The sequence below is a fragment of the Vigna umbellata genome, chromosome 1, assembly GCF_029865625.1.
Source record: "Vigna umbellata cultivar VRB3 chromosome 1, Vumbellata_1.0, whole genome shotgun sequence".
Lineage (NCBI taxonomy): Eukaryota > Viridiplantae > Streptophyta > Magnoliopsida > Fabales > Fabaceae > Vigna > Vigna umbellata.
This window is the reverse complement of record NC_142165.1, coordinates 78,104,187-78,176,275: the sequence shown is the minus strand read 5'-3', so window position 1 is coordinate 78,176,275 and position 72,089 is coordinate 78,104,187. Positions and strand designations below refer to the sequence as shown.

Sequence of the window (72,089 nt, the reverse complement as noted above, 5' to 3'; positions counted from 1 at the left end):
GTTAGATACCTCAGCTTGTCCATTGGTTTGTGGATGATAAGGTGCAGCTACCTTATGTTTTACTCCATAGTGTTTGAGTACTTTCTCTAGCTGATAATTGCAAAAATGAGATCCTCCATCACTGATCAACACTCTTGGAGTGCCAAAACGTGAGAATATCTGCCTCTTCAGGAATTTAATTACCGTGCTAGCATCATTTTTAGGACAAGCTAATGCTTCCACCCATTTACTCACATAATCCACTGCTACCAGAATATATTCATTGTTGAAAGATGGAGGGAAGGGTCCAACAAAGTCAATACCCCAACAATCAAAAACCTCAACCTCTAAAATACCTTGTAAAGGCATCTCATGACGTTTAGTGATTGTCCCTGCTCTTTGACATTTGTCACAATTTTTAGCATGATTATGAGCATCTTTAAACAAAGTTGGCCAATAAAATCCTGATTGAAGGACTTTTGCTGCTGTTCTTTCTCCATTAAAATGTCCTCCATAAGGTGAATCATGACAATGCCAGAGAATTCCTTCTGCTTCTTCATTTGTAACACATCTCCTCAGAAGATTATCTGCTCCAATTTTGAACAAATAAGGATCATCCCAAACAAACTGCTTGGCATCATGCAAAAATTTCTTTCTTTGTTGCCAAGTTAAGTCTTCCGGCATGACCCTTGCAGCTTTGAAATTAGCCATATCAGCAAACCAGGGTCTCTGCTGAATATACATGAGTGATTCATCTGAAAAAGATTCCCAGATTTCAGACTCCTTGCTAGTGACTTCATTATTGACTAACCGTGACAAATGATCAGCAATTAAGTTTTCACTTCCTTTCTTATCACGGATGTCTACATCAAATTCTTGCAATAGTAAAACCCATCTAATCAGACGTGGCTTAGAATCTGGTTTTGTCAACAAATATTTGATAGCTGCATGATCTGTATAGACAGTTACCTTGGACCCAATGAGATAAGGTCTAAATTTCTCTAGAGCATACACAATAGCAAGAAATTCTTTCTCAGTTGTAGCATAATTCAATTGAGCATCATTCAGAACCTTGCTAGCATAATAAATTGGATGAAACTTTTGTTCTTTCCGCTGGCCAAGGACAACTCCTATTGCATAATCACTTGCATCACACATTAATTCAAAGTTTTGATTCCAATCTGGTGCTACAATTACTGGAGCTGACACTAACTTCTTCTTCAATGTGTCAAAAGCTTTCAAACAATCTTCATTCATCACAAAAGGTGCATCCTTCATCAAAAGATTACTCAATGGTTTAGCAATTTTTGAGAAATCCTTGATGAATCTTCTATAAAACCCAGCATGACCAAGAAAACTTCTAATCCCCTTTACATTTGTTGGTGGAGGTAGTTTCTCAATGACTTCTACTTTAGCTTTGTCTACCTCAATTCCTTTAGCAGAGATTTTATGCCCCAATACAATTCCTTCAGTTACCATGAAATGACATTTTTCCCAATTCAAAACAAGATTTGTCTGAACACATCTTTTGAGGACAGTGTTCAAATTAGCCAAACATCTTTGGAAAGAATTTCCAAAAACTGAGAAATCATCCATGAATACTTCAATGCATTTTTCTAAAAGATCCGCAAAAATTGCCTGCATACACCTCTGAAACGTAGCTGGAGCATTACATAATCCAAAAGGCATCTTTCTATACGCAAAGATACCAAAAGGACAAGTAAAAGCCGTCTTCTCCTGGTCTTTTGGATCCACCACAATTTGATTATATCCAGAATATCCATCTAGAAAACAATAAAAAGCCTGCCCTGATAACCTTTCTAGCATCTGATCCATGAAAGGAAGAGGAAAATGATCTTTCCTAGTAGCTTTATTCAACTTCCTGTAATCAATGCACATACGCCAACCAGTAACTGTCCTAGTAGGAATAAGTTCATTCTTATCATTATAAATTACTGTCATCCCACCTTTCTTTGGAACCACCTGTACTGGACTCACCCATTCACTGTCAGAGATTGGATAGATGATACCAGCTTCTAACAGTTTCAACACTTCTTTTCTGACAACCTCCTTCATAACAGGATTTAACCTTCTCTGTGGTTGAGCACTTGGTTTATAATCTTCTTCCATAAAAATTTTGTGCATGCAGTAAGTTGGGCTAATACCTTTGAGATCTGATATTGACCACCCAATTGCTTCTTTGTTGACTTTCAGAATTTCTATCAATTGCTCTTCTTCTTGTAGAGATAAAGAGTTATTGATGATGACTGGCTTTGTTCTATCTTCTTCTAGAAACACATATTTCAGATGTGATGGCAATCTTTTTAATTCTGGTGTCTGTGTTTTGACTGTTTCTTCCTTATCAATTATTTCAAATATTGGATCTTCCTCTGGACTCTTTTTCAATGTTTCCAAGTCCATCAGACATTCATCAATCAATTTCTCTTCTTCTTCATCTAAATCTTCACATGCATCAATGAGATTTTTTTCCAATGGAGAAATATTTCGCACCATCCTTTCTTGCACCATACAAACTTCGTCAAGTTCATCAAATTGAAAACATGCTTTGTCATCATTTGGATATGTCATGGCCTTGGATACGTCAAAAATGACTTCTTCATCGTCAACTCTCAATTTAAGCTTACCATTCTCTACATCAATCAAAACTCTAGCAGTCTTCATAAAAGGTCTCCCAAGAATAAGAGGAACATCACTAGTTCCTTCCATCTCCATCACAATAAAATCCACTGGGAATACAAATTTGTCAACTTTCACTAGAACATGTTCAACCACTCCATATGGATACTTAAGAGATCTGTCCGCCAATTGAAGAGCCATTCTGGTTGGTTTAATTTTCAGCCCCTGAATTGTTCTGCACATGGATAGCGGCATTAGATTAATGCTAGCTCCCAAATCAATCAATGCTCTTCCAACTTTCACATCTCCTATGGTGCATGGAATAGTGAAGCTTCCTGGATCTTTAAGTTTAGGAGGTAGTTTCTGTATGATTGCACTGCAGTTGCCCTGTATATTGATAGTTTCCTTCTCGATATACTTGTGTTTCTTTGTGAGGAGTTCCTTTAAAAATTTCGCATATGCTGGCATCTATTGCAATGCTTCAGAGAATGGTATAGTGATCTCCAACTTCTTAAACAATTCCATGAATCTTTCCAACTGCTTTTCTTTCTCCTTCCTTGAATAACTCTTTGGATAAGGAAGTGGCTTTTCATACTCTTTTTCTTTCTGTCTCTCCTCTCTCTCTTCTCTCTCTTTTTTTTCTCTCCTCTCCTCTTCTTCTTTTTCCTTTTTCTCTCTCTCAACTCTTTCTTTCCACTCACATGTTTCTTTTTCACTCTCATTTTCTTTCTCTTCTCTTTCTTTTTGTCTCTCCTCTAACACTTTACCACTTCTAGTCACAACAGTTTTACACTCCTTTCCAAGATTATCATGTTTCATCTCGTCAACTATTCTCTCAACATAAACCTCCATTTTTTAAAATGCAACATCCACATTATGACAATAAGACGCATTCGTCTTCAAGAATCTTTGGAAAGTCTCTTCAAGCTTTGTTGTTTTCTCAACTGGAGTAAATTGCATCTGCCATTTTGGTTGTTGCACTTGAACCATTGAGACCTGTTGTATTTCCTGTGGTATTTGAGAAAGTTTCATAGTTACTTCTTCCAGCTGTTGAGAGATAATTCTATTTTGAATAAGCAAAGCCTCATTTAATTGTAACAACTCCTTCTAACTAAAATCTCCTTTTTCAATGTTGAGTTCATTGTCATTAGTAGCCATATTTTCAATAATTTCAGTTGCTTCCTCTGGAGTTTTCCATTTAATGTTTCCTCCTGCTGAGGCATGAAGCATCATCTTAGCTTGTGAACCAAGACCTCCAAGGAAAGTTAGGACTACTTCTTCTTCTTTGAAGCCATGCATGGGTGTTTTTCTTAGCAGACTTTTGTATCTATCCCATGCATGCCCCAGTGATTCTTCCATGCCCTGCTTAAATGAAGATATCTCTTGCTTGCCTTTTGTCACCTTTGATTGTGGAAAGTACTTGTTCAAAAACTTTGTTACCACTGCTTCCCACTCTATGAAACTTCCTTCTGGAAAAGAGTTCAACCAAAGCTTAGCATTGCCTCCCAATGAGAAAGGAAACAAACTAAGTTTGATTGCTTCGTCTGGCACCCCATTGATTTTCACTGTGTTGCAAATTTCATTAAATGTAGTAAGGTGCTCATATGGGCTTTCATGAGATAACCCATTGAATTGATTACTCTTCACCAGTTGGATCAATGCTGGTTTGACCTCCATATTGGCTGCATTGACTCTAGGTCTAGCTATGCTGTTAAAATGTTGAGGTCCAGCTACATTGGTGTAATCAGCAAGAGTTCTTCTGATATTATTATTCTCCATATTTTCTGTGCTATTGTCAGAACCTTGTGGTGATGGTTGCAACAGAGTTTCCGGAGGAGGGAAAAGTTCTCTAGATGTTCTGATTCTTCTCCTCCGTCTACTGTCTTCTAATCCTTCAAGCAGCGGTTCTGTTGTTTTCTTGCTCCTAGTTCGAATTGCCTCCTGCATACACAAAAACACAAAACCCTAGAAGATTTGGTTAGCACAAAAAGATATAAAAGAGATTCAGAAAATAAAGACACAAAAAAATAAAATAAAATAAAATAAAATAAATTCGAAATTTAAAAATAAAATAAAAAAAATAAGTCAAAGATAATCAATAATCACACAAATTAACCAGTTAAACCACGAGTCCCCGGCAACGGCGCCAAAAACTTGATGGAAAAATTTATGAACACCAAATTATGATGTCACAAACTTGTTTTCAATCGGCAAGTATGACCGAATCGTTCAAGTAATAAAACTTGGTAAGACCAAGTATCGTTCTTCCCAAAGGACTCACGGCCTAGTTTAGTTATGTGGTTTCTTGATTAACTAAGACTTACAAACGAAATATTTGGGGTTTAAAATGCAAGATAGAAAATAAACATGTATGCATGAATTTTGATCAATGGCAAAAATCAAAAGCTAAACACTTTCAATGAATTATGTATGGATATGTTGTTGGGGGTCAATTTCATCTTATCCACTCTCATATATTTTAGGAATTCAACAATCACATCACCATTGTTAATGCCACTCTCTAATGTACCTTTCTAGAAGGCTTCTCCCTAATCACGAGTTCATACAATTCCTAGCATTCCTAATGATCAGTTCATAAGTGCAGGAGCTTAACGACAACCAATATAAAATTGGGAGAAATTCCCCGGATCTAGACTTCCCCGTACGTGCCCGTATCGACAAAACCAATAATCATGCATCGAATGAGTTAAACAATGCAAGCATTAAGCAAAGAGGAAAAACCCTAACTAATGATGAAAGAAAGCATAAGTCTTAATTAAAAGATGTAAAAACAGATTCCATATATGAGAGTTTCACAAGACTACATTGATTCCCCAACAAACATACAGAGTTTAGTTCACCATATTCATGGTGAACCTAGATGAATTACAATGAAAGAATGAAAGAATAAACCCTAAAAAGGTGAAGAGGAAGCCTCAGCATCCAAGATCCTCCTTCAAAGGGGTGGTAGAGAGAGTGTTTGCCTCGTTTCTGCCAAAGATGCCTAACCCTAGGAAACCCTAAAGCTTATGTATCACTCGTAAATTACAAAAAGTCAAGTCCAAGCCCATTAAAGTGCCGCTCAGCGGTAAAATACCGCTCAGCGGTGAATACGTGACTTGTTTTCTCCCCTCAGCGGCCATTTTGCCCCTCAGCGGACCTCCCGCAAGCTCCTGAGTGCCGCTCAGCGGTAAACTGCCGCTGAGCGGTGACTTCGGCTTCTCCTTTTTGCACTTTTTGTTGTCTTTTCTGATTTCATCTCTCTCCTTCTTCACTTCTTTCACCAAATTCACCTTAAACCTGCACAAAAACACTGAAATCAAGCATAAACCTGTCCAGCTCTCTTATTTCCAAAAATATAAAGAAAAACATGATTTCAAGCTAGTTTCTAAGCGTGAAGGTTGCTTTTAGTGTCAATTTTAATCATAAAAATAAGAGTTTTTCAACTGTTATCAGTTGTACGTCCTGTGAGGTCTCAGGCAACACTCTCATGACCAGGGCCTTAAAGTTTGTAAACTCTGCTCTGAGATCAGTGAGCTCCTGGTCACGTTGCTCCAGTGCTTGCGTGAGGCGGACACCAACCTCCTCAGGAGCAGTGGTGGAAGAAGAAGGTTGGTGCTTCAGAGTACCTCCTCTCGATGCCGTGTAGTTTGCAGCAAGTTGTCCTGCACCGTACAAGCGACCCTTTTTCTTGCCACCGACGATGTCGACCCAGCACTGCGTCCTACGGATGTCGTCTTCTGCATTACTCGCATCATCCGGTGTAGGAGCTGACTCATGTTCAGATCTAACCTGTGAAAGTCTCGTAGAAAATTCTTCCTATTGAAACATTAAAAGCAATGTTAGGGAATGACATAACATAAATGAAAAATTAGTAAGAGTAATAGAGTTATTTGCTTACATGAGTCTTCCGAGATCTTTCATCAACGAACTGATTAGTGCCCTTCCGAACATGAGTCTGTGCAAAGACCTCATCAACATGGACCGCCCGTCCCAGAGCTTGTGCCTGTAACAAAATTGACAATTATAATTGTACATATGAAATAAAAAATACATAAGTGGGGCCATGAAAGCAAAAGTTAGGGAATGAAATTTTACCATACGAATGGCATGCTCATGAATGGTTATCGACCCACCAGTATGCAGGGTGCCACCCTTTTCAGATGCTCTGTTCCTCTGGGCTTTGGCACACTTATTGCGAAACTCTACTTTATTCCAATGAGCCAGTAAAGAGTTCCAAATTTGATCACCCAGCCAGTAAGGGCGTTGTCCTGCATTGCGGCATCCCTAAACATCTCTGAGAGCCGATGAGATGCTTTCATGTGGAAATTTCTGTGTATCTGAGTTTCGTGTTCAGGTTTCCACTACACCTTCATCTGTAACATTAAAGAGAACAAACATTGATTACAGAACATACTAAAATAAGAGGGACAATTAGTTTAGTGGATTGTTCACCTGAAAATGCTCCCAGAATGGCTTTCTGTCATCGTCAGGTATTGCTCCCCAAGTAGGCCATGGACTTAAAAACTGTTGCTTAATTGAACGTGTGATGGCCTGGGAAGCAACCCTAGATGGAATAAACCTGCATAATAGAAGTCATATCAATTACAGTAAGGTATAAACATCAAATTATGTGAAGAGATTAATATCTTACCCTTTACCATACGGCTCAATCCATGGTCGATCATGGAGGGGCGGGTCAAGACCATCACCATCACCACTTGAATCTGGATCAACAGATGGTGTGACAGTCTGAGAAGGCGGTATAGTAGATGAGGAAGGTATCGAAGTAGGGTCAGGGAGAGGAGTGGGGGTAATAACTACAGGGGAAGGAGTAGGGTTTATAATCAAAGGAGGAGGAAGAGGGTCTGCTGCAGGGGTAGTAGAAGGGTGTGCTGCAGGAGTAGGAGAAGGCTGTACTGTAGGGGTAGGAGAAGGCTGTACTGTAGGGGTAGGAGAAGGTTGTACTGTACGGGTAGGAGGAGGCGCCACAGATGATGTACCAGGGGCAGCAATGCTAGGTAGTCTACCAGGCACCCTAAGTACATACTTTGGTGCCTGCCGTTGCCTCTTTTTAGGCCTTGCTACCCCCTTTCCTTTATCAGGACGTTCTGAACCTTGTCCTGTCATTACTGCATTGGAATGGTTACAAATAAAGGGAGAAAAAAGAAATGAATAAGGAAGGATCAATGTTTTTTAAAGTCAATGTCTAAATAATTGCATACAACTTTTGACATAGTATTTTAGATAACTGTATTCAAATGATAGTTCAATTTGCTACAATAGATGTCCAACATTCAATCGTCGTCATCTTCATCTTCATCTTCATCATCTTCTTCTTCTTCATCGACATCATGATCATCATCTTCATCATCTTCTTCTTCATCATCATCTTCATCTTCTTCTTCTCCTTCTTCTTCTTCTTCTTCGTCTTCTTCTTCTTCCTCTTGTTCTTCATCACCTTGTAATTCATCGCCATCACCATCAGGGTCGACCAATGCGGTTATACGTTCAACTTCAAGAATTTCTTGTGGTTGTGACATTTGGTCAAGTTGGTAGGCAACATCTTCCTCAACCTCATTTGAGTCAATGCGACCTCTAGGCTTGGTTTGTATTGCTACAACCCAACCACGTTTTTCAATATTGCGGAATGGTGGATATGGCACATAATAAACCTGTCGGACATTAGTTGGTAGAATGAAAGGATCAAACGGTTGATATCTTAATCTCTGGTTGAGTTCGACAATATTAAAGTGTGGATCAACTCTAGTACCAGCTCTAGAAGGATCAAACCATTCACAATAAAAAAGTACTACTCTGTTTGGAGAAGTAGTGCTGTTGTACTCCAGCTCATATATTTTATGAATGATGCCGTAGAAATCATCATAACAACCCTCTGTTAGGCCCTTCACATACACACCACAATTTGATGTTTTCTTTCCTTTAGACCATTCTTGTGTATGGAATTTGTAACCATTGGTGAAGTAAGTGTGCCATTCTTTGACACATCTCATTGGCCAATTCGAGAGATGTCTTAACTCTTGAACTGTGGGAGTTAATGCCTGATTAAAAACCTACAAATACACTACAAAAATTATGACAGCAAGAGTCAAATTAACCGATTTCTAAACGTACAAAAAAATACAGACCTGATTTCTAAACCAATGGGGAAACTCAGAGTGTATTCTAGCAGAAGTATTTCCTTCTGTGACTTGCTTGACGACAAGAAATGAGCTGGTACAAACGAAATTCATTAGTGTATAACAATTGTGTCGTTGGAAAGATAAGAGATGGATGATGACATACTCAAGGTATGGCTTCACTTCAGTGCAATTGATTAAGACATGGACATGAGCAGAATTGAATTCAGCATCAGTTAACCAATGTCTGAACTCTTTCCCTGCGTGACGGCCAGATTGTCGGAAAACTGATAATGCACCTTCACGTGGTTGAACTTTCCATTGCATTTCATTTCTGACATGAGTGGGGGACAACATGAAGTTTTTGAAATAATGTGAACAAAAATAAGTTGTCTCTCTGTGCAAGTAAGCTGCACAAATTGAGCCTTCTACTCTAGCTTTGTTTTTAACTGAACGTTTGGATTCTCCCATAAACCTTTCAAAGGGATACATCCACCTGTATTGCACGGGTCCCCCAAGCCAAGCTTCATATGCAAGATGAATTGGAATATGCTCCATTGAATCAAAGAATGCAGGAGGGAATATTCTTTCCAATTTGCAGAGAATAATTGATAACAGTTGAAAAACTGTTATTTTCATGCTTAAAATTGATACTAAAAGCAACCTTTAGACTTAGAAACTAGCTTGAAATCATGCATTTTATTTATATTTTCAGAAATAAGAGAGCTGGATAGGTTTATGCTTGATTTAAGTGTTTTTGTGCAGGTTTTGAGGTGAATTTGGTGAAAGAAGTGAAGAATGAGAGAGATGACATTAGAAAAGACAAGAAAGAGTGCAAAAAGGAGAAGTCGAAGGCACCGCTCAGCGGCAAACTACCGCTGAGCGGCACTCAAGAGGTGACGTTGGAACCGCTGAGGGGCAAAATGGCCGCTGAGGGGAAGAAAGAAGACGCGCAATCACCGCTGAGCGGTAAATACCGCTGAGCGGCACTTTTTGGGCTTGGACTTTTGTAATCTTTTGTAACTCTAGATTAGTATATAAGGCAAAGATCCTATAGTTAGGCATCTTTGGCAGAAACGAGGCAAACACTCTCTCTTTCACCCCTTTGAAGGAGGATCTTGGATGCTCAGGCTACCTCTTCACCTTTATTGGGTTTATTCTTTCATACTTTCATTGTAATTCATCTAGGTTCACCATGAATATGGTGAACTAAACCTTGTATGTTTGTTGGGGAGTCAAAGTAATCTCTTGAAGCTCTCATATATGGATTTGTTGAGTACATCTTTGAATTAAGACATATGCTTTCTTTCATCATTAGTTAGGGTTTTTCCTCTTTGCTCAATGCTTGCATTGTTTAACTCATTCTAATGCATGATTATTGGTTTTGTTGATACGGACACGTACGGGGAAATCTAGATCCGGGGAATTTCTCCCAATATTATACTGACAATATTATATTGGTTGCCTTTAAGCTCCTGCACTCATGAACTAATCATTAGGAATGCTAGGAATTGTATGAACTATTTGATTAGGGAGAAGCCATCTAGAATGGTACATTAGAGAGTGGCATTAACAATGATGATTTGAATGTTGAATTCCTAAAATATATGAGAGTGGATGAGATGAAATTGACCCCCAACAACATATTCATTCATATATTTCCTTGAAAGTGTTTATCTTTTGTCTTTGTCATTGATCAATTCATGCATACATATTTAATTTTCGTCTTTGCATATTAAACTTCAATTATTGTGTTCTTAAGTCTTAGCTAATCAACAAATCACATAACTAAACTAGGCCGTGAGTCCTTTGGGAGAACGATACTTGGTCTTACCAAGTTTATTACTTGAAACGATTCGGTCATACTTGCCGATTGTGAAACAAGTTTGTGACATCATATTTTGGTGCTTACAAATTTGTCCATCAAGTTTTTGGCGCCGCTGCCGGGGATTCATGGTTTAACTGGTTAATTTGTGTGATTATTGATTATCTTTGACTTATTTTTTTTATTTTATTTTTAAATTTCGAATTTTTTTTTATTTTTATTTTATTTTATTTTATTTTTCTGTTTATATTGTTTATTTTGTATTTTATTTGATTTGATTTTATTTTATTTTTCTGTTTTCTGTTTTTCTGTTTTCTGTTTTTCTGTTTTCTGTTTTTATTTTTATTTTTTATTTTTTTTTAATTTCGAATTTTTAATTTTTTGTTTATATTTTTCTGTTTGTATTTTTATTTTATTTTGTTTTATTTTCTGTTTCTATTTTTATTTTTCTGTTTTCTGTTTTTATTTTATTTTCTTATCTCTGATCTTATATCTTCTTTTATATCTTTTTGTGCTAACAATTGTTTTTAGGGTTTTGTGCCTAATGTCTGCAGAATGCAGTTTGGTCAAGAGTTTAACTATAGGGGCACTCAATTCTATCAAAGTAATCTCAACCAATGGTGGGAACCTCACTCAAGCATGGATCAAAGCAAATTTTGGCAAGCTGCCGGACAATTTGAGAACCAACCACAACAACAATGGCAGCAACAAAGCTTTAAAATCAACAAAGGGAAGCAAGAGATCTCTTCATTTAGACAAGGCATGGAAGAATCACTAGGGCATGCATGGGACAGGTATAAAAGCCTATTACGAAAGACTCCCACGCATGGATTTAACGAAGGAGAAGTAGTCCTAATCTTCCTTGGAGGTCTTGGTTCACAAACCAAGATGATGCTTGACGCCTCAGCTGGAGGAAATATCAAATGGAAGACTCCAGAGGAAGCCACAGAAATAATTGAAAACATGACTACTAATAAGTGGAACAGTGAAAGAGGAGCTCCTATTCAACAAAAAGGAGTTCTACAGTTGCAATCCAATGATGCCTTGATAGCTCAGAACAAGTTAATAACTCAACAATTGGAGAATCTCTCAAAGATACTTGAACAATTGCCACAAGAGTTAAAGAATGTTGCACAGGTACAATCCCAGTTATGCGAATTGTGTGGAGGTGACCATATCAATGGTCAATGTGCCTTTCCAGTTGAAGCCGTAGAGGATGTAAACTACATGACCAATCAGTATCGTCAAGGGAGCTACAATCAAGGGTGGAAACCACACCCAAGTATTGGTCAGGAACAAAGTGGGCAAGCTGGACAAACTGGGCAATTTAACAAGCAACAGCAGCAAACCTTTCTATCAGGAAGTTTGGATGACACCCTTCAACAATTTTTGAAAAATTCTGACGCTACTCAGAAAAGCATTGAAGAATCATGTAAAAGGATGGAGATGCAGCTTCATTCCATTAGTCAGAGATTGAATGATGAGGTTAATACTGAAGTTAACCCTAAGGAGGAAAGGCAAGCCATTATCACTGAAAGTGACAAGATTCTTGATGAGAAAAAAATAGGGGGCGATGAGGAAAAGATAGAGAGAAAAGAAAAAGAAGAATTGAGTGAGAGAAATAAAGATGAAGAAAAAGAGAAAGAAGTGGTTGAGAGAGAAGAGAGAAAGAAAATTTGTGTGGAAATAAAGAAGTTGAAAAGAAAAAGAAAAGGGAAGAAAAAAATAAAAGAAAAGAAAAAGAGAAAATTTAGGGAGAGAAAAAGGAAGAAAAAAAAGATGAGAGGAAAGAAGAAGAAATCATATGAAAAATCACATCCTCATCTAAAGAAGAATCATAGGAAGGAAAAGAAATTCAAGTGCTTTATGGAAATCTTCAAGAAATTGGAGATTAAAGTTCCTATGGTTGAGACATTGCAACAGGTTCCCGGTTTGATCAAATTTCTGAAGAAGTTCAGTAGAAAGAAGAAAAAGAAGAAGGAACTTGAGCTTACTGGGTCAAGCTAATGACGTTAAAAGAGCGCTTGCTGGGAGGCAACCCAGTGGATTTAAAAACTTTTGATTTGGTTTTGTAACTTTTAAATTGTGGACATTATTCTGTAAATATTTTGTTGGATCCAGCATCTACTGAAGGATGCTAGGTGGTTAAGCATCTACTGAAGGATGCTAGGTTTGTAACACCTACTGATGGGTGTTGGTGAGAAAATTTTGCACCTACTGATGGGTGCTGGTAAGTTGGAAACACCTACTGATGGGTGTTGGTGGATTTTGGGTCAGGCTCGTGACGTTAAACAAGCGCTACCTGGGAGGCAACCCAGTTGATTGATTGTTTTTGTTTGTTTTATTTTAGTTAGGGTTTGCATAAGTATTTTAAACATTGAATTGCAGGGAACCAGTGAGGGGCATGTCTAGGAGGCACGTAGGATAAGAAAAGAAGGAGAAGAGCACATCACGAAAGTGCCGCTGAGCGGCAACTTACCGCTGAGCGGTACTCTCGCAGATGGGCTTTAGTTTCCCCTTAGCGGGATCCGAGCCCATTAGGGTATTTTTATACCCCCTAAGCTGCATTTTGGTTTTTATTTTCAGGCTCTTCTCTGCACACACACTCCTACATACCTTTTTAAAGGTTCTCTACAATTTTTCCTCATCCCTCTTTAGAAAATCTCCCTTCCACTCACTTGCTCACTAGTTTTCCATCTAAGTTTGGGGTTGGGAGAGAGCATCATTGAAGGGGCTGATTTCTTCATTGTGGTTTACTAATGCTTAACAATGTATCTTTTGGTTTTGTGAATTATGTTTGATGCAGGGATGGCCTCCTCATCGGGCAAAAAGAATCAAGACTATAAGATCCAAGAAGAAGGAAGATACAGAGGACAGCTCAGATTGATGAGGAGCTGAGATAGCATTTACTGATGAATGCTATCATATGCTTATGCTTTTGTGGTTTAAGTTTTTTGAACTTATTTGTTTTTGTTTTTAGATTAGGGTTTGATGTACTCTATTTAACACCTGGTTTGTTATGATGGTTTGCTATTAACTGTGATTGTGTGATAAGTAATGCTTGATGATGCTTATTGATTGATTGATGTTGAGATGATGTGCACATTAAAATGCTTATACAGGTGATTCACAAGCTTTGTGAACAAATGCATGATATCATGATTGTGATTGTGAAATTAAGCAGGATGTGTATGTCAAATGTGAATGAGCTTATATGTGAGGTTTTGAGCTCCAGAGTTGTTATTGTTGAATGCTATTACTTTGGAAACATGAATGACTTTGCCCAGGTTTTCTATGATTGAATCAATTGCTTGTTTTGCATCATGTGATCAAGGCCGTTTGTTGAAACCCTTTTTATTGGCCAAATTCATAAAGTTAGCCTTCTAAAAGAGAACACGTTGTGTTCTATCCTTTGAACCCTTAGCCTTAAACATACACTAAACACCCTTGATTGAAAATCTTTACCTTGAGTTAAGTAGAAGATTTTGTGTGGTATTGTTAAATGTTCAAGTTTGGGGTTGTTGGGGAAACATGAAAAAGGAAAAGCATTGAGCTAAGAGCTAAAAAGTAAAAATATGCAAAGAAAAAGAAAAGAAAAAGAAGCAAAGCTCAATGCAAATGCAAATGTAAAGGCAAAAGAAAGTTGGGAATAAATAAGAAGATTGTGTTGTTATGATTCTCTTAACTCAAGGATTTTGTGATCCAGAAAAACCAATTTTCTTGTTAGCCCAGCCACATTATAAGCCATTGAAAAGTCCTTGTGATGATGCATGCTTGTGAATGTTTTTGATTGTGGTAAAATGAAAGGCAAAGTTGATTCATGTGACATTATGATAGTGGAGTGAATGAGTGAAACACTTTACCTCTTATACACTTGTGTGTTGAGTGAAACACTTTACCTAGTGAGGAAATATTCCATAAGCACATGAACATCCATGCTTAATTGATTGATCATTCATGAAAAATAGCATTTGTTGGAATTTAAATGACTTTGTGAACACTAAAGCATGTGCACATCTTGATTGAACTCTTGGTCTTAAGTTTGAGTGAAGTTGTTACTTATCTTGAAAAGAGGATTTTGAATGAGTGAACCATCATATGAATTGGTTGGAGATGGAGTTACATTTTGTTTGCTTGAGGACAAGCAAAGTTCTAAGTTTGGGGTTGTGATAACAGTTGAAAAACTGTTATTTTCATGCTTAAAATTGATACTAAAAGCAACCTTTAGACTTAGAAACTAGCTTGAAATCATGCATTTTATTTATATTTTCAGAAATAAGAGAGCTGGATAGGTTTATGCTTGATTTAAGTGTTTTTGTGCAGGTTTTGAGGTGAATTTGGTGAAAGAAGTGAAGAATGAGAGAGATGACATTAGAAAAGACAAGAAAGAGTGCAAAAAGGAGAAGTCGAAGGCACCGCTCAGCGGCAAACTACCGCTGAGCGGCACTCAAGAGGTGACGTTGGAACCGCTGAGGGGCAAAATGGCCGCTGAGGGGAAGAAAGAAGACGCGCAATCACCGCTGAGCGGTAAATACCGCTGAGCGGCACTTTTTGGGCTTGGACTTTTGTAATCTTTTGTAACTCTAGATTAGTAATAAGGGCTTGCACGTCCTATAGTTAGGCATCTTTGGCAGAAACGAGGCAAACACTCTCTCTTTCACCCCTTTGAAGGAGGATCTTGGATGCTCAGGCTACCTCTTCACCTTTATTGGGTTTATTCTTTCATACTTTCATTGCAATTCATCTAGGTTCACCATGAATATGGTGAACTAAACCTTGTATGTTTGTTGGGGAGTCAAAGTAATCTCTTGAAGCTCTCATATATGGATTTGTTGAGTACATCTTTGAATTAAGACATATGCTTTCTTTCATCATTAGTTAGGGTTTTTCCTCTTTGCTCAATGCTTGCATTGTTTAACTCATTCTAATGCATGATTATTGGTTTTGTTGATACGGACACGTACGGGGAAATCTAGATCCGGGGAATTTCTCCCAATATTATACTGACAATATTATATTGGTTGCCTTTAAGCTCCTGCACTCATGAACTAATCATTAGGAATGCTAGGAATTGTATGAACTATTTGATTAGGGAGAAGCCATCTAGAATGGTACATTAGAGAGTGGCATTAACAATGATGATTTGAATGTTGAATTCCTAAAATATATGAGAGTGGATGAGATGAAATTGACCCCCAACAACATATTCATTCATATATTTCCTTGAAAGTGTTTATCTTTTGTCTTTGTCATTGATCAATTCATGCATACATATTTAATTTTCGTCTTTGCATATTAAACTTCAATTATTGTGTTCTTAAGTCTTAGCTAATCAACAAATCACATAACTAAACTAGGCCGTGAGTCCTTTGGGAGAACGATACTTGGTCTTACCAAGTTTATTACTTGAAACGATTCGGTCATACTTGCCGATTGTGAAACAAGTTTGTGACATCATATTTTGGTGCTTACAAATTTGTCCATCAATAATCGGGATATTTTCATCCATCATTTTAAGGGAATTCTCCTTTAGTGTCGTGCAGCACAAATCTTTAAAGAAGTTATTGATTTCTATTAGTGGATTTAACACGTGCATTGGCAAACAACTGAACGCAAGAGGGATGAAAGTCTCCATGAATACATGACAATCATGACTCTTCAACCCTTGAATAGTACCGTTCTGAACATTGGCACATCTGGACAAGTTAGAAGCATATCCATCTGGCATTTTAAGCTCCTTGATCCATCCACACACTATTCTTGTCTCGTCTTTTGACATGGTGTAATTTGCTTTTGGTTTAAATAATCGGCCGTTACCTTGCGCCTTCAACTCTAAGTCTTTTCGTCCACAATACAAAGGTAAATCTTTTCTTGCTTTCTCATTATCTTTTGTCTTACCTTTAACATTCATAACTGTGTTGAAGACATTGTCAAAGAAATTTTTTTCTGTGTGCATGACATCGAGGTTGTGTCTTAGCAAGTTGTCCTTCCAATAGGGAAGTTCCCAGAATATGCTTCTTTTAGTCCAATTATGCCATTCCCCAAACCCTTCTAGCCTATTATGACCAGATTCAGTGACTTTTGGATAGTCTTTCACTCTTCTCTAGACATGTGATCCAGTCAACTTTGGTGGGGGCATATCTGTTTCAACTTGCCCTTTGCGAAATGCCTTTTTGTTTCTTCTAAAGGGGTATCAATGGGCAAGAACCGTCGATGACAGTCAAACCAACTACTTTTCCGCCCATAACTCAATTGGAATGACTTTGTCTGTTCCATGCAATGTGGACAAGCTAATCGACCATGCGTGCTCCATCCAGATAACATGCCGTATGCTGGGAAGTCATTAATAGTCCACATCAACGTTGCCCTCATAAGGAAATTTTGCTTCCTTGAAACGTCATACGTCCAAACACCATTCCATAACTTCTTCAAATCATCAATCAAAGGCTCCAAATAAACATCAATCAATGATTTGGGATTAGATGGACCTGGTATTATACACGATAAAAACATGTACGGCTTTGTCATACACATCTCTGGTGGTAGATTGTATGGGGTAACTATCACGGGCCAACATGAATATGGTGATGCCGAGGCCTAAATGTATGGGGTAAACCCATCATAGCATAGACCAAGTCTTACGTTACGCGGTTCACTTGCAAAGGAAGGATGTTTACGATTGAAGTGCTTCCAAGCTTCACCATCGGAAGGATGACGCAAAAATCCTTAAGTTTTGTTACCATCATGCCATGTCATGTGTTCTGATGTTTGCATTGAAGTAAACATTCTTTGTAATCTTGGAATTATAGGCAAGTAGAACATGGACTTTAAGGGAATGGGTTTTTTTTGCCTCCGTCCAGCATGCATCGTATGATATCTTGGTGAGCCACAAAATTTGCAATCAACCAACAATGCATCTTTTTTACCAAAGTCATTGTCGTAGAATAACATACATCCATTAACACAACAATCAATCTTCTTCACTTCCAATCCCAACTTTAAAACACATTTTTTTGCTTGGTAATAATTCTTCGGCATCAAATTGTTTGGTGGTGTCAAATCTAATATCAATTTTGTATAAAAGTCCACTGCTTCAATGGGCATGTTCCAATTAGATTTGCCAGCCATGAGTCTAATGCACACTGATAATTTTGACTCAGTTGAACCTTCAAATACAAGCAGATTTGCCTCTGTCAGTAAATTGAAAAACCTCTGTGTGGTTTCATTTGGAGGCTCTTCATAATGGCTATGGTTTGCTTCTTGTTCAGCGTGGTGACGAAGAGCATTGTCGACCATCTCTTGCATATCCGCAAATTGATCTATCTCAGATGTATGTACACTACTATTCGAACCTGATGCAAGCCGCTTTTCAGCTGCAGTGGAGGTCGAAGGAATTTGTTCACCATGAAAAGTCCAAACCGTGTAATTAGGCATGAACCCTTTCTGGTATAGGTGAAACTTGACGACTTCATCTTTCAAAATCCTTGTACATTCGCACTTCATGCATGGACATCGAATCCCTCCATCAACAGCATAATATTGATATCGTCGGGCCGTCTCCACAAACTCTTCAACTCCGATGACAAAAGATTCCTTCAAACCTCTCCTTCCACTATAACAACGGTCATACATCCATCCACGATGGTTGGTAAAATGGGCCATGTTCTGTGACAAGCCAAACAAATAAAAACTTAGCCAAAACAGCAACACTCCATGTGACATAAGTAATAAACCTATTACTACTCAAGTCGAACATGGAGGGCAATTTTAACACTACTGTCATAGGCATACAATAAGGGCATGCAAAGACAACTCCTCAGTATCGAAATGCCTTAAACATCCTAAGGGGTTGTGTATTAAATTTGGAGGAGACAACTTATTATTAATGAAGTTATCTTTGTATAGATTACTTCCAAATATTTTGTAGGTTCTAAGTGTTTATACTACTTTTACCTTTCTCTTTCTATTGAGAATGTGTGTAGTACCAAAGGATTTTAAATGACTAGTTAACTTAATCAAGTTGTACCATATTATGACTTTTATCCTATTCTGCTAACTAGTTTTAGGTTCTAGGTAGTCATCTTTTGAGTTTTAGGTACTTTTGGTAGTGTCATTTTTGTACTAGGTAGGTTTAACTATTCTAAACTTTTTAGAACAGTGTCTGTGTAGTTTGGTAGCCTACTTTAGTATGTTGTGTTTTTTGGTCAAACATTAAGACTTACTTTAAATGTGGTTGGATGTTGGACATAAAGGGAGAGAGTGAGATCAAGTTTGGACCATAAACATGAACCAAAGGCACGAATTATAGGTCTGTTATGTAGTTTTTTACCATACAAATCAAAATTTAAATCAAATACAAGTCCACAGTTCAAAATATTCCAATAAGGTTATCTACAATGCTAAAATCAGCACATACCCAACAAAGTTTACAATAAATGCACATTCAGGCACCAAAAACAGGACTTTGAAAACTTCAATAAAATATGATTGAGTACATACTTGTTTCAGATGCTTAACTCCTCCTAATTTGCAACACCTCCAAATTTGACACCAACTTGATTCAATTGAACAATGGGTCTTCCTCCAAAAAACCTATATTTGAAACATATAATAATCTTTATATACCAACTTATAATAATGTTACATATTATAAACAAACAGTAGCTTAAAATGAATAATGCACGACAAAAAGTTCAAAATGACCACTCTACTTCCATTTTAACTCAAAAGGTAATGGTTTAAACACCAAATCTGGCTATAAGCTAAAATATCTGGTGTTGAACAGTGTTATCAACTTTAGAACACCAATTTAAGCTTCTTCAAGCTTTTCAATAGCATAAAAACAAACAAAATTCGAAAATCACCCTTGTTATAGCCAATTTATGAAGCAAATTACACCATTATACCCCCAAAATTAGATTTACAGAGTCAAATGAATTTTGGACACTGAAATGGACTTACAATCAACAAATAAGACTTGAGAAAGATATTACAATCACACTTAAAGACTTGCAATGTTTTTGGGAGTTTTCTTAAGGTGCAATCAAGCTTTTGCTTCACCAAATCATTGGTTAAATGGTATGCACCTAGTACTTACTCAAGTTAATGTGTGTAGCACAAATTTAATAGTGAAACTAACTAGTTTAAATGGAAACAACTGACTATGAACTTCTTGCCTAATAAATAGAAAATGGAAACCCATTGCATATCCAAAGAAGTAATAGACTAAAGTCTGAAGGATATGATTGAAACCTTATAGAAGTGTATATATTTGTATTGTATTATTTAAAAATATCTCATCAGCTCCTTGATGAGTAAATATTTTATTTACTTTACTTAGCTTATTGTGCTAGTTTAAAAATGGGTTAGCACATGGGCATACCAAAGGGAATATTATTCCTCTTAAGAAGTGGAGACACCATGTCCCCACATGCACTAACATTATAGCTGAAGAGAATGGATGTGCGCGGATACGTTTGGAAGGGAATCTTCCACCCAATTATTTCTTGATTCAATACAATATATGAAGAATGGTTCTGCAAATTGGAGGGGCTGCACGAGAAGCAACACACCACATGGCCATCATGAATACTTGCTTTAAAAATAAATAAATGGACCATTATGGAGAGCACATGGACATAGTTTATTGGCAGCAGTGGCAACTCCACATTCACGGCCCACAATGTAAAAATTTGCTTCAATTGGAGTAGTGGGAGGCACTCACGGTATGGTCCAGGGTCATGGGAAGCATGCGGCACATGGCAGGAATTTACAAAGAAGAATGGTCAGAGTGATGGCTTGGTGGATGTCACGACTGTATGGGCACATTAAACAAACTTAATTGAAAGACTGACATTCAATAAGAAAATGTGCACGTTGGAAATAATGGGGGACAACATGTCATCAACGCACTCACTCCATTAAGCATGGGAGAAAGGCACCGAGAATGGAATTTAGAAGGCCGTGAGCTGAGGAAGATAAAAGAAAATCTCGGGTGTTCAGAGGAGGTAGTAGACAGATTCCAGTAGGCAGTAGGAGTAGGAGTAGGCTAGAGGCTTCCTAGTTCTGTGTTCTGAGTAATTTTTCCCCCTCCCCCTTGGGGAGGTTTGGGGTTTTGTTGTTCTTTGTTTCTAGTGTTCAAATTTTGTTCTGTGATGTTTAGTTTCGTTGTGTAATTTTCTCTTTTCTGTAATGGACTCTAATTAAATTTCCAGTTTCATTTCCATTTCCAGTGTTGAGCTTCCAGGTCTGTTGGAACATTTAATTTCTGTGCAATTTAAATTCTGCCTTTTGCTTTCTGCCATCTTGAATTTTCTGTTGTTGTTTAATATTTTGTTGCACTTTAATTTTGGTTTTTACTATTCTGTTGTGAAAATTTCCGTTTCTGTTTTACTGTTTTTAATTACTGCTTTCTGAACTTAAGTTTTCTGCAACTGTTTTCTGCTTGGAATTAACGATTTCTGCACTGCTGAAATTTCATTTTTTTTGGTCTGAGCAATCTTAAGTTTTCGGTTCTGTTTTCGGTTTTAAGCAATCTGATGAAGTATGCGTTTTTACTGTTCAGTTTTACTGTTTTGCATGTTTTTACTGTCTTTTGTTTTACTGCTGTTTTGGTTTGCTATTTTAACTGTTTCGGTTTTCACTGTTTTAATTTATTTTTACTGCAATTTATTTCTTTTGTTCACAACAACAAACTTTCAAACCCCCCCTTTTCGTAGAAAAGATCTAAAACTGAACCGCGAAATATTGCTCCTTGAGAGACGACCTAGGAGTCACTTCCTAGTAACTATAGTGCATTAATAACTACAATCAACTTTTGTGAGAGGTGCGACCCTCTCGTCACTCCTAAACCCTATACTTCTACTAATAGTGAAAAAGAAAGAGGCCAGTCAACCTAATTTGATGTTACAGTTTGAACTCTAAAATTATGGTGCAGTTTTTTCTCTGCTTTGGTGGTAATTTCTTCTGATTTTTTAATACTGTGAAGACTTTGTGGTTCAAACCAGTAGCTTCAATGTTACCAAAACAGTGTTTGTCAATCTGTTTTGAAGTAGCGTCAAAATAAGTATAAACTTTGAATCATCTACGTATATTAGAGGTTGTTTGTACTTTATTGTTGTATATCACATAACCTTTTAATTATAATGTTTCTTTCTTTGATGTTTTGTGTACTTGTGTTTACATATGGTCTAGTGAGAAGAAAACTAGGCTCTATATGTCACTAATGTAGGACACTGAATGCAAGAGAAAGAAAGATTGACCAATTAAGTTGGTTTATAAAGAACAAATTTATGCAGTTTCAAATTTATGTAGTTTCAAATTTTACAGATTCATCATTGTTTGATTGGGTCTGTGAACACAGCAGAACATGGGTTTGATGGACTTATGAAACCTTTTTATTTCTCGTGACTGTATGGTGGTTACTTTTTCAGGATGTTTTTGGTTACTTTCAGCTAAACTGAACTTGGGTACATAGTTTCAGGTGTCTGTTTTACATTTTCCACCTTCACTATTGCATTATTGTGAATTTCATGATGTGTATATATGTACAAATTTCTGAACTGAGTACACAACTTTCCAACTACCTTTTACACTCCTTTCATTGTTGCTACACATCTTATATGTTCAAACATCATGCACCTATTCTGGCACATTCTATACTTACATACACTTGACCCTAATTGTTTGATTCTAGTGTGATCCACTTGTGTAAGGTACATTGTACAACTTGTGGACATTTTTGTTAGTGTCAATTGTTTTCAGCACACTTGAGGTACCAAACAAAAATGTAGTTAAGTTTGGTGTTCAAGAAAAGTACGAGTGGTTGTTGTATTGTGGTGTGAAAGGTGAATGATGAAGCCAAAGTCTTAATGTTAACAAAGGGAACTTCCAGGGGAGACAGAGTGTGGGAAAATAAGAGATGAAGAAAGGATAACAACAATAAATTCAATGGACAAATACAAAAGAGGATACTTGCTTTAAGTTCAAGAAATTTGCCATTTGGCAGGATCTTTAATTATGCCTCACTGTTCAATTGCTCTATTTCAGAATCATGGTCTAGGTCCATTAACAGAACATAAAGTTAAATCCTAATAACTAAAACATACATAAATTCAGAACCACACAATGATAAATGTTGATAAACTTTTATATAGGTGACACATACATATAGGCCAACGACAACTAAAAAAGCACTAAACCTTCCTTCTAAATTCTAAGGTGCCAGACAAGGCACCAATTATTAGAATCAGACATACATCAAATCAACACATCCCTATAATTTTCCTACTTCTGTGACATTTTAGGCTGATTTTTATACTCTTTCATTGCACTCATAACATGATGATGGTGTTTGAGTCAGGATCCAGGTTTGGGAAACAGAGAAAGTGAAGGCCAACTGGCCCAATATGAAATTGTGTAAATGGTAAATGAGAGAGGGAAAATAAAAGGTTACTGTAAAGTTAATTTTGGTCATGGTAAAGGGCACACTTAACTGGTTTAAAGGTCAAAAAGGACACACTTAAATAAACCATCACTTAAACATTTACAGTGATAAAATTCAAAAGAAAAGGAATTTGTTTTTAATGAGTAATTATTATTATTTGTTTTTCCGTAGTGAAGTTTACTGTGCATAATAATAATTGTATCTTTTAGAACTTATAACTCCTTGCTTGTAATCTATATAGCAGTAAATAGGAGGCTATATAGATAATAGAGGGCACTCCAACAGAGGCCACTCCAACAGAGGAATGTAACTAGGAGGCTATATCTTTTAGTACTTATAACTTCTTTTAGTACTTATAACTTCTTTTAGTACTTATAACTTCTTTTAGTAAATAGGAGGCTATATCTTTTAGTACTTATAACTTCTTGGAATGTAACTTCCTTAATAACCCTCCAACAGAGGCCACTCCAACATCTCTTGTATGAAAATTCTCTAGAGGGGGAAAAACAGAAAATGCCAGCTTCCACTCTGTACTCAACACAATCTCTCAGCATAAATTGCTCCATCTCAACCCCATCAAAAACACAACTGAGTTTTCACCAAAAGCAGGTACTATTCTACAGCACAAGGGAGGAACAGCAAGAGGGGTATCAACAGTGGCAGAAGCTATGTGATAAAATGTGCAGCAAGTGACCAACACACAGTGCTGATTGGTCTGGCTGCTGACTTAGGTTGTGGAAAAACTACCTTCATGAGGAGGCTTACCAGTGTGTTTGGAGGAGCATCAGAACCACCAAAGGGTGGCAACCCTGATTCCAACACTATCATCAGTCACACCACTACAGTCATATGCTTGGATGATTACCACTATTTGGATAGAACTGGCAGAAAGGACAAGGGAGTCACTGCCCTTGAACCTAGAGCCAACGATTTTGATCTCATGTATGACCAAGTTAAAGCAATCAAAGATGGAATTGCTGTTCAAAAACCAATCTACAATCATGTCACTGGTCTCTTGGACCCCCCTGACCTCATCAAAACTCTCACAATCTTAGTCATTGAAGGTTTGCACCCAATGTAAGTTTCTCATTTTCTCATTTCATCGTTACAACTATTTCACTCAATTAATCCTTCTTTTATTTAACTTTTGAGGAAAGTTCTGTCACTCACAGTTTAACTTTTACATTAATTGAAACTTAGGACTAATGTTTAATTGTATTCCTCGTTTTCTTTGATTTTCCTATACTACGGTTAAAGGTTATTTAAACCTTCTAACTGGCATGCCAATGCCTTGCCCCTCATTCCAATTACAAACCAATCTTTCTCAATCAAACAAGCACATACACTGATGCCACAACAAAATCATACAGATTTAACAACATTCTAACTGATAACCAATTTTTAAACGAACAACTGATAACAGTTGAAAAACTGTTATTTTCATGCTTAAAATTCATACTAAAAGCAACCTTTACACTTAAAAACTAGCTTGAAATCATGCTTTTTATTGATATTTTTAGAAATAAGAGAGCTGGACAGGTTTATGCTTGATTTCAGTGTTTTTGTGCAGGTTTTAAGGTGAATTTGGTGAAAGAAGTGAAGAAGGAGAGAAGTGAAATCAGAAAAGACAACAAAAAGTGCAAAAAGGAGAAGCCGAAGTCACCGCTCAGCGGCAGTTTACCGCTGAGCGGCACTCAGGTGCTTGCGGGAGGTCCGCTGAGGGGCAAAATGGCCGCTGAGGGGAGAAAACAAGTCACGCACTCACCGCTGAGCGGTATTTTACCGCTGAGCGGCACTTTAATGGGCTTGGACTTGACTTTTTGTAATTTACGAATGATATATAAGCTTTAGGGTTTCCTAGGGTTAGGCATCTTTGGCAGAAACGAGGCAAACACTCTCTCTTCCACCCCTTTGAAGGAGGATCTTGGATGCTGAGGCTTCCTCTTCACCTTTTTAGGGTTTATTCTTTCATTCTTTCATTGTTATTCATCTAGATTCACCATGACTATGGTGAACTAAATCTTGTATGTTTGTTGGGGAATCAATGTAATCTTTTGAAACTCTCATATATGGAATCTGTTGTTTACATCTTTCAATTAAGACATATGCTTTCTTTCATCATTAGTTAGGGTTTTTCCTCTTTGATTAATGCTTGCATTGTTTAACTCATTCAATGCATGATCATTGGTTTTGTCGATACGGGCACGTACGGGGAAGTCTAGATCTGGGGAATTTCTCCCAATAGTATATTGGTTGCCTTAAGCTCCTGCGCAAAATAAACTAATCATTAGGAATGCTAGGAATTGTATGAACTATTTGATTAGGGAGAAGCCATCTAGAATGGTACTTTAGAGAGTGGCATTAACAATGATGATTTGAATGTTGAATTCCTAAAATGTATGAGAGTGGATGAGATGAAATTGACCCCCAACAACATATTCATTCATATATTCCATTGAAAGTGTTTATCTTTTGTTTTTGCCATTGATCAAAATTCATGCATACATGTTTATTTTCTGTCTTGCATTTTAAACCCAAATATTTCGTTTGTAAGTCTTAGTTAATCAAGAAACCACATAACTAAACTAGGCCGTGAGTCCTTTGGGAAGAACGATACTTGGTCTTACCAAGTTTTATTACTTGAACGATTCGGTCATACTTGCCGATTGTGAAACAAGTTTGTGACATCATAATTTGGTGTTCATAAATTTGTCCATCAAGTTTTTGGCGCCGTTGCCGGGGACTCGTGGTTTAACTGGTTAATTTGTGTGATTATTGATTATCTTTGACTTATTTTTTTTTATTTTATTTTTAAATTTCGAATTTTTTTTTATTTTATTTTATTTTATTTTTCTGTTTATATTGTTTATTTTGTATTTTATTTGATTTGATTTTATTTTATTTTTCTGTTTTCTGTTTTTCTGTTTTCTGTTTTTCTGTTTTCTGTTTTTATTTTTATTTTTTTTAATTTCGAATTTTTTATTTTTTGTTTATATTTTTCTGTTTGTATTTTTATTTTATTTTGTTTTATTTTCTGTTTCTATTTTTATTTTTCTGTTTTCTGTTTTTATTTTATTTTCTTATCTTTGATCTTATATCTTCTTTTATATCTTTTTGTGCTAACAATTGTTTTTAGGGTTTTGTGCCTAATGTCTGCAGAATGCAATTTGGTCAAGAGTTTAACTATAGGGGCACTCAATTCTATCAAAGTAATCTCAACCAATGGTGGGAACCTCACTCAAGCATGGATCAAAGCCAATTTTGGCAAGCTGCCGGACAACTTGAGAACCAACCACAACAACAATGGCAGCAACAAAGCTTTAGAATCAACAAAGGGAAGCAAGAGATCCCTTCATTTAGACAAGGCATGGAAGAATCACTGGGACATGCATGGGACAGGTATAAAAGCCTATTACGAAAGACTCCCAAGCATGGATTTAACGAAGGAGAAGTAGTCCTAATCTTCCTTGGAGGTCTTGGTTCACAAACCAAGATGATGCTTGACGCCTCAGCTGGAGGCAATATCAAATGGAAGACTCCAGAGGAAGCCACAGAAATAATTGAAAACATGACTACTAATAACAATAAGTGGAACAGTGAAAGAGGAGTTCCTATTCAACAAAAAGGAGTTCTACAGTTGCAATCCAATGATGCCTTGATAGTTCAGAACAAGTTAATAACTCAACAATTGGAGAATCTCTCAAAGATACTTGAACAATTGCCACAAGAGTTAAAGACTGTTGCACAGGTACAATCCCAGTTATGCGAATTGTGTGGAGGTGACCATATCAATGGTCAATGTGCCTTTCCAGTTGAAGCCGTAGAGGATGTAAACTACATGACCAATCAGTACCGTCAAGGGAGCTACAATCAAGGGTGGAAACCACACCCAAGTATTGGTCAGGAACAAAGTGGGCAAGCTGGACAAACTGAGCAATTTAACAAGCAACAACAACAAACCTTTCTATCAGGAAGTTTGGATGACACCCTTCAACAATTTTTGAAAAATTCTGACGCTACTCAGAAAAGCATTGAAGAATCATGTAAAAGAATGGAGATGCAACTTCATTACATCAGTCAGAGATTGAATGATGATGTTAATACTGAAGTTAACCTTAAGGAGGAAGGGCAAGTCATTATCACTGAAAGTAACAAGATTCTTGATGAGGAAAAATTAGAGGAAGATGAGGAAAGGGTAGAGAGAAAAGAGAAAGAAGAGTTGAGTGAGAAAGATAAAGATGAAGAAAAAGAAAAAGAAGTGGTTGAGAGAGAAGAGAGAAAGAAAATTTGTGTGAAAATAAAGAAGTTGAGGAGAAGAAGAGAAGGGAAGAAAAAAATAAAAGAAAAGAAAAAGAGAAAATTTGGGGAGAGAAAGCGTAAGAAAAAGAAGATGAGAGGAAAGAAGAAGAAATCATATGAAAAATCACATCCTCATCTAAAGAAGAATCATAGGAAGGAAAAGAAATTCAAGTGCTTTATGGAAATCTTCAAGAAATTGGAGATTAAAGTTCCTATGATTGAGACACTGCAACAGATTCCTGGTTTGATCAAATTTCTAAAGAAGTTCAGTAGAAAGAAGAAGAAAAAGAAGAAGGAACATGAGCTTTACTGGGTCAAGCTAATGACGTTAAAAGAGCGCTTGCTGGGAGGCAACCCAGTGGATTTAAAAACTTTTGATTTGGTTTTGTAACTTTTAAATTGTGGATATTATTCTGTAATTATTTTTGTTGGATCCAGCATCTACTGAAGGATGCTAGGTGGTTAAGCATCTACTGAAGGATGCTAGGTTTGTAACACCTGCTGATGGGTGTTGGTAAGAAAATTTTGCATCTACTGATGGGTGCTGGTGGAATTTGGGTCAGGCTCGTGACGTTAAACAAGCGCTACTTGGGAGGCAACCCAGTTGATTGATTGTTTTTGTTTGTTTATTTTAGTTAGGGTTTGCATAAGCATTTTTAACATTGAATTGCAGGGAACCTATGAGGGACATGTAGGGAAGGCACGTAGGTCAAGAAAAGAAGGAGAGGAGCACATCACGAAAGTGCCGCTGAGCGGTATTTTACCGCTGAGCGGTACTCTCGCAGACTGGGCTTTAGTTCCCCTTAGCGGGACCCGAGCCCATTAGGGTATTTTTATACCCCAAGCTGCGTTTTAGGGTTTATTTCCAGACTTCTCTCTGCACAAACACTTCCACACACCTTCTCCTAGGTTTTCCACATCTTTTCACTCTTCCCTCTTAAGAAAATCTCTCTTCTATTCACTTTTTCACTAGTGTGCCATCAAAGTTTGGGGTTGGAAGAGAGCATTCTAGTTTGAAGGCATTCTCATTGCATCTAGTATCTCCACCCAAGTAAGTAAAATGCATTTTGTTCATTCTAGGGTTCTTGAATTTGAATGTGATTGTCAAAGCATGAATATTTAGGGGTTTTGATTTCTATGCATGATTTGATGATATATTTGATGTTTGAACCGATTAAACTGCATGATTATGAACTGGAAAACTGAAAATTGCATTTGGGTGGAGTTAGGGAAGCTTTAAAACTGATTTTTCAAAAATCTGCAGAGTTACCGCTGAGGGGTAAATTACCGCTGAGCGGCACTCTGCCAGATTTGGTTTTTTCTGATTTTTGCGTGTTGGAATGTGGCGCGGGTGGCGCTGAGGGGAAATTCTGGCCCTCAGCGGTGGTTTAACTTCGACAGGAGTTATGTTCTATGTTTTACTAATGATTAACATCATGTTATGTGGTTTTGCTTGTGTTTTGAATGTAGGAATGGCATCCTCATCAGGAAAAAGATTGAAAACCATGGCAACCAAGAGAAAGGAAAAGGAACCAGAGCAACCCCACTCTAGCAGGTTCCTCTCTAGGAAACATGAGAAGCACTTTAGGGTGGTTCAGGACAGGAGACTTCTGATGGAGAGAAAGGTTGGAATGATACCTAACTTTGCTCCTCAATTTGGAGAGCAAGTGTTAGGGAATGACTGGGGAAAGTTAGCCACCTATCCTGCACCTGCCAACATAGCTGTGGTGAAGGAATTCTACACCAATGCAAAGAAGATTGGTGATTATCCAGCTGAGAATTATTTGGGCTATGTCAGAGGCCATGCTATCAGGTATGATCCTGATTCTATCAACAATTTCCTGGATACTGTGTGGGCTGGTGAGCAATGTCAGTTTGCTCTTAGCATGGAGGAAGGTGCTGATTATGAGGATGTGGAGAGAGTATTGTGTATACCTGGAGGACACTTCCAAAGGAATAGATCTGGCTCAGTGGTTAACATTAGGAGGACAGATTTGACTCCTCTTGCAAAGTATTGGATGGCGTTTTCTCATGCCAACATTCAGCCATGTTCACATGTGTCAGATATTACTCTCAGCAGGGCACTATTCATCTACTGTGCTATCAGAAGCTTAAATGTTAATATTGGGCAGGTGATAGCTGATGAAATTAGTATGTGCGCCAACACCTCAAACAACAAAGCACCATTAGGACATCCCTCCTTGATTACTCACCTTTGCAAGCTAGCTGGGGTGGATACTTCTGTTCCACCATTTGAGAGGCCAAGAAAAGCTATTGATGAGGCTTATTATAGACAGTACTGTGGAGGTGAGGATGCAGCTCAGCCAGTTCCACCACGCCGTGCTCGTAGAGAGAGAGGGCCAGCACAGAGCCAGACATCTGCTGAGACACATGAAGCAGAGCCATTCCAGATGAGGGACATGTATATGTCTCTTATAGGGGCTCAGTTGCAGTCCATTCACAGAGGGCAGGTGGCCACTGCTGAGATGATAGTGGGGATGTATGATACACCTCCAGCCCACAGGTGGACTATGGATGAATTCCATAATGTAGTAGCTTGGCCAGAAGAACCAGTACATGGAGGAGGAGCTGGAGCAGCTGAAGCTTCAGCTAGAGATATGGAAGAAGATGAAGCTGAGGAGGAGGATGCGTTTGATGATGATGATGATGAGGAAGAAGAGGAAGATACAGAGGACAGCTCAGACTGATGAGGAGCTGAGATAGCATTTACTGATGAATGCTATCATATGATTATGCTTTTGTGGTTTAAGTTTTCTGAACTTATTTGTTTTTGTTTTTAGATTAGGGTTTGATGTACTCTATTTGAAACCTGGTTTCTTGTGATGGTTTGCTATTAACTGTGATTGTGTGATAAGTAATGCTGAATGATGCTTATGATTAATTGATGTTGAGATGATGTGCACATTAAAATGCTTATATAGGTGATTCACAAGCTTTGTGAACAAATGCATGATATCATGATTGTGATTGTGAAATTAAGCAGGATGTGTATGTCAAATGTGAATGAGCTTATATGTGAGATTTTGAGCTCCAGAGTTGTTATTGTTAAATGCTATTACTTTGAAAGCATGAATGATTTTGCCCAGGTTTTCTATGATTGAATCAATTGCTTGTTTTGCATCATATGATCAAGGCCGTTTGTTGGAAACCTTATTATTGGCCAAATTTGTAAAATCAGCCCACTAAAAGAGAACACTTTGTGTTCTATCCTTTGAACCCTTAGCCTTGAATATACACTGAAAATCCTTGATTGAAAATCTTTACCTTGAGTTAAGTAGAAGATCTTGTGTGGTATTGTTAAATGTTCAAGTTTGGGGTTGTTGGGAAAACATGAAAAGCATTGAGCTAAGAATTAAAAAAAAAAAAATAAGAATATGCAAAGAAAAAGAAAAGAAAAGAAAAAGAAGCAAAGCTCAATGCAAAGGCAAAAGAAAGTTGGGAAAGAATAAGATGATTGTGTTGTTATGATTCTCTTAACTCAAGGATTTTGTGATCCAGAAAAAACCAATTTTCTTGTTAGCCCAGCCACATTATAAGCCATTGAAAAGTCCTTGTGATGATGCATGCTTGTGAATGTTTTTGATTGTGGTAAAATGAAAGGCAAAGTTGATTCATGTAACATTGTGATAGTAGAGTGAATGAGTGATTACCTCTTATACACTTGTGTGTGAGTGAAACACTTTACCTAGTGAGGAGATATTCCATTAACACATGAACATCCATGCTTAATTGATTGATCATTCATGAAAAATAGCATTTGTTGGAATTTAAATGACTTTGTGAACACTAAAGCATGTGCACATCTTGATTGAAATTTTGGTCATAAGTTTAATTGAAGTTTTTACTTATCATTGAAAAGAAGATTTTGAATGAAGTGAATCATCATATGAATTGGTTGAAGATGGAGTTACATCTTGTTTGCTTGAGGACAAGCAAAGTTCTAAGTTTGGGGTTGTGATAACAGTTGAAAAACTGTTATTTTCATGCTTAAAATTCATACTAAAAGCAACCTTTACACTTAAAAACTAGCTTGAAATCATGCTTTTTATTGATATTTTTAGAAATAAGAGAGCTGGACAGGTTTATGCTTGATTTCAGTGTTTTTGTGCAGGTTTTAAGGTGAATTTGGTGAAAGAAGTGAAGAAGGAGAGAAGTGAAATCAGAAAAGACAACAAAAAGTGCAAAAAGGAGAAGCCGAAGTCACCGCTCAGCGGCAGTTTACCACTGAGCGGCACTCAGGTGCTTGCGGGAGGTCCGCTGAGGGGCAAAATGGCCGCTGAGGGGAGAAAACAAGTCACGCACTCACCGCTGAGCGGTATTTTACCGCTGAGCGGCACTTTAATGGGCTTGGACTTGACTTTTTGTAATTTACGAATGATATATAAGCTTTAGGGTTTCCTAGGGTTAGGCATCTTTGGCAGAAACGAGGCAAACACTCTCTCTTCCACCCCTTTGAAGGAGGATCTTGGATGCTGAGGCTTCCTCTTCACCTTTTTAGGGTTTATTCTTTCATTCTTTCATTGTTATTCATCTAGATTCACCATGACTATGGTGAACTAAATCTTGTATGTTTGTTGGGGAATCAATGTAATCTTTTGAAACTCTCATATATGGAATCTGTTGTTTACATCTTTCAATTAAGACATATGCTTTCTTTCATCATTAGTTAGGGTTTTTCCTCTTTGATTAATGCTTGCATTGTTTAACTCATTCAATGCATGATCATTGGTTTTGTCGATACGGGCACGTACGGGGAAGTCTAGATCTGGGGAATTTCTCCCAATAGTATATTGGTTGCCTTAAGCTCCTGCGCAAAATAAACTAATCATTAGGAATGCTAGGAATTGTATGAACTATTTGATTAGGGAGAAGCCATCTAGAATGGTACTTTAGAGAGTGGCATTAACAATGATGATTTGAATGTTGAATTCCTAAAATGTATGAGAGTGGATGAGATGAAATTGACCCCCAACAACATATTCATTCATATATTCCATTGAAAGTGTTTATCTTTTGTCTTTGCCATTGATCAAAATTCATGCATACATGTTTATTTTCTGTCTTGCATTTTAAACCCAAATATTTCGTTTGTAAGTCTTAGTTAATCAAGAAACCACATAACTAAACTAGGCCGTGAGTCCTTTGGGAAGAACGATACTTGGTCTTACCAAGTTTTATTACTTGAACGATTCGGTCATACTTGCCGATTGTGAAACAAGTTTGTGACATCATAATTTGGTGTTCATAAATTTGTCCATCAACAACTTACCTCAACCGAGATAGCCTTGACAGCAACGCCCCATAACGGCCACTCCAACGCAGCCCTCAACCAAGTTCCTTCAACCGTATACTAAGAAGTTAATGAAAAGTAGATGAAGGCAGCAACACTATCTAGGCTTTACCAAAATGAACATGACAGTGTGAATGAAGTTCTGTGGAACTTACCTCTGACAAAGTCCCTCAACCTCCACACCACCAGCCCTCAACGAAAGAACCAACCTAGGACGAACCCTAGCCCCGGACTCCCGAAAACCACCACGCACCGTGAACCAACACCGATGGACGCACCACTGACCACCGTGACCAACCACCGCCGGTTACTCACCGATAAAGTGACAGACCGTGAACCAACGGAGGCAACTGTGTGAAGAGAGGGAGGATACGCCCAAAACGACGAGGCTGATGAAAATGAATTTGGGGCACGAGGAACCTAATTTCTGACTTAAGTTAGTGAGGTCCTTACCGACGGCTTATAAGCCTTCGGTAATTACCTCTATACCGACGGCTTCAAGGCCTTCGGTAAAATGCCGTCTGTAAATCCCAATTTTCCAGTAGTGATCGATTCGTCCCGATTGAGCCAATTCCAATTTTTCAATCAAATTACATACGATTAAAATATGTTTAAAAAATCATGTCTAACTTACAAGAAGACAAAATATCACTCGTAATTATATGAATATACAATGTCTCTTTAGATAAAACATACAAAGTTTCTCTAAATTATTTATTTAAACACTCCTTAAATTTAAGCACAAGTATACAAATGCCTACCAAGATTATCTATAATAAGATGTTTAACTATAATAAGATGTTTTTTTACAAGATTTCACTCACACAAGTAAATATGAAATACAAACACTTCTTTCCTTGAATACTGTTTCACAATTGTAAAGAGTTTATAATTAAGATTTTTCTCTATTTTATGTGTTCTAGATAAAAAATTTAGCTATACAAAGGATACTTCAGTTATCATTCCTTACTACAAAGAAAGACCCAAAAGGAATATAGCTCTAATATCACTATCAAATTTTTTTTGAACCAAGATCATATTGTGAACTCATTTCCTTATTAGAGTCCAATTACAATGTAATGAGTGACAACTCATGATTAAGTAATAAGGACTACAATGTATTTATAACTGCATCATAGTACAATACCATTGACATGAAGCAAATATTGAATGGAAACAAGCAAAGACAAGCATAAACCATGGGGAAAATGGGCTACGAAATGTGTGATCCTAAATCGTGACTTTTGCAAGTCAAGAACACAATTTCAAATACGTAATATTGAAGGCAAGAAAGAAAACCTAATTATCTAGACGAAAGCAAAGAATGCATAGATCAAACAATCTCACAAGAAAGCAGAGAATGCAGGTCGGAGATGACGGTGTCGAGAGACAACAATGTGGGGAGACGACAGTGTAATACCCCAAATTTTGAAATGTCACGGTTTTATAAAAATCGGTAAATTTCAAAACTTTATCATAGTGTGAAAATGTATTTTTCAAAAACCTTAACCGTTCAACATGCATAATTTATTTAAAACATAATAATTTTAAAAACTTTGTCTAGTTACATTATTCCAAAAGTAATTAAAATGACTAAGGAAATAAAACAACTACAATTACTTTGTTTCAAAAGTCTATACCAAAAGAGTTTTTTAAAGAAACCCAAATCTTTTCCCGTCATCTCAAGAATCTATCATGCTTCTGGAACATCTGCAATAACATCTGCTCACGTATAATACATTATACAATCATCACCGATAATTTCATTCACAAACGCACAAACACAAACATGTATGGAGTAAGCTACCGATAAAACAATCATAACAACAAGATACATACATACTGATTATATCAACCATAATCAAACATACAACAAGATACATATCTTCTGATTACATCAATCATAATCAAACACCCAAGATACATACATTCTGATTATATCAACCATAATCAAACACCCTCACTAGTGCAGCGAAGGAAAGCGACAGTAGTTATTTTTTACAATACACTTTGGTTTTTCAAACGAGACATATACAAGAGAGGCAAAAAGTCATAGGTTTTTTGTTATCTGATCTAATGGAGACTAAAATCAAGGATCTCATGGATGCAATAAGACCATTTGCTTTTGTTATCTGTGCTGTTTTGCCGTGAATATTTAACTGTTGAACAAGATGTATGATCTTGCACGTTACAGGCAGATATTGATAACAGTGGGACACTTGACTATGGTGAATTCATTGTTGCTACGGTTCACTTGAATAAGTTGGAGAGGGAGGAAAATCTGGTGTCAGCTTTCTCCTATCTTGACAAAGATGGAAGTGCGTACATAACCATTGATGAGATACAACAGGCTTGTAAGGATTTCGGTTTGTAGGATGTCCATATTGATGAAATTGTCAAAGAAATTGATCAAGACAACATAATAAGTATTCGTTTGTTTTTCCTGCTATCTAGCGCTTGTTTGTAGTTGTCATAAGCTTCTTCAACACTTGATTATAAAGTTGGCAACCTGTTATTTGGGTTAATGGAAGATTTGTTGTGCAGGATGGACAGATAGCTTATGGGGAATTTGCTGCCATGATGAGAAAGAGCTAAATTGTATAAAATGAAACGTGAGAAATAAATTATACGATTGCTATAATGAAGTGCAAACAACGAGTATCATTTCAAAAGGAACTTATTTGGAATAGACCAGCTCAGAAGACCAATAAAGAACAAGCATAGCTCCACATGACTATATATCCATCATTAAATGAAGATTTAAGTAAAAATTGTTGTCAAGATTCAAATATATACATGCATTATAAGATTCAAAGTAAAAAAGGTAAAAAACCACTTCGAGCATACATGGCCCTCATCGTTTAAAAATAAGGAGAAGCCCCTATGTAACAACAATAACTGGTACAGAAAATTCAAAGTATTGAAGTAATTGCATGAGATTGAGGAAACTTAATCAGAAAGGCGAGACAACATTTAACTTGAACCGTTTATTTGGGTGCAATTTGGTCCTTCACAATTTACTGGAAGCAGGAAGAAATTTGGTATGTCGTCCCTGGGCAAAAATTTTGCCAGTTTTTTTCTTCTTGAACTCTACGCTTATAACAGCAACAACCTTCCCAACACGCAGTGCTCTGGCCTCGATCTCAATCTCCTCCTTACACAACAATGTAAAAGTATTATTACTGCAGTAATAGTTTTGCATTACATCCATTATCAGAAACCACAATAACAACTCCTAAAATTCCACTCCTCCAAATACATGTTTGAAACAATCAGTCTGGTATTGCAATAATTCAAAGAATAGGTCATGTCAACCAATCAAGTTCTCCAACACACCACTCCCCCACCTACCTAACATAGAAAAGATTTTTACTTTTCTTCTGATCATTTGCAAAATAGTTACCAAATAATCAGAGAAGTTAAGGTGGCCATGTCTAGAACTTGAGCAACATGTTTGGTCAAAAACTACACATTTCAGCAACCAAGTCTCGGAAATTCAAAACCCACATCCCGTTTACCCCCTTCACCCCGAATACACACTAAATTAATGTTCTTCTAACGGCACTGTCACTCAATTCAATACAACGTGACAGAAAGTCCAAGGAAGAAACACCAAAGGTGACCGCTTGCATTTTAAAGAGCAATTAAAGGAAAAAAAATCAGTCACCCAAACCAAACCTGACCCCGTTACTATGATTCATTTATCAAGTAAATGGATCATTATAACAAATCACAAATCAATAATCAAAGAAGATAGATAGGTTGGTGAGATACATCGACATAGGCAGCATCCAAGTAGGAAACATTAATCTCAACGGAAACCCCCGTATTCGGACCGCACCCAACGGTGGGAATCACGGCGGAACCCACCACATCCACCAGCGCAGCGGCGGCACCACCTTCCAACGTATTGTCAGCGTTCTGTACAAACAAAATCCAATAAGAGAATTAAAACGAGAAAATAAAAATATATATAAAAAAACGAAAGAGGAACAAGGCGTGAGCGAGTGTACGTACGAGTAAACGTTGAGGTATCTTCATGGAACAGAGAATGCGACCAGGTTCAATGAGATCAACCTTAAGCGAATTCATTATTAGGGGTTCCAAAAACCTCGGTGGCAAAGCATCAACCTCCGATGATGTTCCCACTCCTTTCTCCAAATACCTCTTCACTGCTTCCAACTCCATTTTCACTCTCTCCCAATCCAATTCCAAACTTATCCTTAATTTATTTTCTTTCTTTTATATGTTCTCAAAATTTCACTTTTTTCTTCCTTGCCCAAAGTTGACTTTCAATCCTTCATTTTAATTATCATAATAAATCATACACTTATGCACATTTTACAGCCTATTTAATAACATAGTAATGCCTAACACTATTTTATCTTAAAAATAATAGCCATATGAATAAGAAAAATCTCATAATTTTCCTTCCCAATATAAATAATCAACACACAAATAAATTAGTTTATCTAGAATAATAGCATTATGAAAACAATCATTACTCAATAAAATAATAAAAATGATAGCAATTAAATTTTAACTTAATAAACTAAAATAGTAAGATAAAAGCACATACACATAAATTGTGAAGATTTAACTCAGTATGATCTTGTTTAAGAGTTTCCTGTTATAGTTAAATGATTCAAAAATTACATGCAATAGACAATACATGTAATAAGTGAAGATAAGATTATTAGTCTTGTATCGTCTAGTATATATTATGTACAATTTGGTTAAATCGTCTGATGGGGTATCATCTAGTGGCTACTAAGCTTCTGTGTTAGAAGCATTGTTCATGCACTTCTTCTGTCTTCAGATTTGAGTTTATGTCTCATGTTTGATCGTTATAACATAATCCATGTATATATAGGACCTTGTACACTTTGTATTAGGTTAACTATGAGTTGTAACATTTTAGTTATCTCAAGTGAGAAGTTTGCCATGAGAGAGAAACTTACATATTGTAATCTCTGATTTATTAAACTTTCTCAGTCAATAATATTTCATTCAAATCATGTTATGTATGCTTGTTCTTTATCGTTTCCGGCGCTTGCACTGCTGTTTTCTGTGTTTGTGTGGTAGTTGATTTTGAGTGAATTTGTGAGCTATTCCACAACATATTGGGGGCTGGTCTACGTATGGTACAGTAGAGAAGACCGAAGGGTCAAACCAAAAGAACAAATTTTCTTTTCGAAATGAACCCTCATTCTTTAAACACAGGAATTGTGACAAAAACTGGTGAAACTCTTTCACTACTAAAGTAGGCAATTATTTGTGACACTCAAATTTAAACTGAACATTCTCTAGTTTCAATGTCGTAATCTTATAATTGCAACCAAAATTAAATAATTATTGAGTTGCAAAGCTAAGTTCAACGATGTCACCAGTTACTCTACAAATATATTCTTTAGCTTTCATTAATCACCACTCAGCTGAATCAATTCTCTAGCTACTTGGGCCAGCTTCATCATGATTCTTACAGCAAAACCCACTATCGTGAGGGCATTTGTCAGAGTGATGTTCATCTTCATCGCTGTCATCTTCATCAAAGGGCCTCTCTTTATGGAAGATACAGCATTTCTTGGAACTCTTCTTCTGCATAAACTCATTGTCTACGGTGCCCTCTTTCCAACTGACCTTTTTCTTCTTGCGATTGAGGGGAAGGAAAAGTACTTCTTCAGGTTGCTGTTGTTGGTTCTGAGATGAAGAGGTTGATGGCTCTGAGCTTTGAATTGTTATGGTGGTTGTGGCAGTGATAGAAGAGGAAGACATCGCTACTGGTCTGGTGGTGTTCGTGCGTCTGTCCGTGACTGTTCTCTGACTTATCAAGAAATTGGAGAGACAAAATACTAATTTTTGTGGTTTATTCTCCTTCAATCTGCATTCAACTTAGAATATGAAATAATGTCAATGTTTAATAATCAAATTTAATTTGACAAACTTCTATGTTTCTCAAGTTTCTTTTGCATTATTTTAGCGTAATGTACCAGTCGCTGCCCCATGTCCCAAAGTGCTACAACAGGATATAAAAAGGGTCAGTGTCCCTGTCGATATCCCCAATAAAGTGGGGAATGAAAAAGTAAAACAGAATCAAAAGAGAAACCCAATTCAATCTAAAAATGAATATTCCGTTGAATCAGTGATCCATCGACTGCATGTTCGTTTCCCTTCCCCTCTGATTTGCCGCAAATAGCTTGTTTGCACATTCTAATATTAAGAAAACAATTGACAGTATGATTATCTATTGATAATTTTGGTGGTTTGATCCAGGCCTCACTTCTTAATTTTGTTAGAGCAAAATTTTATATCTACTACCTGATTTTGCTCTTCAGAAGAAGAATACCAACACTGAAAAGTGGCATAATCTATTCCTAATGTTGAAAACAATCAGCATTAAATATGATTAGAAGCAATTCCCCCACCTGTACAAAAGCACCAAAACCTTATACATCTTAGGCAATATTTAAGGATTGCATGTTCCTATAAGGATCGGATACCCATATTCCACCACCATACAATCCTGTTATAAGAAACCTTCCAAAACCAAAACAAACCTAGTACAACAATTAAATGAATTCCAACAACTTTGGCCAAATCCAAAAAACATTTCATAGTATGTTCATCCCAAAAGGTTTCAAGATCCGGACAAATCCAATGTCAAATAATCACTAAAGCTCAACCCAAAAACATAATGTGACCATCTTTCGAAACTCCAAAAAACAAAACTTTCGAAATTCCAACAACCCTTTGAATTGGTTATTGCTAAGCAAGGTAGAAAGGCATAGCAGACATAACTCGTCTCCACATTGGGTCAAGAACACACCATGTTTTCACATCTTCTAACCTTTCATTTCATTTTTTAACTGGACTTTTGACAAACTTGACAAAATGCGTAGTATAAATTCTAGAGCTTTTTTAATATTACGAATTTACAATATTAAGAACTGTTAGACTTGTATATGTCCATTGCAAAAATGGATTTAGTTTTAAAAGGGTCATCCAAACAGTGCAGCAACACAACAGTACAGTAAAATAGATGTCAACTCATCTGCATGTCACGTGAATCAATGATCTTGCAATGATATAATGCAGTTCAGAGGTAACACCTAGTTAACTAGGTAGGCATATGAAAAAGGGACTTAGGCACTTGTAATACACACCAATCACATGAATTAGTCACCACAGCAACCAAATAAGTGGAAATCACTCTAACACAAGGAGAACACATTCCATATACATTTACAACATCCACAATCTGACATTTAAAGGTTTAAAACACAAAAACACCATAACCGAGAACAATAACAAGTGCACCCAGGCAACAAACAACCATTCTTATATACTGCAAATACAGACATAACTATTTGAACGTCAAACGAAATAATCGAGCACCAAGATAACACCCATATATTGGAAATAAACCCATATCGTGTTGCATAACAGAATACACATTATAAGCATGAATTTAGACTAGGTGAGTTTTCTAATACCTGGTTCGATATATTCTCACAATTAAACCCGAAAACCCTAATCTCGTACTGCTCGCGCACCGAACTCACGTCCTCCGCGCTCTCTCTTTCTCCTTCGTCCTCTTCGCTTTGTTCCTAATTAGACTTTCTCCCAAGTTTGCCCAAAAACTCCAGAATCCCGAAGAATCTCCTTCTCTTTCTCAAAAAATCGCGCCCCCTATGCCTACCACGTTTTGGTTTCTATAACTCGATCTCTCCTCCTCTCAAACTCGCGCCGTAGAATCTGGCCGTAGGCTTTTCGTTTTGTTAGAAAAAAATAAAAGAAATAGAAAACAAAGGGAAGAAGAGAAGATTATCACATAGCTCTTATTAGCATACCACATAGAGGACCAACTTTCCGGTTCAGATCACATCTTGACCCACCACAACATGCTCTTCTTAATTATTTAGATCATACAAACGAAAATAAATTTATTTTATTAATCAAAATATTTCAATTACTAATTAGACTAAAATTAAAATGTTCGAAAGTCTTATAAGAGGTTGTTCATGAAAGAAAAAAAAATTATATATATATATATATATATATATATATATATATATATATATATATATATATATATATATATATGAACTAAGAGAGATACATAAAAGAACTGAAAAAAAAAATAGATGAGTGGTTGAATAGGTAAAAGAGAAGATGTATGAATGATTTAAAATAAATTAGAAGATTGAAACATTTTATGTAAAGTAATATATTAATCATCATAATAAAAAGATATTATGATAGATTTTCTTAAACCTGTTATAATAATAGATTTTGAACATAGTTATGATAGAAAGTAAATTAATAATCATATTAAAAATTTATTATCATATGATTTAGTAGATTTCTCAAAATAAACTTTGATCAATTTTAATTTTGTTATCACGTTTTCTTTTCACAATTCTCTTATTACTAAAATGTTAATGTTCAACCTAATATTAGGTAAATTTTACTTATCATAAGTAATACAAAATATTTTTTAAGAAAAAAATATTTCTAAAGAAAGTTGAGAAAAACTCTAAGTACAATATAAGATTGTGACGCAAAAACTTTCCCCGAAATATGTGGGATAAACACACAAAAACCAATTCAACTTACAAATATACAAGAATTGAACGACCATTTCTTTTCGGACTATTCCTTTCAAATCTCTCCAACCAAACCACTCCTAATCTGATAACGTGATGCTAATCTCATTTCATACGCCATTAAGACAACTTGGCCACCACGTTTTGGCGCGTAACAGTGACCCACTGAGAAATAATTTCCAATTAAAAAGCTGGTTTGTGGGTAAAAGAGGTGGATGGTTGAAAAAAAATGAATATGTACTGTTGTTTAGTAGAGTTAATGCTTTATTTAAATTTAAATGTGATGATATGGAGATTAAATAAGAGAGTAAAAACCAATAGAAAATAAGATGCTAAGAGAAAATTAATAAAAGATATAGTATATTTATGTATTCTTAATATCTAAATTTAATTTCATTTATTAACTTATTATTATTTATTTTATTTATAATAAAAATACAAAAAAGAAGATACTATTAACTATATACTCTATTATATTAAAAATATAACATAAATATTAATAAAATATTTACAATATTCTGACTGCAATAAAATAAGGACAATTCGTAATATAACGAATACAATAAAAAATATTCCTTTCTTATAATTATTATTTAGCGTTAAGATGTAATTAATTATATTTAATATATATATATATATATATATATATTAATAAATATTTTATTGATATTTACTACATATTATTTAAATTTATTTCACTCTTCAAAAAATTTAGATAGACAAAATTAAAATTTTGTTCAATATCGTATGATTTATGATTTTTTTATTCTAGCTATTAATAATATCAATTTTTATTAATATTACATTAATTATTGTAATCATTCATCACCATTAGTTTATATAATATTTATCTTTATTAATATAATTATATGTTACTATTTTTTTACATTATTTTTTGTACTTATTCTTTTACACTATTCAATACTTTATTGTTGAAACCTTGTTTTCAGCAGTATAGTGTGGATGTGTGCGATGATTTTTCATAAACATTACTGATGATAATTTCATGTAATGGTGATATAATGTGTAGGACGATCATTGTTTTATGTGTGGTCAATATTTGTTGGAGTGGATACCAAAATATGCGTAATATATTGTAAAAACAAAATAATTGTTGTATTTGGTCAGTTGTAGGTTTGATTGTTCTTATAAAAGTAATTATGAATTTTGTATAATGATATGAAAGCTAAGTTTGGTGTGATTGAGCAATGGCGATTTTTTTTTGTATGTTTTTAGATAAGTTGAATAATAGGTTGGCAGTTGCATATTTGAGTAAGGTTTTTGGAAAGTTTAAGATAGTTTTTAACTTGAACTGAGTAACCCTAATTTACTCAGTTTCCAATCATTACCATTAGGATGTTTAAAATCCTTCATAATTATTAATACAACGTTAAAGGAATGAAATAATATTTTGTTGAACTAACCAATCCCTACTCGATATGTACCAGACCTCGATCAAGATGTATCAGACTTGATCGAGATGTATTAGACTTTGACCTAGATATTTCAAACCTTGGTCGAGATGTATTAGATTTTGGTCGAGTTGTATCAGACTCATCCTTACCAAGATATATCAGGTGGCTTTTGTATAAGCTTATGTCTTGTGTTACGACCATTTTATGTGATGAACCGGGGTGCAAGATCATATGTGGTCCATGCGTTGTTGCATTATTTCTTTGATAACATGTTTTAAGCTAAAATATAATCATGGGTCAAGTTAGAATGTGGGTTGAGAGATATGAAGTGATTTTTATATTGCTTGTAGTAATGATTTGAGTTTAAGTTATATGGTTGTTTGATAATTTGAAATGAAGTATTTGTTACTGTGAATGTGATGAATGTGTATGTGATGTGATGATGTATATGAGAAGAATGCTTCTTGGCCAAAGATGAGGGGACTTTGGGAATTGACCCCTGAGACTCCAATTGTGGTCTTTAAAGAGTGGTGGGAATTGGCATCGTGTACTTCGCTGGTGAAGCTCTCTGAGAGAGTTGTGGACAGTGGCGTTGTGTACTTCATCAATGAAACTCTCTAGGAGAGTGGTGCGAAGTAGCACTGTGTAATTCACTGGTGAAGCTCTTTGAAAGAGTGGTGGGAAGTGGCTCTTGTGTACTTCGTCGGGAAAGCTCTCTAGAAGAGTGGTGGAAAGTGGCACCATGTACTTCGCTGGGGAAGCTCTTTAAGAGAGTGGTGGGAAGTGTCACTTAAGATAGTTTTGGATGGTAAGCTATGTGCGAGGGTTATGTTGATGTTTGAACCTCTTGGGCTGAGTCTACACGTGGATTCATTTTTGTTGGATGATACACAATGAAGAGAGTGGGGATTGCATTAGGAATACATTTTCTTGGATTCAGATGTATTTCGGATAAATTTTGATTACTGACTATTTTTAAATGTTCTTATTAATTGTAAATAAATTTTACTAAGTGGAACATTTATTTGATGAATCAAATGAACATTTTAATTTTTTAACTTATTGTAAAAAATAACTATGTTTAGTATATGCACGAAAGTTTTCTAAATTTTTAGTAGCATTTCGAGTGAGTGTTACATATTGGTATCAAAGCCTAGTTTTGAAAAGAATTTCGATTCACAAGGAGTTAACTTGTTATGCTTTTGTTGTGCATCCTTTGTTTATTGTATGAAAATTGGTAAATGTGTTATTTGATTCTAGAGTCACACATTCTTTTGTGTCATTAGATTGTGCAAAGGATCTTAGGTTACTCACTAGTGTAGTAAAGGAAAACGATAGCGGTTATTTTCGCCTATCCATAGCGGTTCCGCAATCGAGGTATATACAGGCGAGGTAAAAAGTCTACCACTTTTTGCCTCGGTTTTGAGTTGAACTGGTGAACCGAGTCAGTAGAAGGGTCTTATGCCTCGGTTTGGAGTTGAACTGAGGCAGTAGAAAGGGTTTTTTTTTTATATTTTACGAAACAATACATTCTTGTGTAGCGGGATATTAGTTTGTATTAATAGATGCAGTCCCATTACACACATATAAAACTGTGACTAGGTATCAATCCATACTTCTTCAATGGCCACAAGTCTGGAAATCTGGAAAGTAAACATTCAGCTGTGAGTAGGTATCAATCCATATTAATAGATGCGGTTCCATTTTGCACATTCAGCTGCAAGATCAATAGGTGAGCCTATTACTGTGATTATTTTTCCTTTGATCAATACAGCAGCAGTTTCATTATCCAGATTGAAGTAGTCCATGAAGTGCATATCAGAAATACCAGCAACGTCTTGAAAATAAAAAAAAAAAGTACCTTTTTAGCTTTTGTAAGAATCAAAGGCACCAGCATTCCGGAGGTTATCATCCCCAAAAATCAATTTCTTCCCCACCGCCGACGCCAACAACAAATGAGCATCAGCCACCAACTCCTCTATAATAATCAGCCATTCCACCCTCCCTTCCAGCAAACCTAGTAAGCAGCGACTCTCGCGTGCATCGTCATCCCTTGTGTCGTCCCAGATGTGTAACCAAAAAGACTAGCGCCGAAAACCACCGATCCCACGGTTGTACTGGTTATGTGGGTGTCGTGACCGTCGTCGTCGCGAGGGGATCTAGACTCAAGGACGGTTGGGGTCGTTGTCTCCCGTCGGAGGTCTCGTCGATGGAGTGGGACTCGAGGACGAGGTCGCACTCGGAGTAGAGGATGTCGCCGGTGGAGTGGTCAGGGACGAGGCCGCACTCAGAGTAGACGATGTCGCTAGTGGACTAGTCAGGGACGAGGCCACACTCAGAGCAGAGGATGTCGCCGGTGGAGTGGTCGGGGACGAGGCTGCACTCGGAGTAGACGATGCCGCCGATGGAGTGGTCGGGGACGAGGCTGGACGAGGCGAGAAAGAAGGCACTCAGTCGCACTAGGTTTTTGTTGGTTGAACATTTGGGGGAAAATTTCATCCTTCGCATATAAGAAAGGCTTTTATGCCTCGGTCCTTCTTGCCCCCGAGGCAGTAAAGGCTTGTATGCCTCGGTCCTTCCTACCAACCGAGGCAGTATCTCTGCCACCACTATCGTACCAGATGAAAGGTTTAATTAATATAATATCTGTGGAGTTTATGCCTCGGTTCACCCTGCTAACCGAGGCAGTATTGCCTTTACACATCGGTTTCTTGACAACCGAGGCATATAGTGTTCTAAATATTAATAAACTGCCACCGTGTTTTGATATGCTTCGGTTTTGCTAGAACCGAAGCATAATATGCGAGTTAAAAATACGATTTTTACTAGTGACTAGTGAGTGATCTGCATTATGAACTGGTGGTTTCTACATCAACATTGGGTCAGGTCTTAATGAGTTCAGTTTGTGTTGAATGCCCGATCGTAGTTGTAGGATGCAAGTTAAGAGTGAATTTGATATGTGTGCCTCTTTAAGATGTAGATGTCATTCTTATGATAGATTGGTTAACTGCCAATTACTTTCTAATCTTTTGTGAGCAACAAAGATTGTTTTTTCCAAATATTAATGGTGTAGAATTGGGCTCGGCTTAAAAACTTTTCATGGAAGTAACAGATGAAGCATCTTATGTTATGATCATGACTCAAGAGAAAAAGAAGAGTTTTGAAGAACAAATCAAAGGCATATAAATGGTCAAAGAGTATGTTGATGTCCTTCTAGATGAAGTATCTAAGTTACCATAGAGTAGAGAAGTGATTTTTTTCTATCAATTTAATTCCAGGAACAGATCCAGTATCCCTTGTTCCGTATCGAATGACATTTACGGAGTTAATTGAACTAAAGAAGAAATCAAAGACTTATTGGAGAAACAATTTATTAGGCCAACTGTTTCACCATGGGGAGCTTCATTATTATTGGTCAAGAAGAAAGATGAAAGTTCTAAACTATGTGTGGATTATCAGTAATGAATAAATTGACGATTAAGAATAAGTATTTGTTGTCAAGAATTGATGATTTGATGGACCAATTGAGAAGAGCTTCAAGAAAACCACTTACAACATAACATCATATAGAATACTTCACATTTTCAATAATAATAACTAAAATAATAACTAAAATGGATACCAACCAATTCAAAAGCAAGCAAAATAAATTAAAAAAAACAATAAAAAATAATAAACAAGTAAAATAAATTTAAATAAAATAAAAAATAAAAATAGTAACAAGTTTCAAATTTCATGAGGATAAATAAAGAAAATATTTAACTTGATTTTAAAATTCGATGAATTTTTAAACTAAATTTTAAAGTTCGATATATTCTTAAATTTTGTGTTATTTAATCAAATTTTAAACTTTTAACAATTTAGTTCACCGAATCTCAAAATTTGATATTTTTTTTTAAACTGATGTCAAAATCCGATGTTATTCTTGATGAAATTTCGAAATTTGATTATTATTGAAAATTTTTCCTACGATTTTCAAAATTTGGTAAATATTTTTGCAAATATAAGTTTTGAAATTCAATATACATACAAAATATTATAAAAATACATATTTATTTAATACGGACGATTTTGGTAAAAAAAAGTTCAAAAGCCAATTGTATAAGTGAAGAAAAAATGAAATGAATACCTACTTCCCTATTTCATACTAATGAAGATAAACAAACGTGAAGGAAGAAACATACAAAAACAGTATCCTAAAAAAACTAAAATTGAAGAGAAAAAACATCATTAGAGTTAACTTGCACTACCATATTAGTAAATATAATACCTTTCGCAATAAATTTATTTAATAAATAATAATAACGGTTTATCTAATTAATTTAATATTTATATATATATATATATATATATATATATATATATATATATATATATATATTCTCAAGGAATATATATTTGACATGACATTAAATTTATTGGGGTGAAGAAACAAAAATAGAGATGCAAGGAGAAAAATGAGAGATGCAAGAAGAAAACCCCTAATCACGATCCTATCCCTTTCTTCATACAATGTAATATCCATGTTACATTCATGTGGTGTCTCTTAAGTGGGTTTGACTCATCATCATCAACACAACATCGCAGCGACCCTCTGGTCAAACCACTCATGGAGCCCTGCATCTTCATCATACTCTCTCTCTGTTTCTGCGTCCTAATAAGACGCTTCTTCTTCTCCCGTCGAATCAAACCCACCACCCCTCCTGGCCCTTCACACATACCAATCATCTCAACCATCCTATGGCTCACAAAATCATTTCAAATCGAACCAATTCTCCGAACCCTCCACGCCAAATACGGTCCCATTCTCACCCTCCACATTGCTACTACTCCCGTCGTCTTCGTACGCGACCGCTTTCTCGCCCACCAAGCCCTCGTCCTAAATGGTTCTCTTTTCTCCGATCGCCCCAAGGCCCTCGCCGTCGCCAAAATCATAACCACCTACCAACACAACATTAGCTCCGCCTCCTATGGCGCCACCTGGCGCACCCTCCGCCGCAACCTCACCTCCCAGATGCTCCACCACTCCCGCGTCAAGTCCTTCTCCGGAATCCGCACCTGGGTCCTCCACACCCTCCTCACGCACCTCAAATCCCAATCCCAATCCAACAATTCTGTCAGAGTCATCGACCACTTCCAATACTCCATGTTCTGCTTGCTCGTCTTCATGTGCTTCGGGGAACGACTCGACGATGGCAAAGTCAGAGACATCGAGCGCGTGCAGCGCCAGATGCTTCTGCGCTTTAGAAGCTTCAACATCCTCAATTTCTGGCCCAGAGTCACGCGTGTTTTGTTCCGCAAACACTGGGAAGAGTTGCTGAGGCTTCGGAAGGAGCAAGAGGATGTTCTGGTTCCGCTTATAAGAACCAGGAAGCAAAACCAAAAGCAAAAGCAAAAGCAAGGCAAGGAGGAAGGCGTTGTTTCGTATGTTGATACTTTGTTGGATTTGCAGTTGCCTGAGGAGAAACGCAAGCTCAACGAAGAGGAACTTGTGACGCTGTGTAATGAGTTTTTAAACGCGGGCACGGATACGACTTCCACTGCGTTGCAGTGGATCATGGCAAATTTGGTGAAGTACCCGCACGTGCAAGAGAGGGTGGTGGATGAGATAAGGGAGGTATTGGGTGAGAGAGAAGAGAGGGAAGTGAAAGAGGAGGAGTTGCAGAAACTGCCTTATCTGAAAGCTGTGGTTTTGGAGGGTTTGAGGCGTCACCCACCGGGGCACTTTGTGCTGCCGCATTCAGTGACTGAGGACGTGGTTTTGAATGATTACTTGGTGCCTAAGAATACGACAGTGAACTTCATGGTGGCAGAGATGGGGTGGGATCCAAAGGTATGGGAGGATCCAATGGCGTTTAAACCAGAGAGGTTTATGAATGATGAGTTTGATATTACTGGGAGTAAAGAGATCAAGATGATGCCATTTGGTGCAGGCAGGAGGATTTGCCCTGGCTATAATCTGGCATTGCTTCATTTGGAATACTTTGTGGCCAATTTGGTTTCGAATTTTGAGTGGAAGGTTCCAGAGGGTGGGGATGTGGATTTGTCTGAGAAACAAGAGTTTACTGTGGTAATGAAAAATGCATTGAAAGTTCATCTTTCTCCAAGAATCTAGACTCTGCAATGTACGCATCTCACTATATTGTATAAATAAGTTGGAAAATAATTTGATGATGTATAATTGATAAGATTGATGGTTTTAATACGAGCATGGTTTATTGCTTTGATGTGCCTTCAGATTTCTTTAATGAGAATACATAGACATATTCAAAAGGCTAGTGAAAGAAATTATAAAACAAAAAGAATATATTCTTTCTCTTTTACTATTTCAAATATTTTGAAAGTCAGTTTTATAAAGATTCTAATCTACTAAAGGAAGTAATGTGTTATGTGGTTTTAGGTTTTGTGTGTTTTGGAATTCATCCTCTAAGTTCTGTGATTTCATTTTAAGTTGTTTTTCGATTATTATCCTATTTTAATGTTATTTGATTAAAATTTAAAATATAAGAGCGTCTAGATGCACAAATGATTTTGTCTTTAATAAAAACATCGTATAAGATAATATTTACTTAGACAAATTTGAAGTATTTAAAAAACACTAGAAGGGGTTCAATAATGTTAATGAAAAAACTTTTTCACGCTGATATAGCACTTTCGTCGAGTACAAAATTTTTCAAGTAGTTGTTAAACGCTCGACCTTGTAAATGATTTTAAATAATGAATTCTTTCCACGTGTTATTCAGGATATTCACTGCAGTGTTTGTAAGAACTTCCTTTTTAATGAACAATCATTTAGTATGGGAAGCTTTTGCATTCAAAACTAAAAGGAAACTATATGTTTTATAAGAGAAGTGTTGAGACAAAAGTAAACAATAAATGCACAAATATTTTTATATTGGTTCACTCCAACTAAGTTACGTCCAATCTTCTCTATCCTTAAAGGGTTCCACTATAATCTTCAACAAGATTACAACTGAGCATTCTCACCACTCCTGGTATCCCTAGGCACTCTTAGTATCCTCCGATGTGCTACCTAGTTGGGTTTCACCCGCTCTTGGCTGTGCAATATTCTTCACCACTCCTGGTATCCCTAATCAACGAATAACTCCTATTATCCTAGACTGGTTAAGGTTCACCATTTCTAGTACTAGAAAATCCTGATATCCTCTGATACGCTGCATAAATTTCCTTAACTCGCTTCAGTTTCATCACAAATGTTTTAATTCTCTTGAGAATTACAATTAACCAATTACTTACAAGTCGTTTATATAATTATTCTCATAGAAAGGATATGTGTTCAATACAATACAATCTATAGACTCCTTGGGTCTCTCTCTCTCTTTTCTCTATTCTCTCTTCTTACAATAGTAAACAAATGTTACAATGAAGCTTGAGAGTATTGCTTAACTTTTCTTTTTCTCTTCTTAGATATTCTCTTTGAGCTTGAGCTTTTTTTTGCTTTTATTCTAAACGCTTTTCATAGGATTGATATTTTCATTATAAGCTATCCTTTTGATTATTCCTTTGAATGATCATCTATTTAAAGGCTTTATCAAAAGATATCCATTAGACCGAGCTTTTAGCCTTGAATCTTGTGTCTTCTCCATCTTGCGTGTGAAGCAACCATTGATTAAAGTCAACTTGTCAAAGCAAGCTTACTTTTTTAGTACTTTGCTCGAAGTAGGTTGTACTATCTTTTAGACACATCTTCTTATGAAGAGATTCCATGAATATATTTGTCTGTAACGTCTACTTTTGATATATTTCAAATAAAACATGTGGATGTGTGTAGTAAGTTATCCACATAAAATAGAGTATATTGTGCATGTAGTAGATATGTCTTTTCTGTTATAACTTTTGTTGCTTTTTAACGTTCCACATTTAATGACATTTAATGCTTGTTCAGAACAATAAAGTGTTTTTTTACATTTTCTACCATTGAGATAGCGTTTATCATTTAAGTTGTTATTTAAGATGCCAAATGTTGAGTAAGAAATTCATCGTTGGAAAGCGCTTTTTGGGATATTGGCTTTTTAGAACTAAAGTGTTTAACAAGTATTGTTTCTTTCATGTGTTCGAATGTTTGCTTGAGGCTTCTAAAGATTTTAGTCTGAGACATTATCTCGACACCTTTTCACTTTTTGAGAGTTCAACTGATTACCATTGGTTACAATATAGCTTACGCGTTTAACATAACTCATATAGGCGCTTTGACCTTTAAGTCGTTTAGCATTGCGTCTGAAAGCTTTAACTTAGTTGTTTATGCATGTCTTATAACCCTAAGTGTTTTCCTAAGGCTTCTTTATGTTGCTAGATGATTGGGGATTTTGTTCATAGCACTTATGTTTCTGCCTATCCTATTCTTTTAGTTAAGCATGTTCAGATTCTTAACTTGTTTAATGTTATTTTTTTAAACTTCAAAACATGAGAGCGTTTAGACATATAAGTATTATAGACAATTTTTTCTTAACAATCTCTCCCTTTTTTTATGTTTAACAAATACACATCTAAACAATATGATTTTTCTTAGTTCAATGTAGAGTTGTAGTTTTATACGTTTACAATTTTTAGTTGTTTATGGGTTTTGCAAGTTTTATCTCTTTTATTGTTTTATCTTTTGCATGCGGGTTGATGGTCACAATTGAAATATATAGAAACATATGAAAAGACTGAAACAAAATAAATAAATACTGAAACAATTAAAAGACTGATAAAAGACTTGTATTTTAAAACATAAACATATTATATGAATGTGTAAATGAACTCCTAAGATGAACTTCTAAGAATCTGAAGACTCCGCCTGATTTTGTGCTATCCTATTCTATCATATCTTCTAGTGTACTCCCTCTGAGTACATGCTCCTAAATGTTGACGCGTCTCTTTACTCCCCCTTATTTGATAAACATCAAAGGGGAAAGAAAGAGAGGACATCACCGCCCGACAGAGATGGAGTTAGTGAAGGATGGTGAAAGAGAAGAGAAAAAGGGTTGAAGAGGGGTTGAGAAGGGAGAAGAATAGGGTAGAAAGAAAATGTGAAAGCAAATATAGAGATGGGGTGAGGCAAGGTCTGACGGGGAAGGGTGTAGGTTAAGTGGAATAACTACTTGCGTAAGGCAAGTAATTTCTGAATACAAGAGTAGGAAAGGAGGTTGGATTATCATATTCATCTTGGTCTAGTGAACGAATAAGATGATCATGTTCTGGAGGTTTGGAAGAAGGCATCATTAGTTCAGACCATTGAGAGTTTGAGAACTTAGGAGTTTGAGAGAGTACGAAAGCAAGAGAGAAAGAGAGGAGTTAAGTTTTCGTTAGAGTGAATGAATTGAGAATGTGAAGAGTAGAGTCGAGTTAAATATAATGAAAGATTAGTCACAGGCAATTGATTTGTCTCATCCATTTAATGTGCTTAATACAATTAGATTTTGAAAAGAGATATTGTATCTCTTGAAGACTAAGAAATTTTGGAATAAAGTGCTAATGTAACGAAGAAGAATGGGAAAGGTGACAAAGTCAGAGAGTTTGTCATCTCGAGGAAGAGGGAAAGAGAGTTGATGTTAGGGAAGATAACTTGATTGACACACGAAAGATATTGAGTAGATTGGAGAGAGAGGAGTTGAGATTTGGAGATCTTAGACAACTTCTAGAGATGGGCTCAACATATAGACACTACCTAATGCATGTATGCAGATGTCTTGTAGACAATATGTCTTAGACGATGTTATGTATGACGTCATTCAGACTATGTATCCTAGACTTTTGACTCTCTAGATGCTATATGAACACACTAAAACATGTTGCATCAAATTCATTCAATGATTTTCATACCAATGTGGGTGATTAAACGATAAAATCTATCTTCAAATAATGGCCCCAAGCTAGTTTTTGAATGCATTGGAGTTTTCATCTCCTTGGCTTCATCCATTTTGAACTTTTTGAGCAGCTCCTTTATGTACTCCGTCTCATGAATGTAGATCGTGTCTTTTTCTTGTTTGATTTGCAGTCCAAGAAAGAACTTTAGCTCAACCATCATGTTCATATGAAATTTTTCTTGCATCATGATTGAGAAATCTTGACATAGTTTTTCATTAGTAGCCCCAAGGATAATGTCATCAACATATATTTGAATGATAATGAAGTCTTAATTGACATTTTTCCTTAATAGCGTGGTGTCTACTTGACCTCTCGTGAAACCATTCTTTATAAGGAAGAGATTTAACCTTTCGTACCAAGCTTTGGGATCTTTCTTTAATAAATACAATGCCTTGTTAAGTCTGAAGCCGGGTTTGAGAATAGCCTTTCGGAACAAGTCTTGCCTTATTTATGGTGACTTTTCCATCTTCACCTAGTTTGTTGCGATAGAGCCATTTTGCTCTGACTACATGCTTTCCTTGAGGTAACTCTACAAATTTCCATACCTCATTTTTCTTGAATTGATCCAACTCTTCTTTCATGAGTTCAACCCAAAAGTTATCTTCCAAAGCCTAATTGATGTTTAATGGCTCTATTTGAGAGATGAGAGTTGTGGTAGGATGCTTATGATATGCTCTTGTTGTCTCATGCCCATCCAAACTTCCTATGATCTTTTCTGAAGGGTGATCCTTGGTGATTAGACGGTGTAGGCTATTTTGTTCTCTTCTTTGTTCAGAAGTATCATTGAGTGGTCTTTCCTGTTGAATCTCTTCTTGATCTTTGGGTGCCTTGGATGTTTTTGCTTCCTTGGAAAATTATCATCAATCTGCAATTTAAAGAAAGAGTCGTCTAACTCTAACTTGTTTAGGTCAAACTCATGATTAAATTTTACATGGATGGCTTCTTTAACTTTTAAGGTTCTAGAGTTGTAAACCCTAAACCCTTTTGATGTTTTTATGTAACCAAGCATGATTCCTTCATCACTTCTAGAGCCAAACCTCTCCAAATTATCTTTAATATTTAATATAAAGCATTGATAACCAAAAGGGTGAAAATAGGAGATATTTGGCCTTCTGTCCTTCCATAATTCATAAGGTGTTTTTCTGAGGATTGACCTAATGTAAACTATGTTCTGAATATAGCACGTAGTGTTAACTACTTCTACATAGAAGTCCTTAGGAGAGTTAAAAGTGTTTAACATTGTTCTGGCCATCTTTTGTAGAGACCTATTTTTCCTCATAACGACGTTGTTCTGTTGTGCAGTCCTTGATGTTGAAAAGTTGTGGTTAATGCCAGATTTTCACAAATTTTTTTTAAAAATTTGTTTTCAAATTCTCCTCTATGGTCACTTCGGATAGATCTTATTTTAAAATCTTTTTAGTTTCTATTATTTTACAAAGTTTGCATAAAGCATTAAAGGTCTCATCTTTATGAGTTAGAAATAAGACCCAAGTCCATCTAGAAAAATCATCTACTACTATTTATCCATAGCGTTTACCGCTTATAAACGTTGTTATTGTAGGACCAAATAAATCTATATGAAGCAAATCAAGAGGTTGTTTAGTTGAAATAATGTTTTTACTTTTGAAAGACTCTTTGACCTATTTGCCCTTCATGCATGCACTATAGAAGATTGAATCATTGATTGATACTTGTGGTAGTTCTCTTACGAGATAATGACATTGCAACTTTGAGATTAATCTGAAGCTTGCATGTCCACAATTATTATGCCATGTTATTGCCTCATATTGCAACACCATATCTAAATATTAATATGATACAAGATAGGGAAAAGTGGTGAGTCGAACCTCATCATGGTTAAATCAACTAAAAGTCACTCGCTTGATAATCCAAATTGTTTTTCAACACATTTCACACTATTTTCATGAACTAAATATGTTTTCTAAACATCAAAATCATCACTACTCAACATAATGATAAAGATAGTTAAAACATAGTGTTTTCTACCAAATCTCTATGGATACAATACTTGTTATACTACAAACTACCCATACTTATTGGTATACTTGGATTGTTGCGTGGCAACCCAACAAAGCTTTTCCATTTTCTTCTCCTTCATTGTCCCCAACCTTGATCCATCCTTTATCGATGACGTGTGGGTCTCGATGGCCACATATATGATGGAAGCAACAAATGGTTGCTTGTGTGGGTCTTATACTCAACTATGAGGCTGAAAAGTTCGATCTTGAAGGTAGATATTAATGTGGGTATGTATGTTAATGATTTCATGTATGTGGGCTTTTTTGGGTCTACCTAAGGTAGCATGAAGGTGTGCACAATGTTGAGTGGTAAAGTTTCAATTTCTTTTCCGATTCCCTAGTGGCTCCTGCCATTATGTCAACACCCTCCACCACTTGAACACTTGGACAAAGAGATAGTAAGTCTTCTTGGAAGGGTATTGTAGGGGTTATTGTTGGGGTTGTCATTGTTGGTGCTTTTCTTCTTGCTTCCTTTGATAGTTCATGGTTTTAGCGTATTCTAAGAAGGTGAAACGAATGAAGAAATTTGGTCAATCTATTGAGTTGGTGATTATTATAACGCTTCAAGAGTTTAACTACAATTAACTAAAATTTACCACTATGGGGTTCATTGGTCATTGTGTGTTTTAGGATTGTGTACAAGGGTGTGATTCTCAGGAGTGCTAACACTATTGTAGTGGTTGATGAGTGCATATTTATGGCCACATTTTAAGTTTAATTTCAAATTTTTAGTGAAATAATTATGTTTAAATGATTGATTTAAATAAGATTTGTGACGTTTGAATTTATCAGGTTTGGGAATTAAAGACACTTAAAATGTGAATTTTAGTTGCATAAATTATTTTGGATAGTCTAATGTTTGTTGATGTAGTTGAAATTAAAGTTTGATTGATTCAAAACGTAAAAATAAGTGGTCCAAGTTGCACATTTAAGTATGAATTAGTTTATTCATGAAAAGAAAATTACAAGGAGCTAAATACACCCATAATTTTTCATTTATACAACCTCTTTCTCAGCATTGGGCCATTTTTACTTCCATACCCTATAATTTCACTATTCTACACCCGTCATACCACTCACAAGTCAAATTTAATTAGATGATGTCATGTATGCATCAATCCTAGCAAATAAAGATGAGCCAATCAGATCCTACAACATGTTATGGTCCTCTACACACCCAATCAGTCAATGACAACATGTCATGCCATCACCACCTTCATTACCCAAGACAGAACCCTAATTTCCCTAGCCACCATCTTCCACCTTGCGTCGGCCACCGTCAAGCATGACAACCACCAGAGAAGGCCACCCCATTCTTATCCATTCTCCACCACAAACCTCCTTGGACCACCGTGAACCTCCAATGCTTCACCATCTTCATCGTAGACTAGGTAGATCTCAACGCGAAGCCACCATGGCCAATGTTCATCATCTTCCTCGCGCATCAACACTCAATACCGTGCCATAAGTAGCTCCTCCATTCATCCACTCAGACTCCTCCAGTGGGAAGCAATCATCCACCACTTGTCTCATTTTATTTTACCATGTATTAAGCTTCTAGGGCTATTCCACTGTAATTTAATTATGGATTATGATGTTAAGTTGAATTAATGTATTTGTTTCTTTTGATTATTGATTTGAGTTATCCTTCTTCTATGTCTTTAATCTCTTAATCATGTTAAAAGTAATGATTTTTGTATCATAAGGTGTTTGAATATACATGTATATTGATCATATAAGTTCAAGGGGGGGTTTTAGGTTTGATTTAGAATGTACTTTGATTGAATTTAGGAGCTTTCATATGATTAAACAAGTTTTTGCTACTAATTGAGAATGTACTTTGATTAGTGGTAAAAAGTTTAACAATAATTAATTGAGAATTTACTTTGATTAATTAACTTATAATTTTCTTAAGAGATTTAAGAATATACATGGTTAACCACAATAGGATTTAATTGAGAATGTACTTTGGTTGAATTTATTGTGAATATTCTAAAAAGGTTTTGCTTTTGATTGAAAATTTACTTTGATTAATTGTAAGATCGCCCTCAAATTAATTAAAAATGTACTTTAATTAATTTGAAACTCGAACAATAATCAATTAAACAATAATATATGAATAACTGATGATGAATCTATCTTGGAAAAGTAGTGAAATTAGCCTATTTTGTTCTTTAATTAAACTCATAACATTTTTCAAACATTAATTTCATTGGCATAACTTTTCACTTTTATTTTTAAGCATTGCATAACATTTACTAACTTTTCAGAGTCTCCATAGTCAAGTATTTGGAAAACAATTTTGTATTAGTTAGAAAACGATTCAGGGTTACTTTAACCCTATCTAGTTTGTTAACTATTAACTTAACAATATTGAAGTCGTCTTGTTAAGTAGTATTAATTTGATAATGTCAATAACAACATATTAGCGATTAAAAGGTGTAACCATTATTTATGCTCAAGGTAAGAATAAGTTTTTTCTTAAGTTGATGATAAAAATAAGCCCATCACAAACGGAGAATGAATCAAGGTTGGTGACGTTAAAGGAGAAGAAAATGACAAAGCTCGCTAAGAAAAATACTTGGTTATGAGAATTTAGTTATGACATACAAACATTAAAAATTCCACGTATAAACATTAAAAAAAAACTATGTATAAATTCATGTTAAAGAAAAGTTTAACACAAAAAATATATCTATTTAAAATTTGAAATAAAACTGAATTTTAAGATAGGTTAAGATCCAATTTCATAATATTAAAATGGCTTAATTGCTTACTTGGTCCCTACATTTAGAGGATTTTTTCAGTTTAGTACCCGCTTTTAGAAATGCCTCTATTACGTCCTCATGTTGTATAATTTGCACCAATCAAATCCCTTTCGTTGAATTGGCATAAACGGAGTTAACTCCGTTGTGACGTGGCTATGAAATTTGAATTTTTTTTCTCTCTCCTCTGCTCTTCCTGCAACGATCAGCTTGACATGACATGGGAGCCATTTGTGACTTCCTTCTTGACATTGGCCTCTACCCCCGATTTTACCATCACTGTTTACTTTCTCTTCTTGTTCTTCCTTCTTTACTTCATCCCCAAATTTCCTTTGTTCCCTCCTCTCGATGGTAACCCTAATTTTCTTATCCTCGAAGTCCCTCTCCTCGCTTATCTCCCTCTCTTTGCGCTTGTGAGATTGCGAGGAGTGTCGCGGCTCCACCGAATCTTCCCTCTCCTCATCGCGTTTCACCTTCGACCTACTCTTTCTTTCTTAAACCTTATTCCTATCCTTATCTCTGTCCTTGCTTCCTTCTCTTTCATAAGCCCTATCCCTATCTCTATCCCTAGATTTAGGGTCACACCTATGATGCTTGTCTGATCGATATGGCGATGGTCGTTAGAGTCGCGAGGGTAGTGGTCATCGGAGTCGCGATGGCGTTCGGAGTGACGATCTCTACTTCTCTTTTCGGATTTGTCTTTGTCGTCCATTTCAGGGTTTGGATTGGAAGATGATTCTTCTCTGCTATTGTAAATGGGACTCCCATAAATTCTTTAAAACCCTTCTTCCCAAATACTTCAAACATAACAACTTCTCCAGCTTCGTTCGCTAGCTCAACACCTATGTCAAATTTTCCACATTCTCACCTTTGCTTCTGTCTCTCCTTAATTTTCTCTCACCCTACCCTTCTATTGTACCTCTCTGGCCTCTTCTCTCTCAAAAATACTGCTCACACTATGATACATCAAAATTCTTTTTTTAATAATTTTATGAATTAGGATCAAATATTCAAATCTATAAAATAACCTTTGATTTATATCAACTGACACCATTTATTCTTCCTAATTAATCTATGGAACGAAAGATTTGTAATTTGTATAAATTGAATATTTGATTAATAAATTATGATTTCATAATTTTACTATAACCATATTGATAAATTTCTTCCACATTTAATAATAGTTTAACTTTTAGTATGATTGCATATACATGTTCTATGTGAAGTAATTCGATTCATCTGTTTTTATATATAATATCATTATTGCGATGTAAACGGAGGATTTATGGTGTAACGGATACAACCTTCAGGAAGCTTGATTCAGACCATTGGAAGTTTCCAAGGAGGGAATATGCATTTGCTAAAGAACATAAGGAGGATGGGTAAGTATAACAGACTGCATCAGGGAGCTTTCAATATGATGAAGCCAGGCGTGAAGGCTGAAGTGGAGAAACTGAAGAAGGACGAGAACATTTTGAAGTTGGAAATTTTGAAACTGAGGCAGCAACAGGAGCATTCGCATGTTTAGCTCACTATGCTCAGTAGAGAGTTCGATGTGCAGAGATTGGTAAATTTAAAACCCTTAAAACGAGACATTGATAGAAGAGAAAGAAGAAGCTGATCATTGTAGGAAGAGCAAAAGATAGAGAAAAAAAAGATGAGTTTTCAAAGCCACGTCCCCACGGAGATAACTCTGTTTATGCCAATTTAACGGAAGGGACGTGATCAGTGCAAATTATACAATATGAGAATGCAATAGAGGCATTTTTAAAAGTGATACTAAACTAAAAAAATCCTCTAAATGTAGGGATCAAGTAAGCAATTAAACCTATTAAAATTTAAAAACTTAAAAAATCCAATTTCGTAATATTAAAATTAAAAAAACTTAAATATATTTAACGCAAGTATTATGAGTATTGAAAAAAAAGAAAGGTAAGTAATTACTTCCTATCACATTATTATCTATATTTAGACGTTTCTAAACCTTTAAAATAACCACTTAGATAAAAAAAGATATAATTAATTATTAAGTATTTAAGTATCATTGCTATCTCTTTTATTCTTATAGTTATAACATATATACTATTAGTTGGATGAGATATATCAAACTTATCTTTCATACTAGATATTGTGAACTATACTCAAATATAATAATTTCTCCAAATTTCTCGAAAGTTGGCGGGTAGAATAGAGACACCACCAAAATAAGCTAGAAATAATTTATAAACTATTTTCATAATTTCGTTCCAAAACTTCAACGATAGAAATAAAGATCTAGAAAAAAAAAATCATAAAAACAGAACCGCATAGACTAAAATAATTTTTTCCAAGATTATAACAATTAAAAAAAATGAATTATAGTACTGGAATTTGGAATTAAGCCAGGTGTTATTTAATTAATATTTATTTACTGGTGATAACACTTACTCTCCCCAACCCAATGATTTAAAAATCCAAGCCCTATGATCGATTGCAGGCTCCCCATCTTGTATCTGACTTCTCACGTTCCATATTTGATAAATAAATATATATAAAATATAAAAAAGGAGGAATCTGAATGTAGGGTTATGGAGTTATGTTGTGTAAACGCAGTGGTATGGGTGAGCACTAGAGGCTGTGTAATGAATGGTAGAATTGGATCCAATGGCATAGATGGATAAAGGTGGGCGTATAAATGGAAATTAGGCGTACATATAGCAGGTTGAAAAAACTGATCAGGATGCCGTACCAGAAAAACATGAACGAGGAAGGCAAAGCCAAAATCAGAAAACCCAAACCCAGTTTAATTTCATCTATCACCACCAATTCCCAGACACTCTTCTCCGCCATGGCGCGAAAACCTCTTCTTAAGCAAACCCTAGCTACGCTCTTCCTCCTCTTCGTCCTCTATGCAATCTTCAACGCCTTCTTCCACCCCACCTATTCCTCCGCCTTCGACTCCCCCTTCTCCTTCAACTCCGCCTCCTCCGTCCTCCTCGCTGCCAGCGGCGCTAAATTCCCCACCGTAAAAGTCTTCCTCTACGATCTCCCCAGCAGGTTCACCCACGGTGTCATCCGCCATCACGCCCTCGCGCGTGGTGCACACTTCTCCCAACAACCCGATGACGTCTCCTCCCTCAAGTACCCTGGCCACCAGCATATGGCCGAGTGGTACCTCTTTGCCGATCTCTCCCGAGCCGATTCCGAACGATCAGGCTCGCCCGTGGTTCGCGTCATGGATCCCGAGGAAGCCGATTTCTTCTTCGTGCCGTTCTTCTCGTCGCTGAGTCTGATCGTGAACCCGCCTCGACCTCCTGGCTCCGGTGCAAGTTTGGAGAAACCGATCTACAGCGACGAGGAGAATCAGGAGGCGCTGGTGGAGTGGCTTGAGGAGCAGGAGTATTGGAAGAGGAGCAACGGGAGGGACCACGTGCTCGTGGCTTCGGATCCGAATGCGATGTACCGGGTTATCGACCGGATAAAAAATTGTGTGCTGCTTGTCTCAGATTTCGGGCGGTTGCGACCCGACCAGGGATCGCTGGTGAAGGATGTTGTTGTACCCTACTCGCACCGCATCAAAACGTACCCTGGTGATGTTGGTGTCTCCGATCGCAAGACCTTGTTATTTTTCATGGGCAATCGGTATCGCAAAGAGGTATTGTCTTCTGCTCTGATCGGGACTTTGGATTTCAATTTTAAGATAATGAATTGTTTATGTGTAATTTGATATTCTATAGCTCTACCCCAATTTTTGAATTCGCTGTTGTCCAAGACATTGGGGGAGATTGTCAAAAGCACATTTTTTAAAATCTTGGTTCTACCTGGAACGGGAATAATTAATTTAGCTTGTACATTTAGAATCGATGGTGGAATTAACGTGGTGCTGTAGGGCAAATGAATTTGATCTAGTTGGGAGAGTTCGCGCTATGAACTTTTGAAAACGTCTTTTAGTTATGAATATAGTTTTAAGCAGCAAATGACGGATGCAATTCGATTTTAGTATTTTATTGATGTATTATCGGAGAGCCTCTTCTCGGGTGATCTTCGATTTACTTTTGTTTTTGTCTCGGGCCCTTTTAGGTTCATAGGCATTAAATTTTACTCTATTCTGACTGTTTGCAGAACCAGACTCCCTTTCGTTATTTGTTATTGAGTGTCTTAATCAATGCCTCAAACAGGATTTTCTTCGAAAGAAAGACAGTACCATAGGGATACCAAGCAAAATATAAATTATCATCTTTAAATTGTATGTATTCTTTGCTTGGGATAATGTTGTACATTTTGGGTGGTATTGTATTCTGTGTAGTATCAATAGCACTAAGTATCTTCATTAGGTTTCCCCATTTTATTTCATTTAAATGTTCCAGCATGATGCAGTAACACTGTTGTTTTCCTTGTATATGCTTAAATAACCCGAACATCACTGCTGATTTGGATGGTTTACTTTTCCTGTATTGAATTCTTGTTGCTCAAATCTGTTTCACAGGGAGGGAAAATCCGTGATATACTCTTTCAAATTCTTGAAAATGAGAAGGATGTCATAATAAAGCATGGAGCACAATCCAGAGAGAGTCGGCGGGCAGCTTCACAAGGAATGCATACATCAAAGTTCTGTTTACATCCTGCTGGAGATACTCCATCAGCCTGCCGACTGTTTGATGCTATAGTTAGCTTGTGCATCCCAGTCATTGTCAGTGATAGTATTGAGTTGCCTTTTGAAGATACTTTAGACTACAGAAAATTTGCCGTGTATGTAGAAACTACTTCTGCTATAAAGCCAGGATATTTGGTGTCAAAATTGAGAGCTCTGTCCAAACAAAAAATCTTAGAATACCAAAAGGAACTAAAGGAGGTTAGTAGTGCAGCATAATTTATTTTTGCTATGGTATTTTTGGGTGCCATTACTACATTCTTTCTTTCACTTCACCTGTTGCATTTTTTAATCCCTTGTAAAGTATGACAGAATCAGTACATAGAAGGATATTTGGTGGACTTTGATTGATATTGCAAATTATGGCTATTTCCTTATGTAAGGATACACAGAATTCTGTCAAAATCTGATGTTTTTATTTGTCTGCTTTATTTTCTGTTTTGACACTCTGTTAGTTTGTTAGCAGTATTATCTTTTCATTTCTGGTTTTTAGTATTTACAAATATTCTGTTATATAAGACCATGTATTCATGGTTACAAGGTTAAGGTGAATAGTATTTTTCATTCTTCAGTCACCTTTGTTTCTTTGAGTAGTAGAGTAGGTTTTCTAACATGGTATCAAGAGCGAGAGTTGTCTCTTTTATGGGTACTTGTCTTGCTTCCATTGTCTTGCTTCCATGGCGCCTTCACTCCTGTTCTTGTTTCCTATTCCATTTTGGAAAAACTCATTGATACTAATTTCTTCCTCTAGCAACAACAAGTGGAGCCTGTGATCAAAGCCCACAGCCTACATTGCTTTCTGGTTAACCCTCAGATTCTGTCCCAATTTCTTTCTATTTCGGGTGGTGATTTAGGGATTGAAAATCCTGAATATACACCACCTGGGAGACCTAGGATCAACTTCTCCTTTCGCGGTTTCAATCCTCCTTTCGAGGTTTCAATCCTCCTTTCGAGGTTTCAATCCTCCTTTCTTAGCTTGAATCATTGGTTAACACTCATTTCAAGTTTGGGAGAAGATACGTGCTCATTTCACTTCTCAAACCAAAGCTCGAGCACTCAGCTATGCATGGATACCATGAAGAAAGGTGAATGGTCAATCAATGAGTTCCTTTTACGCATCAAAGCATCGGTAGATTTTCTTCATTTGATTGGAGATTCTGTATCTGAATGCGAACAACTCAATGTTATCTTTGAAGAACTTCCGATTGAATGAGTCCTTCCTTTCTCTCATCAATAGTAAATTTAAACTTGTTCTCACTGGGCGAAGTTGAATCTCTCCTTGTTGCTCAAGAAGCATAGATTGCAAAGCATGATACTAACAATATTTCTCTGAATCTCACTCAAGCAAATTCTGAAACAGCTTTTGCTCCAAATGTTCAGCTTACTTAGATGGCTTCCGATTCTTCTTTGACTTTTCATCCCCCTTCCCATAGTGGTGGTTATTTTCAATGGGACCAAGGAAATTATGGACATCAAGGTGTGTTAGTCGTGGAAGTATTCAATGTCAAGTTTGCAACAAATATGGTCACACCACCACATCCCTTTGTTATCATCGCTTTAACCCCAACTATGCTGTTCAGCCCTACAATAATCCTTCTGCTCAAATCCAGTGCTGTAATATCCTTCATATCAGCCATCATTTCCTGGTATACCACCTCCAGGAGCATTTGCTCATTTTCCAGGCTATCAGCTTCCAGGGCCATCCACTATGTCATGTCCTCTCTTGCCTTCACCACCTGTTTTGCCTCCCTCTCAGGCCCATTACAGTACCACTGTACCAGCTTCACAACCCCATGCTTATATTGCTCAGTCCACACTGGTCTATCAGCATGCTCAACAATCTCAGAATTCATTTATTGACTCTGGTGCATCTCATCACATAACCACTGATTCTGTCAATCTTGAGAATCCAACACCTGCTCCAAGAGATGCTTGTGTCTTCCTTGGGAACTGACAAGGTTTTCCTATTCAGTATTTTGGCTCTGCAACTCTTTCTTCTCATAATCCTCTTGTTCCTTTGCACCTATTACCAACCTCTTGCATGTTCCCTCTGTTAATAAAACTCTTGTTAGTGTCAGTCGATTTGCTAGAGATAATAATGTGTATTTTGAATTTCATTCCACTGTTTGTTTTGTCAAGTCTCAAGTTGATAACTCTTTCCTGTTGTGTAATCTTGGTCTTGATGGTCTCTACCAGTTTCCTCATCTTCTGCTGCATGCCTCGAACGTGTCTCCACCAGTTTCCATTGTTTCTGTTGTTCACAAATCCCCCGTTCTTTCCACTGTACCAACACACAATTTCACTAGGTTTTCCCTGTCATAATAGACTAGGTCATCCTTCAGTTGCTGTTTTCCATAATGTTCTCTAACGCTGTAATATATCTCCACCAAATAAAACTACTGCAGATTTCTGTGTAGCATGTTGTACGGGAAAGTCTCACCAATTACCTTCTCACACTTCCTTAAGCTCTTATACTGCACCTTTACAACTAGTCTTTTGTGATCTTTGGGGTCCTTCGCATGTAAAATCTTCTATGGGTTATATTATGTTTCATTCATTGATGCCCATAGTAGATATACTTGGATTTATTTTTTAAAACAAAAATCTGACACCTTAAATGCTTTTAAACAATTTAAATCCTTTGCTGAACTTCAACTCAATCATAAGATTAAGCAAATTCAAACATATTGGGGTGGTGAATTTAGACCTTTCACTCAATATCTTAACTCATTGGGCACTCATCACTGTTTAATTTGTCCTCATACTCATCATAAAAAATGGTATTGTTGAATGTAAACATAGGCATATTGTTGAAATGAGTCTTACTCTTCTTTCTCAAGCATCTTTGCCTACAACTTTTTGGGACCATGGCTGTCACACTGCAACTTATATTTTTAACAGGCTTCCTCATTTCATCCCTTGTTGTACTCTCTTTAATAAAGATATCAATTACCATTTTTTCAAAATTTTTGGTTGTGCTTGTTATCCTCACACTTTACATTATAACACCAATAAACTACAGTTTAGGTCCACTGCCTGCACCTTTTTGGGGTATTCCCGTGTCACAAAGGGTACAACAAGTGTCTTGATTCCAATGGCAAAATCTTTATTTCTAAGGATGTTATCTTTGATTAACACTTTTTCCTTTGCCACTCAAACTCAGACTCCTTTACTGTCCTCTTCATCTTCCCACATTTTACCTCTTGGGATCATTCCTACTGTTGTTGACTGTCCCACTCAGCATGCAAATCCAGATTCTCCAGTTGTTGAATCATCCTCTGTCTCACATTCTTTACAGCCAGCACTTCCTTTATTCCCTCTGTTCAGTCTCCTACTGGGTCTTCTTCACAACCTGCATCGAGTTCAGTTCTTCCTCTATTAGACCCACCCATCCCATGCAAACCCGTTCAAAATTTGGTAGTGTCAAGCCTAGTCATTCTCCTACCTTACTTTTTACTGTTGCAGTCAAGCAAGCTTTCTCCTCTCCTCTTTGGAGACAAGCAATGCAATCTGAATATGATGCCTTAATAGCTAATGATATGTGGCATCTCACTTTTCTCCTCCTGGCCGGACTGCTATTGGCTGTAGATGAGTCTTTCTAATTAAAAGAGAACTCGAATGGTACTGTAAATAAGTACATAGCCCATTTAGTGGCCAAAACTTTTAATCAAAAGTTTGGGTGTGTGAAGAAGTGGACTTTAAGCCTAACTCAACCCTACAAAACCGGCTTATAAGGTGAGGTATAGACATCATCTCGAGCGTGAGACTAAACATTAATGAGTGGTTCGATAGCGGGTGAAACAATATGCCCAACAAACAACAAATATTGCTAGGATAGGCTCTAACCATAGCTCTGATATGATGTGAAAAAGTAGACTGACTGTAAGCCTAACTCATCCCTATAAAACCGGCTTATAAGGTGAGATTTACACCCACTTATATATTATAAATTGGCTCTAGTCGATGTGGGACTTCCAACAGGGTGTGACTATTTTGAAACTTTTTTACCCTGTTATAAAGCTTGTTACAGTCCACATCGTTCTTACTTTGGCTCTTACAAACCATTGGTCTATTCAATAGATTGATGTAAATAATGCCTTCCTCAATGCCATTCTTCATGAAGATGTTTACAAGACTCAACCTCCTGGTTTCTAGTCCACTGATTCCTCTCTTGTTTGCAAGCTTCAGCATTCTATGTATGGTCTCAAACAGCCCCTCCGATCTTGGTATGACAGGCTCACCTCTGCTTTGGTCAGTTTTGGGTTTGTGCAGAGTAAATGTGATCCTTCTCTATTAGTCCTTACCACTGCAGTAGACTGCCTTTATGTTCATATTTATGTTGTTGACATAATTCTCATGGGTTCCTCCACCACTCTGCTGAAATATTTAATTTCAAAATTACATGCTGTCTTTACTCTCAAACAACTTGGTGAGCTTGACTATTTTTTGGGTATTGAAGAAAAGCATCTCCCTGAAGTTCTTTGCTTCTCTCCCAAACTGAATTCATTCGTGATTTGCCTGAAAAGGCTGGCATGGCTGATGCTAATGGTACTTCTACTCCTGTTCAAGGTGGCTTAAAACTCAGTAGCAGTTTGGATTTGATTATTTTGATGATCCGATACTCTATAGGTCTAGTGTTGTTGGTGCATTGCAGTATATTACTATCACCAAACCTGAGATTGACTACTGACAGAACACTGGAAGGAAGTCAAAGATATACTACGCTATCTCAAGGGCACCATTTGTTATGGTCTGAAACCTTCAACCTGCTTCTAATTCTGCCCAGTACACCCTCACTGCACACTGTGATGCAGATTGGGCATCAGAGGTTGATGACAGAAGATCAACCTCTGGTGCTTGTATATTCTTTGGAAATAATCTGGTCTCCTAGTGGTCTAAGAGACAAACACCGGTTGCCTGTTCAACTGCTGAAGCGGAATATAGAAGCCTTGCAATTACTGCTTCTGAAATTTTGTTTCTGCAGTCTCTTCTAAAGGAGTTAAATATTCCCTGTCCTACAGCTATCATTTACTGCCACAACCAAAGCACTGTTGCCCTCCGTCATAACCCTGTGTTACACACTAGAACGAAGCACATGGAGCTGAATATCTTTATTCGGGAAAAAGTGCTGGATTCCTCCTTAGTTGTTACTCATATTCCTGCCCAGGATCAACTTGCTGATATATTGACAAAATCCCTTTCTCAAGCTCATTTCTCTTTTCTGCGTTCCAAACTAAGTTATTGATTATTTTCAATAACTTTGGGTTTGAGGGACTGTTAGGATGCACATAATTCTGTCAGAATCTGATGTTTTTATTTGTCTGCTTTATTTTCTGTTTTGACATTCTGTTAGTTTATTAGCAGTATTATCTTTTCATTTCTGAGTTTTAGTATTTACAAATATCTGTTATATAAGACCATGTATTCAGGGTTACAAGGTTAAGGTGAATAATGTTTTTCATTCTTCAGTGACCTCTGTTTTTCTGAGTAGTAGAGTAGGTTTTCTAACACCTTATCTTATCCTGATTCTATCTCCTTTATTATTTTTGTGTATTCATATACAGTGATGTTGTATTGATCGGAAGACAAGTTCCCTCATTATGGTTATTTAACTCAGGAGTTAATTAGTAATTATTCATCAGTAAGAGGGTGCTAATTTCTCATTGTTTTCATGTTATGGTACTTATACCTTTGATGTGCAAAGTTTGATTAAGAGCATTAATTCTAGATTGATTATATTTTGAAGATTTCCCCTTGTTACACAAGGCTTTAATTTAGTTTAAACTTGTTTCAGGTTAAGCGATACTTCGAATATGAAGAACCCAACGGGACAGTTAATGAGATCTGGCGCCAAGTTACAAAAAAACTTCCCTTGATTAAATTGATGATTAACCGTGAGAAAAGGCTTTTTGGAAGGGAGTCGGTGTGCTCTTGCGTATGCACAAACCAGACTGCGGTTAGAACCCTATAGCACTTGTCCTTCTATCATGTTTGGCATTCCGTGAAATCAGTGGTCAGTTTTGTCAGGACGTTCCGAGGTGATGAGGACACATTTGAATGAGCGATAATGATGGTTGTAAATATGGTTTCTCTCATTTCGCATATGGGTGACTTGACGAAACTTGATAATCTCAGTCTACTCAACAACTTGTCCACCAGGGAATGCTTATGAGATATACAACAGAAAGTTATATCTGCAATTATCATTATCCATTACATTAAAAGTCCTTTCATGTAGTGTGGGGTTTGACTCAAGTACGATATGTCGAGTCTTCTGTGCATAGATTGTCACCTGATATGTACTGCGAGTATACCCAACAAGTTCTGTTGTAGATTCCAGTATGCCCCTTTTAAGTTTAAGCGTTCAGATTTAGAGTAGGAAGGAAAATTAACATTATAGCGTGATTGAACTGTACAGGATGAGAATAAAGGCATTATTATTCTTTTGCATCATAATATAGTCTCTTTCTTGGTTTGATTATGTACCAGTAGCACTAGTGCTGTTGCATCGTTTACTGACGTGGGGACTCGTAGAGGTTTATTATGTAATTAGGGGGGAATTTATGACAATGGTGCAATTTTAAATGGACTTTACCGAAATGGATCAGATTTAAACGAAATATTTATACATGTAAGTCTTGTTTGAAAAATGGCTTCATATTTCAATGTAAGATTTTGAATTTTGGTTTGACAAGCACTTCAAATTGAAGAATTTGTGTTTCAATGCCTGACTTTGGATCCGACTTTTCTGTTTTTAATGTGAACGAGAATATTTATTGAAGTCCTTCAACTTTATGTAGACAGTATCCCACCATGACTTTGGCTTCCAATAACAATCTCATTGTTAATTTCCTCACTTTTGTCACTAAAAGATGCAAATTAGTCACCCTAACCCTGGCCGACAGCCAACAAATCTGTGTTAGTTTAACTTTATTTAAATAGATTTTTTCAAATCCAAATTCATATTTTTGAATTTTAAATTCAATGTACCTAATTGGATTTAGATTTGATTATTTTTTGGATTTTGAAAATTTAAAATTTAAATAATTACTATTGAACTAAGGCGATTGAAGATCAAGTTGAGTCAAAGTGGTTTGAGTCTAAGGTTGAGTTAAGTCGATCTAAAACAAAGGTTGAGCTAAATTGATTCAAGTAGAAACGAGTTGGTCTAACTTGAAGAATCAAGATGAGTTGACATGAATTAAAGGTCGAAATAAGTCAACCTAGATCGATGATCTAAAGTGTTTACTTAGGTCAAAGGTTGAAGGAAGTCAGTTTTGTTTGAGATAAAGCTGACTGCTTCGACCAAAAGTTAATGTAAGTTGACCTAAGTGAATATATGGACTTAAGTCATCACGAATGAACCTAGGGTCGATCCGAGTTAGTCAAGTTGAAGAATTAAGTTGAGTTAGAAAGATATCAAAAGAGTTCGTGACAAGTCAACCTGGGTCGAAGAATGGAGTTGAGTTGGCCAGGGACGAAGAACTAAGTTGAGTTAGCATAATGAAAATCGTGAGTTGATTGAAGGTTAAGCTGAGTTGGCCTAAACTAAAGGTTGATCTATGATGGGTCAAGCCTAGACAGGTCGAGTCGTAGATCAAGTTGAGATTGCTCTAACCAAAGATCGAGATGAGTTAACTTGGATTAAAGATCAAATTGAGTTGATCCCATATAAGTATCGAGATGAGTCAACTTAAGTGAAAGAATCAAGACAAGTTCTCTTGGTTGAAGGTTAAGTCAAGTTGACCCAGGTCGCAGAATTGAGATTAGTTAGCTTGACATGAAATTTGACATGAGTAGGTCTAGGTTAAAGGTTGAGTTGAGTTAGATAAGGCCGAAAAATCGAGACGAGTTGGCATAATATGAAGATCGAGATGAGTCAAATCTAGGTCAAAGAATTTGAGTCCAATTTGCCTTAGTCGAAGTTCGACCCTAGTTGGCCTTGTTCGATTTAAGTTGGCTTAGCCTAATATAAAGGTCGAGATTTGGCAGGCCAAATAAAGAATTGAGCTGAGTTTGATAGATATGAAAGTTGAGATGAGTCGATCTAGACCAAAGATCGAGATTAGTTAGCTCGAGTCGAAGCTTTAGTCGAATCGGTCCTAACCGAAGGTTAAGTTAAGCTGACTTGTGCCGAAGGCTAAGCAAAGTTTATCGAGGTCAAAGGTTGAGCTGAGTCAGTCACAATTGAAAGCCTAGTCAAGGGAGATTTCACCGAAGGTCAAACCGAATCAGGCTTAGATCAAAGGTCATGACAACTCAACCCATGTTAGAGGTTGTGATAACTTAGCTCATGCCAAAGTTTGAGACAAGTCAATCCTATTAGTCAAATATATTTCATTAGTCTCACTAAATTTAATTTAATTGATAAAATTAATTTAATTTAAATTTATTAATTTTCTTTATGGATATAGTTGCCCTTGACTTCCAATCCAACCATTAGAGTCCTTTTTTCTTTATTATATAAAGCACCACAAACACATACCTAAAGAAAAACGTAGTCATTGTAGGAAAAGAAAAAGCCAAAAAAATGGAGACCATGAGACAAATTAATTGTTCCTCCATTTTCTTATTAGCTAGTTATATTAATAGTAGGATACTTACGATACTCTAACCCTTTTACAAAAAAATATATACAAAGTTTATCCTCTACTTATCAACAATTTTTTCTAAATCTATATTTTAAGGCAAAACCTATGGATTTCCACGTTACTTTTACCAAAATACAACTCCCTCACATCTAAAATGTACTCAATGAATCTGTCACAAACTCTATATAAAGTAAATTAACACTATTGATTTTGAGTCATTGAATATGCATTGTTCCATGTGTCCTGTTGAGAGGTTGTTACCCAATTCACGTATCCTAAGTACCAATCTTAATCAGTCACCTTGTAACACTTGCTATACTTTACCACTTTTGTATTTGCTAGTAATGATCTGATACCTGCATTTGATGTATAACCATATACACATTTGTGGAATGTAATTTTCATTGTAATCCCTAACAAATAGTCTCAGCACCATCAAAGCTTACTCAAAGCATGAGAACTCAATAAAGTATCGCATATTAATAATAGCCTTAGGTATAAAATTGTAGTGATTTTTTAGGCATATAAATAAGGAAAATAAAATGTACATCGTTGGGATAGTGTAATCCTCAATTGATTACCATTGTCACAAAGATTTTAAGCATATAAAAGGACATTACCAATCAGAGAATGAAAATGATAATTTGGGTTTTTAATGTTTCATCCATAGCCATGTATTTAGTTGTGCCATGCTAAATATTTCTTCTATGTCTATTTTGCCTAGTCTGAAAATAACCTTATTTCCATGATTCCATATGGTCCATGTGATTGCTATCCATAAACTCTTCCATATTTTATAGTGTTTCTTATTTATATGTATTAAATTTAAGTGCTTAAAATGGGTTTTAGGTTTGATGTAGTTTACTAAACTAGCTCCCACCTAGCTATCACATAAATTTGAACCCACTGTGCTATTGTGCACCAGAAGAATAGATGTTGCACATTTTCATTTTGTCCATAACATAACTCACACATGCTATTACTATAATCGCTCTCCTGCTTATTAACTTATCCTTTGTTGGTACCTTATCAAGTAACACTCACCACCCAAAGTATTGTGCATAAGGTAAAGCCTACACACTCCAAAATTATTTGAATAATGTCTCGTTCTCCTCAATTAGGTTATGTTGCAGAGTGTTATATTCAAAGCTGATAGAAAATAATCCCACCTCATTAAATTTTCAAACACATTTGTCCTCTCTTCCTCTCCTAATGGTGGACATAAATAAGTTTATAAAACTAATGTTCTTGACATTTTTTCCACATAAATCTTTCTCTCCTCCATATTAGTTTCCACTCCCAAGATCCATCTCTCAATTTCCCAACCCGATATATCAATTTTTTCGTAGAAATTGAGATTAAGTATAGTCTTAGGAACCTATCCCTGAAAGGTATATCTCACACCCATTTGTCTTCCCAAAATTTTACAATGTTCCCTCTCCCTACCCTCTAAATTAGACTATTGTCAAACTAGTTATAAAGAGCCCCCTAGCCACATATGATGCATATATCTTTCCACCACCACAACCCTTCTGTT

General features: G+C 36.4%; 3 protein-coding genes and 3 pseudogenes across 4 annotated transcripts; 3 read left to right on the top strand and 3 right to left on the bottom strand.

Moving 5' to 3' along the window:
• Positions 1-16,701: 16,701 nt before the first annotated feature.
• Positions 16,702-18,243, bottom strand: LOC148206483 (uncharacterized; annotated as a pseudogene).
• A 5,239-nt stretch (positions 18,244-23,482) lies between these two features.
• On the top strand, positions 23,483-24,107 carry LOC124830228 (phosphoribulokinase, chloroplastic pseudogene; annotated as a pseudogene).
• An 11,239-nt stretch (positions 24,108-35,346) lies between these two features.
• LOC124830218 (uncharacterized) lies at positions 35,347-36,862 on the bottom strand. 2 transcript variants are annotated; one of them, XM_088104324.1, is made up of 3 exons: positions 36,654-36,862; positions 36,411-36,557; positions 35,347-35,787 (listed from the first exon to the last, which is right to left on the bottom strand). In XM_088104324.1, exons 1-3 carry the CDS (start codon positions 36,822-36,824, stop codon positions 35,647-35,649), a joined length of 459 nt encoding a protein of 152 aa, XP_087960450.1. In that variant the 5' UTR covers positions 36,825-36,862; the 3' UTR covers positions 35,347-35,646. The 2 variants fall into 2 exon arrangements, with proteins under 2 accessions (XP_087960450.1, XP_047159833.1); XM_047303877.2 differs by having other exon boundaries at positions 35,347-35,790; positions 36,654-36,856.
• A 1,016-nt stretch (positions 36,863-37,878) lies between these two features.
• LOC124830219 (uncharacterized) lies at positions 37,879-42,858 on the bottom strand. The gene is made up of 4 exons (XM_088107938.1): positions 42,688-42,858; positions 39,800-39,894; positions 38,627-38,652; positions 37,879-38,527 (listed from the first exon to the last, which is right to left on the bottom strand). The coding sequence occupies exons 1-4, from the start codon at positions 42,856-42,858 to the stop codon at positions 38,085-38,087; spliced, it is 735 nt and encodes a 244-aa protein (XP_087964064.1). The 3' UTR covers positions 37,879-38,084.
• Positions 42,859-47,124: 4,266 nt separating this feature from the next.
• LOC148206482 (cytochrome P450 89A2 pseudogene) lies at positions 47,125-48,882 on the top strand (annotated as a pseudogene).
• A 10,961-nt stretch (positions 48,883-59,843) lies between these two features.
• On the top strand, positions 59,844-68,442 carry LOC148206481 (putative arabinosyltransferase ARAD1). Its single transcript, XM_088104323.1, has 3 exons — positions 59,844-60,965; positions 61,797-62,162; positions 67,756-68,442. The coding sequence occupies exons 1-3, from the start codon at positions 60,006-60,008 to the stop codon at positions 67,930-67,932; spliced, it is 1,503 nt and encodes a 500-aa protein (XP_087960449.1). The 5' UTR covers positions 59,844-60,005; the 3' UTR covers positions 67,933-68,442.
• Positions 68,443-72,089: the final 3,647 nt, after the last annotated feature.

Bases quoted from the DNA above. Each gene is read 5' to 3' on its own strand.
- LOC124830218 (XM_047303877.2), bottom strand. From the start codon at position 36,824: ATGGAGTTGGAAGCAGTGAAGAGGTATTTGGAGAAAGGAGTGGGAACA. The intron at 36,558-36,653 runs GTACGTACACTC...TTGTTTGTACAG, and splicing joins AGATACCTCAACGTTTACTC to AACGCTGACAATACGTTGGA. The intron at 35,791-36,410 runs GTATCTCACCAA...TTGTTGTGTAAG, and splicing joins TGGATGCTGCCTATGTCGAT to GAGGAGATTGAGATCGAGGC.
- LOC124830219 (XM_088107938.1), bottom strand. From the start codon at position 42,858: ATGGTCGTAACACAAGACATAAGCTTATACAAAAGCCACCTGATATAT. The intron at 39,895-42,687 runs GTACATATCGAG...TTTAAATGTCAG, and splicing joins TACATCTTGATCGAGGTCTG to ATTGTGGATGTTGTAAATGT. The intron at 38,528-38,626 runs GTACATTACGCT...TCATATTCTAAG, and splicing joins GGGACATGGGGCAGCGACTG to TTGAATGCAGATTGAAGGAG.
- LOC148206481 (XM_088104323.1), top strand. From the start codon at position 60,006: ATGGAAATTAGGCGTACATATAGCAGGTTGAAAAAACTGATCAGGATG. The intron at 60,966-61,796 runs GTATTGTCTTCT...TCTGTTTCACAG, and splicing joins GCAATCGGTATCGCAAAGAG to GGAGGGAAAATCCGTGATAT. The intron at 62,163-67,755 runs GTTAGTAGTGCA...AACTTGTTTCAG, and splicing joins ACCAAAAGGAACTAAAGGAG to GTTAAGCGATACTTCGAATA.